This window comes from Lolium perenne, chromosome 3 (genome assembly GCF_019359855.2).
Source record: "Lolium perenne isolate Kyuss_39 chromosome 3, Kyuss_2.0, whole genome shotgun sequence".
NCBI classification, from domain to species: Eukaryota; Viridiplantae; Streptophyta; class Magnoliopsida; order Poales; family Poaceae; genus Lolium; species Lolium perenne.
This window is the reverse complement of record NC_067246.2, coordinates 249,484,451-249,554,802: the sequence shown is the minus strand read 5'-3', so window position 1 is coordinate 249,554,802 and position 70,352 is coordinate 249,484,451. Positions and strand designations below refer to the sequence as shown.

The window sequence follows — 70,352 nt, the reverse complement described above, 5'->3', positions numbered from 1 at the left end:
TGCAACTAATCCCATGTTTGATGATGAATTGCTAAGAAATGAATGATGTAGTTGCACCAGTATCAAAAAGTACTTTGCCAGGATGAGTGAGTATCTGGAGCGTACCTATCACTGCCTGATCGGAGTTGACCACCTCCTCCAGGCTGGTGCAGTTCAACTTGCCGAAGGGTTTCTTGTTCTTCCAGTTCCCTCCGGTGTTTCCTCCACGGCTTCCTCCTCCTCCTGACTGACCTCCTCCAGTATTTCTCTTGGGGCAGTCCTTCAGCATGTGCCCCTCCTGACGGCAACCAAAGCATATGATCCTTGGCTTCTTGCAATCCTTGGCAAAATGTCCTGTGAATCCACAGTTTCTGCAAACTATTTGGTTTGCAGTCTGGAATGCTTGGTTCTTCCTGCTACCGTAGTAGTTGCTGTTGCTGTTGTTGTTGTTGTTGTTGTTGTTGTTGTTGTTGTTGTTGTTGTTGTTGTTGTTGTTGTTGTATCTTGGCTTGAAACTCAAGCTGGTATTGGGCTTGTTACTAACAAACCTCTTAGGCTCAAATTTGGCCTTTTTCCTTTTCTCCTCCTGCAGTTGTTTGAACTCATCTTCAAGAGTGATGGCTGCATCCACCAACTCTTGGAACTCTGTCGCTCTCATCATACGGAGCTGTACCTTGAACTGGGGACTTAACCCCCGCAAGAACCTCTTCTTTTTCTTTTCCTTGGTGTTGACTTCTTCAACAGCATACCGGGACAGCTTTGAGAATTCCCTGACATAAGTCAGGATGGCCTTATCCTTCTGCTCGAGACTTTCGAATTTTCGACGCTTCAGTTCCACAATGCTTTCAGGGACATTGGATTCCCTGAACTTCCTTGCAAACTCCTCCCAGGTAAACACTTTTCCAGCCGGATAAACGGCTACGTTGTTGTCCCACCATGATGCGGCAGGTCCACACAATAAGTGTGTAGCATATCGGACCTTCTCCTGGTCGTTGCAACCAACAGTGTTGAGCTTTCGCTCAGTGTCCATAAGCCAATCTTCCGCGTCCATTGGCTCGGGCGCGTATGCGAAAGATATAGGCTTGGTGTTCTGGAAGTCTGATAAGGTGACTCCCTGATTCTCGGGTCTCTCCATCCGGTTCTGTTGCAGCAGCTCCTGGAAGAATTTATTCTGCTGCTCCAACGTTACACGTTGTCTCTCTTCCATCATTTGCATATACTGGACAAAATTCTGCTACGTCATGGGTGGTGGTGGTGGTGGAAACTGATTCCTGGCTGCTTCATCAGCCTCTTCCTTTTGCTTCGCTTCGCGCTCCATGCGCTGCGCTTCGGTCTCCTCTCCTACCGGTCCCGACATAACCCCCTAGTTCTGCAACACAAGATGATACTCATAATTACTCCATGCGCAAGTTTTCTGAGCTCAACTTTGTGCACAGAACTAGTCACGCAATGGAAATCAAGAAGCAAATCCAAATCATACAAAACATATACCGTGTATATACATACTTAAGTGGTCTTATTACAATACTCAGTGACGTTGTGAGTATGCAAACTCACTTATTGAAGTATATGTACAAATTTCTACAAATATTACATACTATAATTCGCGTGGTACTTGTGCATTATAGTCTCGCCTCCCTTGGTAGTCTCTAGTCGTGCTTCACTCCCGGTACATTCCAGGCTTCCATCCGGTCGAACGTGTCGTCCTCCTGATAGACCCTGGAACATAAGGTCTCCCCGTCGGCTGGTAGTCAGAATCAGATGATGATCCTAGGGAGAAATCAGTGTTCACGAAATGGTCATTCAGTGCATCATAGTCCACCCATCGGATGTACTCCCCTGTGGCTCCACCATAGGTATTTCCAACATTTGTATCCGACTCAACCTGTATCGGATACCCTCCATCAACTCCCCCATTACCTGGATAACTCTGGTTCTGGGTCGTGGCGTCCTCATTCATCTCTCCGTCATAATACACTGAAGTACTATGAGTTCCAGTATCAGATCCCCAACGCCAACCCGTGGAGTTTTCTATAGGAGTCTCGGAACGCTGATTGTTTCCGGATTCCTCTCCACCCTCATAGCCTCTATAGGAACTATTAAAATAGTTCCCAGGTGTAACAGGTGTAATTTCTCGTTCAAGAGGATCAATACTAATGTAGTCACCAGCTGAGTAAACTGGTGTGTGCACCACATTCTCCATAGGTTCTTTCCCCCTAGTCTCCTCCTTGGGTTCAGTAAACTCCTCTAGCATCGTATCAATTGCTCCCGTCAAATGGTGGTTCAACTGAAAGAGCAATGATAGTAAGTTGCGGCTATTGTCCATGTATTTTGCAGCTTCTACTGGTTTGCGTTTTGCATATTTGAAGTGGTTAAGCATGGGATCATCTTCCTCCTCCATATGAGGAATGTGGGTGAATTCGGAACCCATAAGCTCTTTCGTCTTATGCTCCCGAATATCGGTTATGGCTCTCATAACGGCTATATGGTAGGCTGTATTGATAGTTCTGGCTTCACCTGCTGGCATTACTACGCTCATTCCCAAAGATTCGGGAAGTCGCAGTCCTACCCTACACTTGGCCAATACAGTACCATCGTAGTACATGTATTTCTTTACTTGGATCTGGGGATCACACCCAAATTCACGTAACATGGCACGTAGAATATCTGCAAGTCCTCCTTCATATTCACTCAGTGTTGAATCCATCACTTTCACGTTTCGTCCCGAACGTGAACTTGCCATTGTTGGCTGTAGAAATAGAAAGAATATAAGATTAGTAATAATGCATCATAATAGAGATAATAAAGAATTATCGCACTAAAAGATATGATTGTTGTATTCTCAATTGAATATACACCATATTTTTAGAGAATTCTTTACTAGTCCTATTTGACTCCTAACGCTCGGTCCCATTTACTAGGTTCCAACTTAAGGTCAAAGCTTTTGCTCTGATACCAACTGTGGTGACCCTGCATACCACTGCATGTTGTAGTATGCCAGTCGTTGATATAACATTCACGAAGTACCATTCCGCAAATATTACATCCCTCAGAGTAGTACAACAGAACATAGCAGGTCTATAACTCATTCATTTATTATTACAAGCATATTACACATATTGTCTCGGAGCTCCTCTTGGGTCCTAAGAGGGATACTCCTGGGTTTGAGACGAACCCAACTTAACTTACAATATAGAAGTTTCACCAAGTTATACATTTATTCTCTCGAGCAGCTAAGTATTAAGAGTTCACGCTGCTCGACTACTACTACTACTCAATATGTTTAGGCTTGATCTCCTCCGAAAGCCTCCCCGGTTCCGTAGACTATGAGGTAGTCTACGCCTTCAATACCTCCAGAGAGGTCGGGTTCTTCATAGCCGATGATCTCGGCTCCTTCAGGGTTGTCGTAGTCCTCCTCCAGACGATTCAGACAATCTAAGCAAGGGATTTAAGAGTGGGATGAGTACGAGCGTACTCAACAAGTTCATTATAGATAAGAGGTGTTTAATGCACTAGCTACGATATTAGACCAGAAAGTCTAATACCAATGCAGGTTTTGATAAACATTTCTTCAAGAGATTGCTTTTATTTCAAAGAGCTATGTCCGTCAGCCTTCACCGGTTTACTAGAACTTCATGGAGCTCCTTTCCGGCCGCGTTCGCAGTTCCATATCCCGGAACAGGGAGTGACAGGTCACGGTTCTTTACACTCTGCAGAGGGGTGTTGCTTTACCCATAAGAGATCTTAACCTTGTTGCCAACCGAGCTGCAGGCTCGTCCACACTTCCTTTGGTGTGAGGCCAGGAGTAAGGTCATAGCCAATTATATTCCTCCGCTACCTCGCACACCCACCCTTTGTAGCAAACCCCGACCCTGGGTCCTCGCCGGTCCCATTATTCCCGTAATTTCAGGGTGGACCCCGACCACGACAACAGTTCTGGGCTCTACCATAAACTCCTTCGCCGGCAGCTGCAACCCATCATAGACCGCATTACCGTGGGGAATTAGAGTGGGATCCCCACCCTCCGGTTGTTCCGCAAGACACAACTGCTACGGTAAGCATTGCATTACCGTGGGGAATTAGAGTGGGATCCCCACCCTCCGGTTGTTCCGCCAGACACAACTGCTACGGTAAGCGCATCCGTTGATGTACGAGAGGTGGAAATACAATTGACTAGTCCGTCCCATTCCAGATCTTATGGTTAACACGGGTATTACGGCACAAGAATCACTGGCGACATTTGTTGTTTAATCCTAGATGGATATAAACCCTTGCAATGGAACCTCCACCATATCAACACAATCCATGGTTCCATTGCCCACCACATAGTCATATTCATAGTTATGAAAGTAGTGGTTTTGGTTTTTATGCAATAGTGATAATCATAGTATTTTGCAAGTAATTTGATAAAGATATTAAAATGACATGAGCAAGTGATGAACTTGCCTGAACACTGCAAAGTTTTGCAGTTGGATGGTGTGGACTGACCCTTGTCCTCTGTCTCTGAAAAATAGCATCATTGTCCGATAAGGGCAATGGTTAAAGAAGCGATTATGCATGATTCCAGTTTTAGGGTTTGTTCCCCCCTTCCGATGTCGTTATTATTTCATGTGAGAGGTTAATACTAAGAACAATTTGGAGATACTTAATTTAGGGTAAATACAATCCTTGAAATGTTGTCAAGGTGTTTTTAAAGTCCAAATGCATTAATGGACTTATTTTTATTATTGAAAATAATAGGTGTGATTTAAATGATTATTTAAATCATCAAATTGAGACTTATTCTTAATTGTCTTCACAAATTCTCTTTGATATTTTATTTAGATAGAGAATTTTGTGCTGATCAATTTTCATATTTTTAATTATTTTTTAGAGCTATTAAACATTTACTATTAATTTTCAAAGTTTCAGCATTTTATGAATTTGTGAAATGTCTAAAATGCCCTTGGGCCCCACCTGTCAGGTGGCCCAACGGGTTGAGTCTAACCCGAGCCGCCCCAACCGGCTCGGTCGGACTCAGTCGCTCTCTTCCTCTCCCCTCTCGCGAAATCCTAGCTCTCTCCTCTCCCGCGACGCTGTGGTCGCCTGCGCCGTCGCCGCTTTATTCTGGCCACCTCCGGCCATCCCCGCCGGCGAGATTGGTCGCAATCGAACGGCCGCACGACGGCGCACCGATCGGTCCGCGCCGATCTGTGTTTCATCGCCGCCTCCGTTCGCCCCCAACGCCTTTGTGACACGGCCGTGGTGATTCGTGGCGCTTCGTCGCCCGTCGTCGATCCAGGCGCCGTGGCGTGGCCGTGTGCCTCGCCGTGGTTGCGCTGGAGCCTCTGCGCTCGGCGAACACCTGGCTTGGCCATGGCTTGGCGCTGCCGTGGCCAGGCTGTGCCGCCGTGCCGCCACGGTGGCGCCGTGGTGCTCTGCTCCAGGTGTGTCGCCTCCTTTTCTCCTGTCTCCTTTACCCCTTCTCCTTTCTCTGGATGCCTTGGCATCCACCTTGCTGTGCTTCTGCTGCTGCGCCTCTGTGCTTTGCGCCATGCCTGCCCTGGTGCTGCCTTGAGGTGCTAACTGCTGTTGCCTTCCTGCGCCATTATTCTAGCTGCTGTGCTTGTGCTCTTTCTTTGTGCGTATCTTTATTCTTTGTCTTTGTTCTTCTCTATATCTTACTGTTGTAGCTCATGAGCTCTTGCTCATGAGCATACTGTGATGCTTATGCTTAATTAAGTTGCTCATACTGTTGATATGTGTATCATGCCTCTCCTGTGTGTGCATTTCTTTGCCCCTGGCTTGATTATTATGCATAATCCTTGCATTCTGCAATAGCCAGTGCCTCAAATTGGCTAACCCCTTGTGCTGTTGTTCATATTAATGCCCTGTTGAGCATGCTTGCTACAAGATCTCACCATCCTTGGATGGTTTGCTCCTGTATATGACTGATTTAGTTATCTGTGATATAGTTGTTAATGTCATGTGGCTGAGTAATTCATATTGCTAATGTATTGTTGCTGGGCTGAGTTGTAACATGCTCTGTCATGCTTTAGCAAGCTCCTGATGATCAGATGATCATCAGTTGCTTGTAAAGGCTGCTGTTTGGTGTCTGTGCCTCACTGCTGTTGCTTATCTCTGTGTATGTGTGTGTCACAGACATGTGCTGGTGCTTGCTCAAGCATTAGTGGATACTTGCAGTGATCCCCTGGATCATGTGCAAGGTTCTGGTGCATTGATTACTTGTGTAATTCATTTATCTGTATTACCTTGCTTAATTGGATGGATAAATGATGTGAACTGCCTTGCAGTGATGATCATATGAGATGATTTAGTAGAGCTAGAGGGATGCCAACAGTTGTTGGGGACCCTAGCTCCACTTTGAACCCATCTGGGTGATGATACAAGTGCTTGGCTTGATGGTTTGGGTTGTTTCAGTGGTTGAGGTGACCCTAGCAGTAATCATATACTGCTTTTGGGTAGCTCCCCCTCTTGTTGGCTTGCTGTGGCTCACTAGATGCTTTCTGGGTGATCCTTTTGTTGGATTGCCAGTAGCTTTTGATGTTGACAAACAAAAATAGACACAATTTGTCTATCTGTCTGATGGTGTAGTGGTCATAGGTGCTAAGTAATTCTGGCTAGCTATATAGGATCATTTCCTTGCTGGATATCTTTGATTATGCCATTGTTTTGGCATAATCAATGTTCCCAGGGTGACTTCCTATTGGTTTCTCTCCTTTTTACTTGCACCAATTGGCTATTAGCCATATGATGACTCACACAGGGTTTCTACCCTTTTTTGTTGCTGTGATTATGCATATGCTTATTTTATGAGCAAAACTGTGGCTTGCTCATGTTCATCAGTGTATACCTCACTCCAGCTCCTAGTATGAGTTGTTGGTGTAGAGGATTGCTTCTGGTTGATTTGGTTTGCTTGCCCAGCTCCTCCTTGCAAGCTTGTGAATCTTGGTTGGTTTCTGGTGGTTGCTGGAATAGGTGGAGCAGCTCTTGCTGTTCACCTGTTCTAGCTGTTCTTGAGGTGTGCTTGTTGTTCTTACCCTGATGCTCCTTGTCGATGGAATGGTTAGGGTTTGGCTGTGAAAAGCTTATGTATGCCTCTCCTCTGCTTCTCTGGTCGACAGCAAGACCTGGTCCTTTTTGGTGACTCTCCCAGGCTTGTGTGCTGTGAGGCATGCACACTAGCTAGTGAGCTGCCTGTGTGTTTGCTGCTTGGTACTTGGTCCAGTGAGTGGATCAGCTCGGCTGATCATGGTCATATCCTCTCATTTTCACTTTTGTTGTTAACCTGCCAAGTGGCTTTGCCACTTGGCTTAATCCTTGTTTGGTCTTTGTGTGTGTGTGCAGGGACAATGTGATGATCAAGATGAAGATCAAGATCTTTTTGAGCAAGAATTACATGATGATCAACAATGTAGTTTAGGACATTTAATTGACTTGTGATTTTCCTATTTCTTTTTCCTTTTATTCAATCCATGTAATGTGTTGTAATATTTTATAATTCAATTCTGAATATTGTAAATGACAATGTATCATGTGTGATTATCAATAAAGCTCCAATTTCCTTAATGAGCTTTGTATAATTATTGTATTACTTATAATCTTGATTAATGATAATTGTTTATTAAATTATCTCAAGTTTGAATTCTGTGATAACCATTTGATGTTTGAATTTGAAATTCAAATTCAAATTTGGTTTGAATTCACTCATACAACTTAATTTAGAATTCAATCATGCAACTTAAGATTGTGATGCATCTTCTCTTCTCTCTTCTCAAAACCCTAATCTAGTAAGTAAGAACAAGTTCATCGCACTCTCGAAACCCTAACCCTATAGGATGTCGAGAGAGAAACATGTTCCCCTTCGATGCAGTTTTGTTTTAAAAGCGCGAAATTTCCCCATAATTTACAATGCAATGCACATCCCTTTCTAAAATATACCCCTCGATCGTCTCTAAACCTGGGACATTACAGCACATTTGCATTGAGATTGTACAAAACATTAAATATGATGATATTATGATACTATGCATTGTGGGGTTAGTATCATAATACTTTCCATTGTGACTAGTCTAAGGCTAGCCATGGTGCTAGTATCATAGGTAGTATCATACATATTGGTCCCACCAAAATGATGATGTGGCAGCTAATTAAAGAGGTGAAAGGAGATTAGAGTAACATAGGTGGCAGCTAATTAAGCTGATTACCCTGGCTTCAACCCAATGTGAAGGAAGCGGTGAAGCTAGATACTTGTGTAGTAAATGGTTTGAATGTACACTTATGAATTTGAAATGGTTTAGAGTTAAGTTGTTCTTGGTTTTAAGCTTATTTTTATCTCTCGAAGGTGGTTTAGAAGCAAATATAACTTTGCCTAAATAGGGCTCTTACCTGATTTGCAAGTGCAAGGTTCATGCAACATCAAAGCTCTTATATAGGACTTTATAATATGAATGTTCCCAAATTTACGCTCTCATTCCCTTATCTAGCTATTGTAGCAGGGGTCTACTAAGATAGTTTTTGCGCCACTTATCTGGTCCCTCTTTCCCTTTGGTGCCTCCATCATTGCCTCTCCCCCCACCCCCACCCCCACCCCACCTCCCGGCCCGGATATCACAAGTGACACCGTCGGCTCCTGTTCCGCTTTGTCGTTGTCCTCTGCCGCCTCGATCGTTATTTTCAAGGACCCCATCGGGACAGCTGCCGATGGCATCACACCCGAGGACGTAAGCCAAAGTTTTCCCCTTGTCTTGTTTTAGCTCAATTTAAATGTTCACTTATGAAATTTATTTTTTTAGAGAATGTCGGCACTTTATTGATTAAGAGACCTATGTGTAGGAAGCAAGCAAAAGAGAAGATGAAGAATAAGGTGAAACTAGGAGATGCATTTTTTTGTCCGAAAAGGAGATAAAGACCCGGCCTCTGCATGGACCAACGGAGTATTATAAATAGGAGAGACGCAAGGTTTAAAATAACACGCTATTTCTCCGCTAACAACGCGTTATAGCATATCTAGAAGGTCCACGCTAAATTTTAGTAATTCTGCTTGTTGTGGCGCTATTTACGAAATAGCATGCTATATCGCGCCAAAACTTCATCGCGTTAGCGCTCTATTTTTTGGGGCAAGTTGCTTTCACTTTTTCGTGGTGATGAATTGCAATCTGTTGGTTCCATTTCTAAATCAGAAGATAATATGCTAATAATTTTTAATAAATAATTTATACTATGTTGTTACCTTGTGAAATGCTGATGTTAGCCTTCTAAAATATTTGAGATCTATTTTTATATGTGGTTATGTATGTATGACTCAGTCACTTTTGGACTATATATTCATTTGTTCTAGTAAAATTATTTATTGTTAGACTATATTTAGTACTATTTTGGAAACGCTATTTGAAATATACCACGCTATTAGCATGATATAACTCCATAGTGTTTGAAGGAGGCTGCCGCTATTTCATTTAGCACGCTATTTTAAACCTTAAAGAGACGACAACAATCAGAATTAGATCCCAAACTGTAATTCTCATTACTACATTACATTGAACATGCATGAACCTCCAGTCTCCGTTCTTCACTCCGTGGACAATGTAATTCCCGAGGAAGCAAGATCTAAGCTGCAAAATTCCAGAAGAGAACCTTGAAGCGAGCAGAGAGGGGGGAAGGGGAAAACTCGACAAATCAACAGGCCGCTAACTATAAAACAACTGTTCTTCAACTTGCAAACGATCCCTATACATATCAAGCCCCACACACCACCTCTAGCTAGATTGGCCGAGGTTGCCGCTTGGCCTGGCTGGTCAAGTGGTCACCTTCTGAAGCTGAAGCTGTTCTTGGCGCCGCCCGGCACCACGAGGCTTCCCAGCGTCCTGGCAATCTGCATCTTGAGCTGTCCCCTCTTGAGCGGAGGCCTCTTCTCCTTGTTGTTGCAGCTGTGGTTGCAGGGGTACGTGTACTCCATTGGTGCTCGGCTTCGACTGAACTGGCTTGAGCTCGTGAGCTACTAGTGGCGTTTGTGTTGCTGAGAAGAGAGAACTAGCTGGTTTGGGGAGGGAGTGTGCAAAGGGTGAGCTGATTTATAGCTCAAGTTTTTAGGCACGTTTTGGTACTAGATTGCGCGTTCTTCTTTATTTAACCCATAGATCTGCCTGGGGCCCGGGAATAAGTTCGCTTTATTTGGACTCGCGTGGGTTATTATCTGCTTTCGATGTGAGTGGGAGCAGAGTCACTTCTCACTCTGGGCTTTACAATCACACATATTCATGTTGGAAAAGCATCCATGAAACTGACCGATGACCAACCAGCCAAGTTAGGGAGCTGTTAATCTCGTGCAGCTTAGGTGATTAGGAAACAGTAATCTCGTGCCAATTAGAGCCTATAGTGCCAGGTGCATATAGTACTATATTCTATAGCGCGTCATTCTCGGACTAAATCTACTGTTAATGCTAAATGGTCATGCTTTTGAGTTAACTAATGCAAATTGTGCCGTTAGGAAGGACCAGGGGCAACGTACCCAGTCAGGGTTTGTTGCTTTTTTTTTTTTTTTGAACATAAAATATTTTATTCAACTTAAGTGCATTTTACAGAGATAAGCGTGAAAGGATCCACGCTAGATACAGAAAGGATGTCCCTGCCAGGACATTGACCTGCTTCGGAGCATAAGCATCGAATAGCCAAAGAAGTATTCTGAATTCTAAGAGCTAAACGAGCCTGATGGTCTGCTTTGAAATTTTTACACCTATTAATATGAGCTATTTTTTTGCAGCAAAATGATGGAGAAGCCTGGATTGCTGCAAGATGTGGCCTGTTCTCCCAGTGTCCTGGAGCTTTGAATACAGTTGGAGATGCTGCCGCCGATGCTAACACTGAATTGTCAGTGTAATAGTAAGGATCCTGAATCTGTAGAAGATCTGCTAGCCTTATTGCTAGAAGCAGCCCATATGTCTCTGCTTGTAGAGGCGAGGAAGCTGGCGGAGAGAGCGCTGCAACATGTAGTTGCCGGAGGTGTTGATTGTCATGCATGTGTATGATGACGCCAAGTCCAGCTCGGGTCTTGTCTTGCCCTGTTTGTCTTTTCCAGGCCGCGTCACAATAGATGACATTCCCTGTGAAATAATCATCATGCTGAGCTTGAGGAATTGGGGGAAGCGTTTGGATTGGCTCTTGTATGTTCTTGTTTCCTTGCTGATGTGAGGAGTTGTTGTCTTCTAGATTCATTCCCTTGATTATAGCATTTGATGTTGCATATATCTGAGAAGGTCTGCTTGCTTTCCTGCAAAATAGAGTATCGTTTCGTGCTTTCCAAAGGCACCACAAGAATGTGTAAAGTGTACTAACATTTATTTCTGGATGTTGAGAAGTGAGTAAAGTTTGAATCATATCAGTGACTGATGGATGATGCTGAGCAACAAATTCAGTTTTAATGAACCAAGGATAACAGTACCATGCTGCCTTAGAAAAAGGGCACAAGAATAGCATATGCATTTCATCTTCTAGATTACCACATCTAGAGCAGTTTTCATTGATGTGCTTAGAGTACCTACTCACCCTCTTACCAGTAGGAAGCGCTTTCCTTAGTAGCCTCCATGCAAATGTTTTGACTCTTGGTGCCATCTGTTTGTCCCGCCAAACCTGTTTAAGAAGAGATATGACTTGTGGTGGCACAACCTTGGGTCTTTGCCTCCGTGGGAGCTTAAGATTATTGAAGCAGTGCTTATAAGCACTTTTGGGGGAGAATTGACCTGTCTGAGTTATTTTCCAAATCAAAGTATCATCTCCATTGACATTAATGATGGGTGTTTGAAGAATAGAATTTGCAGTTTCAGTACTAAAAAGAGTGTTAATCAAGTTTGTGTTCCAAGTTTTATGTCCAGAAACCCAAAGGTCTTTAACTTGTGCGGGATAGACAAAAGGTTGCTGCTGCAATATGAGATTATCATAAATGGCTTCCCAACCATCAAACCAAGGAGAGCTCCATATAGAACTATTCCCATCCACAATTTGATATAAAGATGCTGAAATTAAAAGGGGTTTTACCTTAATAATTGCGGACCAGAAGGCTGATTTAGGTATATTTGGTTTCGCTCTCCAAATGGATGTATCATGATGGTACTTAGCCTTGAGGATCTGAGCTAGCTGGCTGTGTGGTTCCTTAGCCAATCTCCACGCTGTTGAGAGGATAAGTCCTTGATTAATTGCCTGCAAATTTCTAATACCAAGACCACCAATTTTTTTTTCAATACAAACATCAGCCCATGCTCGTAGGCAAAGGCTTCTAGTTGTTTGATCATCTTGAACACCTGTCCACCAAAAGTTTCTGATAATCGCTGTCAATTTAGCTAGAAATTTTTTTGAGAAAAGAAGGTTGGACATGTAGTAGACAGGAATGGAGGAGAACACAGATTTTATGAGTGTTAATCTGGCTGCATGCGATAGACGATTGGCTTTGTAGGTGGAGAGCTTGGATTTGAATTTTTCATAAACAAAGGCATAAGCTGATGATCTGTCTTTGGAGGGAAGGATGAGAGGATGGCCTAGATGGGTGAAAGAATTGTCTATGTCTGGAGCTGGAAAAAACCTTCTAATATCTTGTGGTAACATTACCACAAGACACTGGAGACTTCACCAACTCGGTGCCCGACAAGCAGGAGGTTTGGGGAATACTCAAAGAAATGAGGAGAAATGCTTCACCAGGACCAGACGGTTTTAGTGTTGGATTTTATACTTCGTCTTGGGCTTGGATTGGAGACGATGTAACAAATGTGGTAAGGAACTTCTATATTACAGGTGTGCTCCCAACTCATATTAATGATACTCACATTGTCCTTATTCCAAAAAAACTTGCTTGCCATCTACCTTCGGACTTTAGACCCATAAGTTTGTGTAATGTAGTCTACAAAATTATTGCAAAATCCTTAGCAAACAGATTGAAAGAGCATCTTCCTGAATATATCCATCCCTCTCAACAAGCTTTCATTGCAGGTAGGCGCATTAGCAATAACATTATAGTTGCTCAAGAAATTGCCCACTCTTTCGGTTTAACTTCTTGGAAAAGCCTTGACTTCATGTTAAAAATTGATCTTGCCAAAGCTTTTGATAGGCTAGAATGGAACTTCATCGTTGCCGCGCTTACTCGTAGAGGGCTTCACAATCATTTCATTAATCTTGTGCATGCTTGTATTTCCTCGCCAATTTTCTCCGTGATCATTAATGGCCAATCTTTTGCAAAGTTCAGTAGTACGAGAGGCATCAGGCAGGGATGTCCGTTGTCTCCATACCTTTTTGTTTTTGCAGTGAATGAACTATCTCTGGCACTTCAGGACGCCCTGCAAGCCAATCAACTCACAGGTATTTTACTTGGACCAAATTGTCCACCTATACACTCTTTAATGTTTGCAGATGACCTTATTATTTGTGGCAAAGCTAACATTCAGGAAGCTCAAGCTATATCGCAAATTCTTGATCAGTTTTGCCAACACTCTGGCCAAACTCCAAACTGGAACAAATCAGGAATTCTTTTTAGCAAGACTGTCAGGGTTTGTTGCTAGTGGCGAAAACCTGTCGAAGTGTCGAGAGATGCAGAGCTCCAGATTATGGCCCTCGACCGTGTCACGTGGCTGGTAGTACGGCTTCTTTTGGCGTGCACGCAGGCACGCATCCTAGCACGAGGTAGTGGCAGATGGTGTTGAGGAAGAGAGCGAGCGTGTATCACATGTCACTATGCCAGAAATGGATGGATTCGAGGAGTAAACTAGTACAGGCTTGGTAACCGGTGAGGTGAGTGTTATCGGTGGCCTGCGCTTAAACTATTGGGGCGTGTTTGGATACTACCACGGTTTTTTTTTTTACTTAGATGTAATTTGGTGTACCTATATGGGTGTAAATTTGACTTATGCCGGTCACCAACAAAATATATCACATGCAAAGTAAATTTGACTTATGCCGGTCACCAACAAAATAGCTCATTCATAGTCACCTTTAATTTGTTCAACCATGTTTCGATCTGAGATAAGCTCCAGATGAAAAAATGTGCATCAATGTTGTGATTCCATAAAAGATTCCTAATATCATCGAGTGTTTAAAGCTCTATTTTGTGTTTTCTTTGGAGCTTTGTTGATCAAATTTTATCAAATTCGTTGCACATGGTCAAGCATTCAAAATTTACTTCGATGGGTAGCTTCATCTCACCGTTTCACGCAACTTTCGTGTACAAAGTTTTCATTTTTGATATTCTTAGAGCATCTCCAGCCGCGTCCAGACACATAACCTCTCTCAGTCACGCGTTCCAAAGGCCGCTTCGGTCCGGACGTGCCCCAAACATTGTCCGGCTTTCCTAACCCATTTCCTGTGTATAGAGGCTCTATCAGGAACGCTAGACACGATTTTACACTTGCTTTTTGTTTGGAGGTCATGTTTGGGGGCGTGTGCTTAGGAACGGGAGCCCCCCCAAACGCGGATTTTGTCCAGACGTCCTCCAAACGACCAATACGGCGCTTTTACCGAACGTTGTTTGGGGGATGCGACTGAAAATGCTCTTAGACAAGTAGATCTACATCTTCCTACTGTGTATTAACGAGATGTAGATCTACTTGTCTACAAATGCCAAAACCAAAAAAATTCAACACAAAAATTGGTGAGAAACATTGAGATAAAAACTACTGCTCGAAAGAAAGCTCAAACGGTCGACTATATACGCCGAATTTGACAAAAATTGTCCAAAAAGCTCCAAATATGAGCATGAAATAGACATTCAAAATCCTGACGAAACTAGGAACCGGTTGCAGGAATGGTTTGCAACTTTATTTAGATCTTATCTCGAATCGAAACACCATTATATAGATCAGAGAAGGATTAAAACGAACTTAAATTAAAGGCTAGGTTAGATCGCATGTGTTGAGTCACGGAGAATCACATTTCTTGGAAAACAAACCCTTTTTTTGGGTATAGGTCCTCCGAAGACGTCGCCGTTGTTGAAACCGAGCACCATTGTACAACCATATTGCCTTCGTCGCTGCTCGCCGACTCTCAAATACCATTGACGCACCCCACAACCCAGTGATGTGAGGGAAGGACCGAGAGGGGAGGAACCATTTTGAGAAGTCTGAACCTTATTGGAGAAGTCCAACGCTACAGGAAAAGAGTTCCAACTTCCAAGCCACCATGGATGAAAGTCGAGGGCGTCTGCCTGCCGGTGCAACACCAAGCTACCGTTGCACCGCATATACTCTGAAGACATCATAATTTAAGCGGATTATATTCCTTCAGCTAGATCCCTGCCACCATGGTGGTTGTGCCATTCTTTTTACTGTACAATGCAGATGACGGAGCCTGTTTTACAAACAATTGCACTGTTCATCCATGTCGTTCATTTTCCATGTATCTATCAATAACTTACAGCCCATCTCGATAATGAGCAGGGAAACCATACCAATATTACCTCTTGCAAGTTATTGCTGGGAAGTTTTGAATCTATGAGCCTAAAGGAAGTGGTAAAAAGAAGGACAACAAATCAAAAGGAGAGAAAAGGAGAAAAATAAATACAGCAGCACATGACTTAAAAAATTGCAGCCGAAATGTTGGCTTCAGCTTTCCTTCAAAATCACAAGGCACTATTGAGTACCAAAGGTGTTGGCCAAAGGATCAATCTAGTCTTATTTCTTGTAAGTGTTCTTCCTGCCCGTTTATTTTATTTGTAGTCGTTTCTACGGTTGGCAGATCGCCATCCATCTTGGCCATCTCTAATCGGGGTTCATCTCCGATGGGTGTCTCTACTCGTTCACCCTCTTTTGGTGTGCCCCCCTGATTTCCATCATCCATCTTTGGTGGCTCAACACTTTGCGCAGTGTTGTTATTTTGTTTGCCATTTGTTAACTCGTCAGCATTGTTCTGCTTGCCCTGTAAAGAATCCATGGCACCAATAACATTATATAAGAAAGGGAGAACGATTCATATTGATCGTATAAAGCAAATCGAACATATGAAAAATGGAGTAAAGCATACAAATAAAACTAAACAAGAGTACTCCAGAAACAAGAAACCTCGTAAATTGGTAGTGAACATGACAATCCGGAGATAAGTAAGAACACAAAGAAGGCAAGGCTACTATTTATAACAAAATGCATCTTCCATATTGCATGTGCTCCCTTCAATCACATTTATCAGCCCTATTCAGGATGTATGACAGAATATAAACCGTTTAAGCATCCAAAATTACATTTGGTTTTAGGCAATGGAACTAAGATTATCATGGTTCTTCACTGTCAGCATCCCTATAAACCTAAAAGACTGAGATGAATGTCTACTCGGTGGCAAGTAGCAAAGAGCAGCATTTGGCCATTTACTATAAGAAAAAATTCATCACTCGCAAGACCTTAAATGTATCACATTGTTTGCTCACATTCTAGGGAAACAACATAGAAAAATGTTTTGCTGCTTTTGCAGTCAGTTGGAAGCTAATGGCGAGAACATAAAGTCTGCAGTTGTTGACTCCTTCAAAATTAACTGGATGTGCGTTTACGCGAATTATCCATAAATATATTTTATTTGCAAAATTGTGGGGACAGTTAGATTCGAGGTATAAAAAGAAGTAGTACTATACCTTCCCTTCGACCCCTAAGATCTAGGTTAAAAAGGAAGCTTCCCATGGTTTATAACATTCTTAAACGACACTTAAGGGTTAAATCACCAGCTGTGTGGGCATGACAAAAATTCCAAAAGAGACAATGCTTACAGAAGAACAACATTATCTTATTATTTTCTAAGAGTCCGGGGAAAGAATCTATTCGCCTAGTATTACTACTAAATGTATTGCGGACTCTTCTATTGGCCCTACAGTTCACTTGCCAAAGAAAGTACCTTGTTCCTGTCACGCCAACTGAGAGAAAATGGGGCAAGCAAACTTATTTTTCTAGGCTGAAACTCCTGTGATGAATCTTGGCTCACTTGGCCAGGAGATGCATCTCGTGTTGGTGTCCTAGAAGAGAAAGGGCAGGGCATGACATCAGGTTAGCACTGGAGTAGTGTAATAACAAGCGGCTGTAAATTTTCATGCCTCGCTTGTGAGTTATGCAATAGCACACTACCAGTCTCATGGCATAATTCATGGGTCACTGGATATAGTGCAGTAATAACAAGATTAATATTTCAGTATTGTTTCCTTGCCACTGTGTGTAATAATCTGGTCTAATACCATCAAACAAGACAATGATACCTTGGAGAAGGGGAAGGGGAAGGTAGTTGTGCTTTTTGCTGACTAGATTGATATTGAAGTGTTGCCTCCAACATTGTTTCAGCCATGACTGCTCTGTTCTCCATTTGCGCGAGTGAAGCCATCGCTTCATCATACTTTTCCTGCATACAGAGTTCAATGTGTAATAAGAAAATCATAAACTGAGCCATCAGATACTTATTTGCTTTATTGCATGTCCACCCCAGTGACCAATCATGGCAAATAATCATGAACCAACAGTAACAGTGTGAAATTGGAGTTTCTTTTTTGGCGTTTCCAGATGTCAAATAGTATATAGATGATCAGGCATTCAAGACTCATCACCAATGTTATTTTTAAGCAATCCAGGTTAACAGATAATTGCATGTACATTTCAATGCATACTTTGTGAAGAATATCCACGAGGAAATACTTGCTGCAAAGATAACTATAAACACAATGCTGTCCTCCTCCAGATCAACAGGCAAAGGTTTTTTTATATGTGAATGTGATTTTCATATGAAAATAAAAATGTTTAGAAAGAACACTTTCATTCTACGTCTATCGACAAATTTGGTGAGCCAAGAATTAATTGCTCAAGCTGAATTAGCTAGTAATCTTTCCTTGGCTTGTAGTTTCAGCGAGATTATCACATAAAAATACGATCATGGATACTTGACCAACTGAACTAACCTGAAGGATATGAGAAGCATATTTCTGAGCAGCAGCATCTTGCTCAGCGAAGATGCGTGCATCCTCTGTAACCTTCTGTTCTTGCTCTACACGCATCAGGACCTACAAAGAATTAAATTTATGGTTAACTGTATATACAGTTGTAACAACAAGATTCAGTGAGAAGAATACACAAGTGGCAACTGCACCTGAAGCATTGCTTGTTCCTGTTCCTGCTTGTCTGATAGAGATTGCCTTAGCTCAGATAATTCTTGTTCTAACTGCTCTACCTAATAATTTAAAACAAAAATATTAAGAATTATGATGTTTCAAGTCTCAAAACGTGAAATATCCAACTACTAGGGTTAAGTAGTGATCATATATACTGCATTTTCGAGTGGATAAACTGGTTATTAAATAGGAGATACTATCAAATTTCAGGCCCAGTATACAAGATCAATAGCAGTTAGATTTCAGCAATAAAGGGAACAAAACGCAGCTGAATAATGATGAGCGACACTATAAGAAAGATAGCCACCATAAATATTCCATTGTTTACCTTTGCACTTAATTCACGTCTGTTATCTTGCTTAACCATCTCCATTAGTGCTGTCTCTAATTCATCAGCCCTGTATATAGATGCAAAGAAAATTATTGGAAGGGGACTTTGAGAACTGAGAAGAAACAATTCCCTTACACAACGCATTCTGAACGATGAGAAGAACATATTCTATAAAGAACCAACTTTTGCTCAACAATACACAAATAACACCTCTAATAGTAGGAAAATATTCACCAGGGCAGATACAACTAATACTCCCTCCGATCCATTTGAACTAAAACCCTGACACTTATCATGGATCAGATGGAGTAGTTTACTTATATTTAGTTTTTGCAGCATTAATATTGGTCAGGAGCTAAAAGAAGGGAACATCAGAATGCTAAAGCACAGCTAAAATAATTACAGTAAGCTCAGGGCTAATTCTGTAAGTGAACTAAATTTTGGGCAGATATTTTGAATTTAGTTCAATTTAGCCCAAATGGATAGTCATAATTGACATACAAGTTAAACTATATTTTTCACAAATAAACCACCAGCCAAGCTCTGGCTGGGTTTGTCATGAAATAGACCAGGGTTGACCAGCTACAGGATAATATGTTCCATTCAGTAAACAGGACGGAAGCAGCTCCCTACTGACAGCAGGCCATTTGATTACTTAAATTTTACAAAGGTTCATATATATATGTTTATATGTGCGTAGATATGAAAACTTAATCGCTAAAACTAGTGACAATCTTTGGTATTTCAAAACAATTGACCTCAGAACAGCTGATCTTCTTTCCTCTAGCAGTCGGCATAGCTCAACCTTCAGCCAGATAACCTGAAATAATACAACAAAACATATGCTCACTAACAGCTCCAACTGAAAACACAGAAAGAGCCCAAGACTTACTAACAAATTATAACACTTTGTGAGTTTGAGTAGTTTGTAAATTGACTGGACAACCAGGTTAGCAAGGATATTTATACATAAGTTACTTTTACTTATCTGCATTTTTTCAGTCGGGTACTTTTGAAAATGTTATTTTGCAATTTGGAGGCGAAAGAGAGAGTTAATTAGTGTATCGAGAATGATACCTGATCTTTCGGATCGGGCAACAAATCAATATCAGTGCTGACAGTCAGGCCATGATACATATCATCAATATTTCCAGAACTGGTTTCTTGGTTAGCATCCCCATCTGTCGAGTCATTTAACTGTTCTGTTGATATTGACACCAATGGTTCAGCGTCACGGTTGAAATTGTATAGCTTTGATGCAAGACCACTTGTGTTCCTCCATTCACGAAGACCTTTTGCTCTGTTTTCCATTGAAGACAAAACAGATGGCCGGTGTTTGTTTCTCAGATCATGCAGCCTTGCTTCATCTACAGCTTGATATCCCATGCAAGCTGTTAAAACAAGCTGGCTGCTGTCAAAAGTGGAACCAGCTAAAGACTGTAAGAGAGTTACGGCATCCCCAGCATCTTTTGTTGTCACGAGTGCAGGACCTGCAATAAACAGTAGCGTTAAGTCTCCATGAAGTTACCTGAGATGAACTATAATGTATCTAGACATCATATTAAGTTATATGGCTTTTTCTGCATGGAAAAAAGGTGAAAGAGTGACTCCAGTACCATACAACTCCATAAGTGCAAGGGCAGTCCGGAAGAGCATCACACGATTTCCATCAAAGAGAAGCACATCCCACACACGAAGAACTGAAATGTTCAAATAGCACTAATATAGTGAGAATATTACTCCAAGCATTTGTGACTTACATAGAAAAGCCCTTGTCAAAGAAGTTAAGAAAAGGACAAGCGTTGTTTAGCTGTGCATATGATTCTGCGACCAACATTTGCTATAAATCTGAAAAGGTCATGCATGTTTTTTTGCCATTATTACCGTGCCTGCATTTAGCTTTGACAGCAAAAACCTAGTGAGTGAATTAAATATTTTATGCTATGACAAGAAAATGTTTTCCTGAATGTAATATTGTCATGGTGTGACCTGCCCACATAGGTTGTGTGCAGGCTGTAGTGTGAATAGCACACATAGGTTGCGTGCTTCCTTTGTGAGTGAACAGTGCACATAGGTTGTCTACTGAATAGATAGGCATGCTGTAGTTGGCTAGTAGAAGGAGCTAGCTTAGTCATGAAGTGTCCAGGGTATGTAGGAAGAACTCTAGAATTAAGAATGTTCTAGAGTAAGATATTTAGGAGTAGTATGATATATCTGGAGTTTGTAGAGTATTCTAGAAGTATGGTGTACGGTTTGGATTGTGACACATGGCAACAATCTAAAGGGTCATGTACAAGTACAGACAGGTCCTACTACCATAGGTTGCTACGGCAAGCATGGGTTGCTAAGCTCTGTTGCTGAGTAGTGTAGCATCCGTTGCTACAAAAGCTAATAAAAGAAGAAAGCATCTGTTGCCTAAAACTATCGAGTGTCCTCCTCTGTAGTTCTTAGTCCTTCATTTTCTGAGAACACAGAGAAGAGACAGCAGAGAGGGAACACTAACAGGAAATCATTTTCATTTAGTGTCTTGCAATCCTGACAATAAGTAATTGAATTTTTCTGCTACTCACTTCACTTGCACTTGTTTTAGCATCACCTCCCGTCATATTGCTGATCTTCCCTTTTATTAGTAGAAGGAAATATCATATATTTTCCACACAAAGATGCCATACGATATTTAAATTGTAAGCTACCATAATTTTTTTGATTTAGAGAAAAACACTGGTATCAGAGCCCACGGTCTCGAGCTCGACTCAAGTCCTGGCTTTCGCAATTTATCCTTAAATTGTTGTTGCCTTATAAAATAAATAAGCAAAGATAGGATTGTGAAAATGTATTTCGCAAACAATAGTATGCTATTTCAAATAACTGTCACTAGACTGACCAGTTTCCCAGGGAAGCATGTTCATGTATATAGATAGGAACCATGGTCCAGCAACCCATGCAACTTGTACACCAAGGTAGTCCAAGTGATTTACTGCACAGGAAAATTGCAATCCCTGTCAAACTTTAGGTGTTAAACATGCCTGATAGAATCATGTGATTCTGAGTCACAAACCTAGCTTGGGGAATTTCTCTCTGACCAACTCCTCTAAAACAAGCTGATCCACCTAAGACATAACCAAAATGCAGATCTTTTAATAACAAACAGATCAGCTTGGAGCTCCAAGTAATCAACATGCATAAAATTATGAAAATGACAATAAAATGAAGAATACCTGAGACTCGATCATTTCTTCAGAGAAATAACCATCAAAATAGTCATCCATAATGCCTGTCAATGCCCTGTGGACCCATAACACATTCATTGCATTATTTAGTTCAACTCTTCTATTATGGAATCAACTAAAGTGATTTTAACGAATGCAGGTACTTGATACTGTGCTGCAAAACCTACCAAAATGCATTCTCCTCGGACATCAACAGAAGTAACAAACCAGCAAAGAAGTTCATTGCCTGCATTAATCACATTTCTATCTTAGAAGAGGGAATCTTCGAACATACAAATTGGACTGTTCGAAAACAATATTGCGTGCAGTATGCACAGCAGAATCATAATGGTGAAATACCAAAGAGATTATTTTCTTTGTCCAATTTTTTTTTACATTTTACAAACTTGAAAACTGTTTGCGGACATAGGTTTATAGCAACGAAGCTTATGTGATCCCATTATTTTCCAAAAAATAAAAAGCGGGTTTAGAGTATTAAAGATAGTTCACTTTTCAATTTTTTTTATAAAAACTCACATGTAGATATTAGAAATAACTATGTATCTTCAAGTTTTGTGAGCAAATTTGTTTATTTGTAGTCCGCATGAAAAAGACATGAATGAGCTAAAAAAAACATCTTGTGTGCTATCATGCTCTATTTGGCTTTTACTGTAATATTGGCCCCTAGCCCATTTACATAATTTTTTTGAAGATATTTAGAATTTGAGAAGACATGGAGAGGGCAGAGAAATAAAAGCACAACAGCATTGTTAAAGCTCAGGCCGAAACTACCAGCCTACTCAATACGATCAGGACCGAGAGAGGGCCTACGTCTGTTAACGTGGTTCTCCCTACAAGTGTCTAGCTCTTCGGCAATGGTCTTGTTCTTTCAAATATTAATATTCAACTTAAGTTAAATTTTAAAGGTGCAACACAGTGTTCTGTGTGCAAGGCCTCCCAAGAAGGTAATGAAATGCAGTGCCATGAAAACAAATCAACATTAAGGGAAAGATGTACCTGGCAATAACCAACTGATGGATTATGTCTAGCATAAGCTGTGAGCAATCGTCTCAAAGCATTTCTGCCATCCTCATCTAGAGCTGGATGGCCTGGAAATGTTCTAGGCAAATCCTAAAAGGGCCCATGCAACAGATGACGGTTTAGCACAATATTCTTAAGTATACAAAAAATTTCAATATAAAAAAATATTGAAACAAAGTAATGAAAATTTGTTCGCTATGTACCTTCTCTATTTGCCCTCTCCACTTTTCGGAACAAGGTGTTTGAGATGCTTTCGATTTTTCGTCACCACACTCCATAGTTGGAGGATCGGAATCTTTGCTGTCCCCGCTTCCACCATCCACCGCAAGGAGGCTCTCATAGTACCCTTTCACTCGGCGAGCTCCAATACCAACAAAAGCTTGCCATAGCTGTCCTCACACAGCAAATGGGCCATCAGTTTAAGATAACAAAATACTATATCTTTAATATAGAAACAATTCTTACCTCTCCTCTTAGAGCCATTGGCAGCCCACCACGAACTAAGCACTCCAATTCTTCTTTCCAAGGAAAATACCCTTCTTGACTCGCAGCTCTATTAATGCCTGAATCAGCATTGGCACTGTCAGTAGCAGGCCCTTCTTGGCCGGGATCAACCTTCTCTACATCATAGAACTCCTCGTCGGAGTCCTCCGAGGGCTTGCTGTCTTCAGCGTTTACAGTGTGGACTCCATCCGTATCCGTTGCATCCTCTTCGCCAGCGGTAGATTGCTTCTTCTTCTTGATACGCAAGCTCATCATCTCCCCGATGTGGCCCAACGAAGGCCTGATCTCAGACCATATTTGGATCTTATGTGGCCTCTGCTGTTTGGGTGTCTTCTCGTCGGACAGGTCAGGAGTGCCGGCATCTCCTGTAGCACCTTCGTCCTCGATGGACGGCACGATCTTAGCATCTTCTCCGGACGATTCGTCATCCTCTGCCTGCCTCTCGATAAAGTTCTTCCATCTATCAGACCGCTCCTCTTCCTCCTCCTGCAGATCGAGCACCACATCAGATGCAACTCAGTGAGATCACACGGCATGGTGCAGAAATGGAGGCATTGCTAGGGTGTGGCTCTTGTACCTTGTAGATGTTGGCATACTCCCTGTAGCGTTGCAAGTGCTGTGGTCGCACAGCGAAACCATAGGCGTCCCTGTTCCAATCGCCGAGCCATCAGAAACAGAAAAGGGGCAAACGCCACTGAAAGGCGAACTAACAAACAGGTGCTTCAGCAATAAAATAATTCGTGCCAAAAAGCACGGGACCAAACCATTCTTATCTGATCGACGATGTATCAGGCGCTTGATTTTGCTACTAAATCGCGTCATGCGCACTAATAAAGTTTGGCATGATTAATATAGCAATCCCAGATAGTTGCATCAATTAACTAGACTTAGCCCCAATGCTCAAATGCCAGGTGTTGCTCTAACTGCAGCACCGCAGCGCACCGTGTGATGTGCGTGCGCGAACCCAGATCCTTGGACACGCAAGCATACCGAAAAACACAATTCAAGCATTTTTCAGATATATAAAATTAGCTCGTCCCGTCTGGAAACGCGGAGATCTAGCGGCCGCATTGCCCGAGTTCGGCCCCCGATGTCTCGCAACGGGATCGAGATCCCCGGGCATGACGGTAAACGAACAAATAATCTCGGCCCCGAAGAAAAAGGCCGAGTAAAACAACACGCGTGCGGAAGTCTCGCGCGGCTAGCAGGAACATCGGAAACTCCGGCGGGAGCATCCGAAGCAGAGCAGCGTCCGCGGCAGCAGGAGCGGGAGCAGGAAGAGGAGTCACGAACCGCTTGTGCTCGAAGGCGATGAAGGGGAGGCTCTTGGCCTTCATCTCCCGCCGCGGCGTCGGTGGCCCAGCGCCGCCACTCCTCCTGCTGTTCTAGCTCGCCGGCGGTGATGTCGGTGGCGCCGCGGAGAGGCGGAGTGCTGCAGTGTACGGGAGCGGAGTGGAGTGGAGCGCGATTCAGCAGCGCTATGGGTGGTTGGGGAACTGGTGATCCGATCGGATTATAGTATTGGAGTGGTAGCTACTCCTGCTGCTGCTGAGATTTGATCTGCGTGGAAGAGTGCGAAAACTGTGAGGTGACAATTGGGGAGTTGGGAAAACGGAGGAGGGGGGGCGCCTTTAACTCTGAGTTCGATTTTCTCCTTTTTGTTTCGGGGCTTTTTTGGGGTATTGGTCGTGTATAGTGGCCTGGAGATCGGGGAGATGGGGACTAGCTTGGGAATGACTCCGCGCCCTCGTGCTCCGGCTGGTGCCTCTTCTTCTCGTATCGACGTGTGGGAGTTCGGCGGGTTCAGCGACGCCGAGATCCCGATTCTCCGTGTCTACGGGGGCTGTACGGGGTTCCTTCGCTCTAAAATATGATCTGGGGTGGGTTGACGTGTTAGGAGATGCATTCATTTTTTTTAGCAGGCATTGCGTTGCCTTGGTAGAGCAGTAGGTCAATTGAGCCGGTGCCGGAGATATCCGAAATCGGTGTAACCGGTGCCGGAGATATGTGAAGTTAGACTTGCCAGTGATGTAGATTTAAATCATCGTTGTTGTTATCGTGCGAGAGGAAGAGTCAGATAGATTTGTTCTCCACTGGTGGTGATCGAATAAGAGGACGACAAAGCTACATTTCGCGCCAAACCGCTGAGCCAATTTATCGCCTCTCGTTCATCGATGCATCTTTAAGATTCGTGCAAGCACAAACCGCGATCAACCAAGCAAGTGTTTTCTTTTAACTTGCTGGAGCTGGGAAACGGGTTCGCGAGCAACCTTACATGTCTTTGTAAGATGCATTTTCGTGTTTGAGAATCGGAAAATAAATAATCGCAAATGATGAGCTGTAACATTGGCATTTTACAATGTGTACTTTGACCACCGACTAAGCAATACAATCACGTGAAAGCGTGGTCAGCAATCTCAGATCCCACTAAAAAAATACACCTGAGCATGAGAAATGTCTGACCGACGAGGCAGTCTCTCTACCTACGGGAAAGTTGTGTTGCAACCTGACAAGAGTGGAGCCTGCCATCGGGGGAGTAAAATGAAATGATGCGTGCGTGCCACCCGCATACTGAGAGAGTGGGGCCACGCCCACGATCGGTGTCCCAGGAGCGTGACATCTACAGCGCAACTAGCTTTGCAGTCCAGCTTTCCGCAGCATTGCAGGCTTGCAGCTGTCTACTGCTAGGACTGATTGATTATCCCTGCAGGCTGACGTTGCATTGCACCCAAATCTTTTTTTTCTCAGTTATATACGCACATCAGACCTATATTATCCGGTTTCAACTGCAGTATGACGAGTTTGTTTACACGACGATTCAGCTGGGTGGTTGCCGGAGATTTCGTTGGTCAGCGCTGCAATCTTCCTTTTTTTTTGTACGTGGACCTCAAAGAAGAATGTCGTTCGCTGCATGCTCCTTGCGTTCGTCCTTTTGTACGCCGGCTGCTCTGCTTAACCTTTCTCCCGTGCCTCTCTCTGCGTACGTGTAGTTCATCACGTCCGAACTGCCCACTTCGCAGAAGTGACGCGTTGCCCATATCCAGAATGGCACGAGGCGTCAAAATGTCGCGGAACCAACTGTATCTGTCAACCCAACCAGTGCTGTCGTACTCCTTAAACAGATGCGACATCTGAATCAACCGTACGCCACTCCTACAACTTATCTCACGACTTGCGATTCACGTTTCAATATAAAACGATCGGGTGGCTAGTGCCAGGCGACCGACGAGGAAACACGAATAATGGAAGATGATTGCCATGCAGGTGAGCAGGGCGGGAGGCCGTCCAGCAGACAGGGGGCAGTGGACCAGCGGCCGTCCTGCCGAGAAAGTGAGCACCAGTGTAGGCACGCCGGTGGTGTCCAGCCTACTGCAGCCTCGAATTCGTATGTACTCCGTACGAGGTTCGGTATAGCATCATTCGTTGCTTCTGCGCAGACAGTTTACCCGCCACCAGTTTGTTTACGGCAAGGGCTGGATTTTGTTCAGGAAAAGATACGCGATTGAAATCTCAGGTTCTTACGGTATTTTCAGTCCAACGAAAACAGACATCAAAATTGTACATCTACGTGACATCAAATTGGTTGCCCGGCCACGATTGACCATTTGCGTCGGATAGCCCAGCGGTCCGACCCAATTTCCCCCGCCTTGAGCATTTTTAGATTTTTCTATTCTCACAAAATTGGCACATAGATATGTAAACAAAAAATGTTTAATTAACGAATTTTATTTCATCCAAACAAATAACAAAGTTTACATGCACTGCCATGTATGAAAAATAAAAGAGCATAGTTTATAATTAATAAATAATAAAATGAGATGAGATGAGGTGTCCACGACTTCCCTGCGTAGCATCTCGAGTGACTGCCTGAGGTTGACTTCCTGAGGTCGATCTCCGGACCAACAACAATGGGTAAATCGTTAGCATAGTTAACACAAATGGCCGAATAATTCGTCGGTATCGCACTACGCAATTGACCGAACAGGTCTCGTGCGTCGAGGCTGATGGAGGCTCCGACCGGAGGGGCGGCCAACAAGGACGCGGGCAATGCGGGCAAGGGATCTCCCCTACCTTGGCACAGAGCGTCGACTTCGGCGAGTCGTGGCCCAAAAAGAACTTGGATACTATGGCGAGGGGGTAGCGGGTGGCAGCGGGGTGGCGTTGTCGCCCTAGGGCTGCAAAGAAGAGGAGGGCGTGCTTTTGGTATGCTAGATTTTGGTGTCCCTGTCTGGCTGGACGAGAGCCCATTCGCAGCCCAAATTTGGACCAGGGATACGTTTTGGTGGACAACCCGTCGGACCGCTAGTTTCGGGACAAATCCAAATTTTGACCGTATGGACGCGAACGGTCACTTTGCGTCCATTTACGTCGGGCCATCGGAGATGCCCTCACGGATCATGGTATATTGTATGTTGTGGGTACACTTCATAGGTATTGCCATCGACATGGTTCAGATCCGGCAAACCTGGGTGGCTCACTGAAGGTGGTGGCGGCTTATGGCCCACCGGGTGGCCAAGTTGCTGTTGATTGAAGATGGAGGATGTCCAGCCTAGAAACAAGGAGCCGGATCCAGCCCGACCAATGCAAGGAGTCGGATCCCTGAAGACCCATGAAGGACGCCGGATCCATGACGACAAGTTAGAGATAGGCAGATCTTTGACATGCACGACAATGTAATGTTCCGTAGTTAGTAAACTTATATCCGGGTAGGACTCTCCGTAGAAACCCTAGGATCTGGCCGCCTATATAAGCCGGATTCCGTGAGACCTAGAGACACAATCACGACTCATTGTAATACGCGCAAGCGTCCAAATAATTCCAGACAAGCAGCAATATGTCATGTCCTCGTGCAGTGTGATCCGAGGATGGGTAAATTGCGTACCACCATCTGAATGGCTCTCCGCCCTGTGGCGTCATCTTCATCCTCCTTCCGTGAGGATACCTCTTCCAGGGTATTGTCGAATAGACAACGACGCCGTAGTACCCCCATTTCATAAAACAATGCATATAAATTAAGTCAAAAGTCAAAATTGTTTAAGTTTAGCTAAGTATAGAGGAAAAAAGTAGGAGTATGTGGAACCACAAGTTGCATTTTCATGGGGTATTCATTCACTATTTCAAATAGTGTTATTTTTTGTGTAAAGTTTTAGACAAACTTAATATGCTTTGACTGTTTGACTAAAAATACACACCTTGCTTTTTGAAACGGAGGTACTAGTACAAAGCTACTTCTATTCTATACGAGTATACCGCTGTTCGTAGAGCGAAAAGAATGTCCTACCGATGCGGTTCATCACATAGGGACAGTCCAGTATGTAGCGTACTGAATCTCGTGGACTCGTGGTTATTTCTGTGCATCATTTGTACCGTCAATCTGCTCCGACCGCAGATTTGAGCTACTCGTTCTTGGTATGGCGTACCCACCTACTCCATTTGTGTGCGCACACGATGTACGCGCGCGCAGGTACACGGTACACCGTAGTACGCCAGAGTTGAATGCTTCCAACAAGGACTGTCCGTCCTCGCCTCGTGAGGTGGGTCCGGCCGGTTTCCTCGCCGGATATGATAAGTAGCCCCCGTCCTCGGCGGTCCCCTCGTGAGATGTCGGCGCCGGGCCACAACGGCAGCGAGGGCGGCGGGCTTGGCACTTGAGTACGATCGGCTCGATCGATTTCGGTAACCTCGTGCATATGCACGACGTGGTTTGGCCAGCGGCATTGATTTTGCCGGTCGTGTGTGCCGTACTGCCGTGCCGGAACAGTCTTTGGTCATGGGCTAGCACGCGCGCGCCCACCGGAAGCCAACATCGCCCGTGCCGTGATGCTGGCCGGCGGCGGCGGGAGAGCGAGGCGTCCGATGGAGGAAGGCCGGTAACGGACGAGGTGACCGGAGTAGCGGGTGCAGAGCCTCAGGCAAAAACCGAAACTAAAAGCACGACGAAATGAAGAACAAAAAATGGATTCCGTCGCCGGGACTTGAACCCGGGTCTCTCGGGTGAGAGCCGAGTATCCTAACCACCTAGACTACGACGGATTTTGTGTTCAATTTTCTGAAGTTATTTATCAGTAACGCAGCTCTAATGAGCCTATCATCAAGGAAATGAAAACAAGAAGTACATGGTGCAAGCTCGGGTAGTATATCCATCCGGCAAGGGGCGAGGATGGAATATAATCGCCGGCCGGTGACGGTGCGTCTGTCTGAACCGCATGTACGTAGGGACACGTAGCAACACGAGAGTGGAGGCAGTCCATCACCAAGTCGCCTAGCGCGCGCGGGCCACGCAGTCCGTCTGACCTCCACTCTGTCGATCATCGATCCCAGCTTTTTGGGACATCATTCATTGGAACGCAGCGGCCTCTCCGAAGACCCGCGTCACTGGCAGTTCAGTACTTCAGTTGCCGGCGCCGCCGCGAGTGCAAAGTGCTTGCTGATCGATTCTGCAGACTGCAGGCAACCATGCATGGGCCATCTAGCTGAATTTGCGCGGATGAGCCTCTTCCAATGTTAGTGGGCGGAGATTTTAATATTATAAGGCGTAAAGAAGAGAAGAACAATGATAATTTTAATGCACGTTGGCCTTTTATTTTCAACGCTATTATAGAGAGTCTCAACCTCAGAGAAATAGTTCTCTCAGGTAGACAATACACTTGGACTAATAGACGGGACAAACCTACATATGAAAAGCTTGATAGAATTTTGGCCACTGTGGAGTGGGAGCAAAAAATTTCGCTTGTGTCTGTAAGGGCTTTGACTAGATCCGGCTCAGACCACACTCCTCTTCTCCTTGATTCAGGGGAGCAATCTTTTTTGGGTAATAAGTTTCACTTCTCTTTCGAACTTGCAGGGTTAAAACAAGAAGGTTTCATGAAAATGGTAGCTAAAGAGTGGAATTCGGTTACTACAATCGGAATATGGCAAAATAAAATACGTCATGTCAGACAATACCTCCGGGGTTGGGCAAAAAATCTAAGCGGTAATTATAGACTTGAAAAAGAACAATTGCTAAGTGTTATAGATATTCTGGATCGTAAGGCTGAGTTATGCCCTCTAGATGAGGAGGAGAGAAAGTCCTTGCGGAATGCAATGGACAAGGTTACTAAGTTGAGAAGAGATGAGGAGTCTAAATGGGCGCAAAGAGCTAAGATTAAATTTATTCAAGAAGGTGGTGACAATACTAAATTCTTCCACCTTATAGCTAATGGCAAACATAGAAGGAAAAACATATTTCAACTTGAACAAGATGAAGGGACGATTATAGGTCAAGAGAACCTAAAGAATTATATTTCAGATTATTACAAACAACTTTTTGGCCCACCGGCTAGCTCATCTTGTGTTATGGAAGAGTCTGTAGTACATGATATTAAACAAATTTCAGCCGACGAAAATGCCATTTTAATTGCGGAATTTGCTGAAAAGGAAGTTTTCGAGGCGATATCACAAATGGAGAAAAACAAGGCACCGGGTCCCGATGGATTTCCAGCAGAATTTTATCAAACGTTTTGGTGTGTTATTAAGGAAGATCTCATGAATATGTTTCGAGAATTTCACCGAGGTGATCTTCCTCTTTTTCACCTCAATTTTGGGACAATCATTTTGTTACCAAAAAAGGAGAACACAGTTCAAATTCAGCAGTATCGTCCAATTTGCCTTTTAAATGTTAGTTTCAAAATCTTCACTAAAGTTGGGACTAACAGAGTAACTAATATTGCTGACAAAGTTGTTCAGCCAACCCAAACCGCTTTTATGCCTGGGAGACACATACTTGAGGGTGTAGTGATTCTTCATGAAACCATTCACGAGCTTCATCGAAAAAAACTTGATGGTGTTCTTTTTAAAATCGACTTTGAGAAAGCCTACGATAAGGTTAATTGGTCTTTTCTGCAACAAGCAATGTGAATGAAGGGGTTCGATCCCAAATGGTGTGAATGGGTTCAGAGATATATAGAAAAAGGGAGTGTTGGCTTCGTGCAAATGAAGACATAGGTCATTATTTTCAAACAAAAAAAGGTTTGCGAAGATCCTTTATCTCCTATTTTGTTTAATATTGTTGCTGATATGCTCGCAATTCTTATCCAACGGGCGAAACAAGATGGGCAGGTTAGTGGTTTAATCCCTCATTTGGTGGACGGGGGACTCTCAATTTTACAGTATGCGGATGATACTATTCTTTTCATGGAGCACGATTTAGAAAAGGCACTTAACATGAAGATGGTTCTTTGTATTTTTAACAGCTTTTTGGACTTAAAATAAATTTTCACAGGAGTGAGTTATTTTGTTTTGGGAAAGCGAAAGATGATGAGAGTGAGTATACAAATCTTTTCGGATGTGATATAGGCTCACTTCCGTTTAAATATCTAGGGATTCCAATTCATTTTCGAAAGCTGAAAAATAGTGAGTGGAAACTGGTAGAAGACCGTTTTGAAAAGAAATTAAGTTGTTGGGCCGGGAAAATGTTATCATATGGTGATCGCCTTATTCTTATAAACTCGGTTCTCACAAATTTGCCAATGTTTATGCTATCTTTCCTAGAGATTCCTATATGAGTAAGAAAGAGGCTAGATTTCTTCAGATCTCGTTTTTTCTGGCAAAGCGATGGATACAAAAGAAAATATAGACTAACAAAATGGGATGTTATTTGTAGACCAAAAGATCAGGGAGGATTAGGAGTGGAAGTGCTACATCTAAAAAACATAAGTTTACTAAGCAAGTGGTTGTACAAACTTATGAACGAAGAAGGAGTATGGCAAGAGATAATCCAAAACAAATATTTGAAAACTAAGACACTTTCTCAGGTTACAGCAAAGCCAACAGATTCACCTTTTTGGAAGGGTTTAATGAATGTCAAAGATGAGTTTTTCAAAAGAGGGTCTCTTGTAGTAGGAAATGGACAAAATACTAGATTTTGGGAAGACACATGGCTAGGTGATCTGCCTCTTAAGGATCAATACCCGACTCTTTACAACATTGTTAACCATACAAATGTTACGGTAGCACATGTGATGGGCTCAACACCTCTGAACATAGGATTCAGGAGAGCTTTATCTGGGAACAAATGGGATAGATGGGTCCATTTAGTTACTCGCCTCATGATGTTTCAATTGACGGATGTGGAGGATGCTTTTAGATGGTCGATAACTACTTCTGGTGTGTTCAGTGTTAAATCTATGTACACAGACTTGCTTAATGGACACACATGTTATCTTAAGAAATATATTTGGAAGATCAAGGTTCCACTTAAAATCAGAAATTTTATGTGGTTCCTATAAGGAAGTTATATTGACCAAAGACAATCTTAGCAAATGGAACCTTGATCCTCCAAATGATTTGTTCTAGTATCTCAAATTTGTTTGGAAATTGGTTAAATGGGGTGCAAAAAAAGATAAAGGCCACATTAGAGTCGGTGTGTGCGCTTTATTGCGGGCTATATGGACAGTCCGTAATGATTTTATATTTAACAAAAGGAGTTTCCCATCTTTTATGCAGGTTATCCCTTTGGTCACTCATTGGATCCATATGTGGTCCTTCCTGCAGGCGGTGGAGGAACGTCCGGACATGGATATTGGGTGCAACCGTTTGGCGACGGTCGCACGGGATTTCTACAGCCAGTGCGGTTGGCGGTCTGAGAAAAGGCTCACATCATGATGCTACATCGCTTTTTTCTTCTAGCTTTTTTTAGGTGGCTTATCCATGTTGAGACTCTAAGTGATCCATGAGCTATAATAATTATGTACTGTTACTACTGTTTTGGTGTGACTTATTTTAACAAAAAACCGTATGCATCAATTGATGCAGAGGCAGGGGCACCCCATTTCGAAAAAATGCATGGGCCATGCCCGACCCGAGGCATGCTTAATCCCGATCTCGATTCTGCAGCACCATCGCCAATTCGCCATGCTGCAGTCTACGGGGAGGGACGAGGTAGAGCGACGCAGAGGCTTCATCATCGAGTAAGATCGAATGCCACAAGTTCTACCTACTTGCTTGCAAGGGAGAAAAGCTGGGTGGAGGTGCCGGCGCCGGCGTCGTTTACCGGTGGTGACCATACTACATTATACGGCTATTGACGACATGGGCTTAGCCCAGTGGTTGGGGTCGCAGTGGCGCACCCTAATGACCGGAGTTCGATTCCTATCAGGGACGAATTTCGGAATTGTCACGCCAAGTCCCACTTCTACTATATCAAAAAGTGTCTAGTTCCTCCTAGACACGGTTTCATTTTTTTTTTACATTATACGGCTATTGCGCCAGTCTCCAGTCCACTCTGGTTTACCATTTGTTTTTCTCCTGTCAGCTGACTCGTTTTAAGACTGAGGAATTCTTTGCTTTTGCCCGTCTGTGTTGTGGCTGGAGCATGCATTGTAGTAGTAGCTTTTGGTTTCTGTAGCTGAGATATATAGGGCGCGACAGCTCGCGAGATGGACTTCATGTGCCACTGGATTCTCTCTGTTTTTAGCCCACCAAACACCAATTAACATAGTACGTAATTAAAGTGTGCGACAACGTGAGCGTTTTCTGCATTCTTTTCCGCCCACAAGGCCCATTTCTCAGATGTTGTCTTGGTTTTTCAATTTTTTTCCCCAAGAGATCTTTCGGGCGTTGTCTGTAAAAGCAAAAAAAAAAAAATGCCATTACAAACAACAGCACAGTTTCTGCATCATATGAACCCAATAGCAGCCATGAAAGGAGTCTAGTGAGAAGAGATGCCGCGATTCACGAAGCATGATATGTTTGAGGCCACAGCCCGCGATTCACGAACACTACAGGAATGGTCCTATACGCCGACGGCCAAACCCTACGCCGAGGGCATTTTATCGGGGCCGTCGGCGTACGGCCTCGCCAGGGCAGCGCCGGAAGCCGACCGTCGGCGTCTAGTTACCGTCGGCGTATAGGCTCCTACGCCGAGGGCCGCCGTCGGCGTCTACCTGGCCCTCGGCGTAGAGGTATCCATCACCTCCCCCGCACCCGCACCGTCACCGCCCTCTCACGGCGTCAGACAGACGCCGAGGGCTACCCTCGGCATAGGGCATGGCCACCCTATGCCGACGGCCACCCTCGGCATATAGACTTTTTTTTTATTTTTTATTTTTTCTCTCTCTCATATTACTTTATATTATGTTTCTATTATTTATTTACTAGTATGCATTATGTAAAAAATGGTTCTATTTTTTAAGAATTCGTAGATGGCATATGTAGGTCCCACGGGTGACGCTCTTCGCAGACGGGTCAACCGGAGCCACTAGGCCCAACATTTGCTATCGATGTACATATGGGTAGATCCGCGGGGTCCCCGCCCTACGGTTTCCCTAACCCTAACTCTAACCCTAACCCTAACCCTAACCCTAACTCTAACCCTAACTCTAACCCTAACCCTAACCCTAACTCTAGCCCTAACCCTAACCCTAGGGTTTCCACATACATTGCTAACTCTAACCCTAACCCTAACTCTAGCCCTAACCCTAACCCTAGGGTTTCCACATACATTGCTAACTCTAACCCTAACCTAACCCTAACTCTAACCCTAACCCTAGGGTTTCCACATACATTGCTAACCCTAACTATAACCCTAACCGATCACTTGGTAAAACCCTAACCCTAGGGGTCCCGCCCCTAGGGTTTCCCAAGAAACAGATCACCTGAGCGTCGAGAATTGTTGGAAAACTTGCTTCTGCCCCTAACATACATGTACAAGTGTGATGTAAGGTTTGGCTAACCTTGGATGTACCCGGCGTTGACGATTTCCGCATAATGGGCTACCAGTTGGTAAAATTCAGGATCTGTATGTGGAAACCCCCGCCATGGCTCGAACGGAGCCTATTTTCTGGTAAAGCATGCCCAACCTAGCGTTTCCATGTACATATGTCCTAAACAAAGCAAACTAAATAAAAAGTCCACTTTGGTAAACCCTCGCACGGAGAAAGCTATAGGGGTAGATGTGTGGGGTCCCATTACTAGGGTTTTCCAAGTTACAGACCACCGGAGCGTCGGAATCGCTGGAAAACTTGTGTGTGTCCACATGGCATGCACAAAAGTGATTTGAGATGGTTTTATATCCAAGGCTACCCCCAGTGTGTCCGGCTTCTCGGACGGGGTTACTACACTTAGGCAGATTATGCATGTATAGGGGGGAACTCCCTCGGAGGTGAACCGGAGAGAAACTTGAGATCATATGTGATGATCCTTGTTTCCACATGTACATATGACCTAACCAAGCTCAAATGGAGGCATATGCCCACCGGGGGAGCCCCGATGGGATGCGATCAAAGGGTAGACCGCGCGGTCAACGTAACTAGGGTTTCGTCGAAAATCGAGCATCGGATCTAGGGAATGGCCCCAAAACTTGTGTGTGTCCACATGGAATGCACAAAAGTGATTTGAGATGGTTTTATATCCAAGGCTACCCCCGGGTGTGTCGGCTTCCTCTGACAGGGGGTTCCCTACACTTAGCAAGCAGTTCTGCATGTATAGGGGGGAACTCCCTCGGAGTTGAACCGGAGAGAAACTTGAGATCATATGTGATGATCCTTGTTTCCACATGTACCTATGACCTAACCAAGCTCAAATGGAGGCATATGCCCACCGGGGGAGCCCCGATGGGATGCAGTCAAAGGGGTAGACCGCGCGGTCAACAGAACTAGGGTTTCGTCGAAAATCGAGCATCGGATCTAGGGAATGGCCCCAAAACTTGTGTGTGTCCACATGGAATGCACAAAAGTGATTTGAGATGGTTTTATATCCAAGGCTACCCCCAGGTGTGTCCGGCTTCTCGGACAGGGGGTTCCTACACTTAGGCGGTGCCGCATGTATAGGGGGGAACTCCCTCGGAGTTGAACCGGAGAGAAACTTGAGATCATATGTGATGATCCTTGTTTCCAAATGTACCTATGACCTAACCAAGCTCAAATGGAGGCATATGCCCACCGGGGGAGCCCCGATGGGATGCAGTCAAAGGGGTAGACCGCGCGGTCAACAGAACTAGGGTTTCGTCGGAAATCGAGCATCGGATCTAGGGAATGGCCCCAAAACTTGTGTGTGTCCACATGGAATGCACAAAAGTGATTTGAGATGGTTCTATATCCAAGGCTACCCCCCCAGGTGTGTCCGGCTTCTCGGACAGGGGGTTCCTACACTTAGGCAGATTCTGCATGTATAGGGGGGAACTCCCTCGGAGTTGAACCGGAGAGAAACTTGAGATCATATGTGATGATCCTTGTTTCCAAATGTACATATGACCTAACCAAGCTCAAATGGAGGCATATGCCCACCGGGGGAGCCCCGATGGGATGCAGTCAAAGGGGTAGACCGCGCGGTCAACAGAACTAGGGTTTCGTCGGAAATCGAGCATCGGATGTAGAGAATGGCCCCAAAACTTGTGTGTGTCCACATGGAATGCACAAAAGTGATTTGAGATGGTTCTATATCCAAGGCTACCCCCCCAGGTGTGTCCGGCTTCTCGGACAGGGGGTTCCTACACTTAGGCAGATTCGGCATGTATAGGGGGGAACTCCCTCGGAGTTGAACCGGAGAGAAACTTGAGATCATATGTGATGATCCTTGTTTCCAAATGTACATATGACCTAACCAAGCTCAAATGGAGGCATATGCCCACCGGGGAGCCCGATGGGATGCGATCAAAGGGGTAGACCGCGCGGTCAACAGAACTAGGGTTTCGTCGGAAATCGAGCATCGGATCTAGGGAATGGCCCCAAAACTTGTGTGTGTCCACATGGAATGCACAAAAGTGATTTGAGATGGTTCTATATCCAAGGCTACCCCCCCAGGTGTGTCCGGCTTCTCGGACAGGGGGTTCCTACACTTAGGCAGATTCTGCATGTATAGGGGGGACCTCCCTCGGAGTTGAACCGGAGAGAAACTTGAGATCATATGTGATGATCCTTGTTTCCAAATGTACATATGACCTAACCAAGCTCAAATGGAGGCATATGCCCACCGGGGAGCCCGATGGGATGCGATCAAAGGGGTAGACCGCGCGGTCAACGTAACTAGGGTTTCGTCGGAAATCGAGCATCGGATGTAGAGAATGGCCCCAAAACTTGTGTGTGTCCACATGGAATGCACAAAAGTGATTTGAGATGGTTCTATATCCAAGGCTACCCCCCCAGGTGTGTCCGGCTTCTCGGACAGGGGGTTCCTACACTTAGGCAGATTCTGCATGTATAGGGGGGAACTCCCTCGGAGTTGAACCGGAGAGAAACTTGAGATCATATGTGATGATCCTTGTTTCCAAATGTACATATGACCTAACCAAGCTCAAATGGAGGCATATGCCCACCGGGGGAGCCCCGATGGGATGCAGTCAAAGGGGTAGACCGCGCGGTCAACAGAACTAGGGTTTCGTCGAAAATCGAGCATCGGATCTAGGGAATGGCCCCAAAACTTGTGTGTGTCCACATGGAATGCACAAAAGTGATTTGAGATGGTTTTATATCCAAGGCTACCCCCCAGGTGTGTCCGGCTTCTCGGACGGGGGTTCCTACACTTAGGCGGTCTGCATGTATAGGGGGGAACTCCCTCGGAGTTGAACCGGAGAGAACCTTGAGATCATATGTGATGATCCTTGTTTCCAAATGTACCTATGACCTAACCAAGCTCAAATGGAGGCATATGCCCACCGGGGGAGCCCCGATGGGATGCAGTCAAAGGGGTAGACCGCGCGGTCAACATAACTAGGGTTTCGTCGGAAATCGAGCATCGGATCTAGGGAATGGCCCCAAAACTTGTGTGTGTCCACATGGAATGCACAAAAGTGATTTGAGATGGTTCTATATCCAAGGCTACCCCCCCAGGTGTGTCCGGCTTCTCGGACAGGGGTTCCTACACTTAGGCGGTGCTGCATGTATAGGGGAACTCCCTCGGAGTTGAACCGGAGAGAAACTTGAGATCATATGTGATGATCCTTGTTTCCAAATGTACATATGACCTAACCAAGCTCAAATGGAGGCATATGCCCACCCGGGAGCCCCGATGGGATGCGATCAAAGGGGTAGACCGCGCGGTCAACGGTAACTAGGGTTTCGTCGGAAATCGAGCATCGGATGTAGAGAATGGCCCCAAAACTTGTGTGTGTCCACATGGAATGCACAAAAGTGATTTGAGATGGTTCTATATCCAAGGCTACCCCCCCAGGTGTGTCCGGCTTCTCGGACAGGGGGTTCCTACACTTAGGCAGATTCTGCATGTATAGGGGGGAACTCCCTCGGAGTTGAACCGGAGAGAAACTTGAGATCATATGTGATGATCCTTGTTTCCAAATGTACATATGACCTAACCAAGCTCAAATGGAGGCATATGCCCACCGGGGGGAGCCCCGATGGGATGCAGTCAAAGGGGTAGACCGCGCGGTCAACGTAACTAGGGTTTCGTCGGAAATCGAGCATCGGATCTAGGGAATGGCCCCAAAACTTGTGTGTGTCCACATGGAATGCACAAAAGTGATTTGAGATGGTTCTATATCCAAGGCTACCCCCAGTGTGTCCGGCTTCTCGGACGGGGGTTCCTACACTTAGGCGGTCTGCATGTATAGGGGAACTCCCTCGGAGTTGAACCTGAGAGAAACTTGAGATCATATGTGATGATCCTTGTTTGCAAATGTACATATGACCTAACCAAGCTCAAATGGAGGCATATGCCCACCGGGGAGCCCGATGGGATGCGATCAAAGGGGTAGACCGCGCGGTCAACGTAACTAGGGTTTCGTCGGAAATCGAGCATCGGATCTAGGGAATGGCCCCAAAACTTGTGTGTGTCCACATGGAATGCACAAAAGTGATTTGAGATGGTTCTATATCCAAGGCTACCCCAGGTGTGTCCGGCTTCTCGGACGGGGGTTCCTACACTTAGGCAGGTCTGCATGTATAGGGGGAACTCCTCGGAGTTGAACCGGAGAGAAACTTGAGATCATATGTGATGATCCTTGTTTCCAAATGTACATATGACCTAACCAAGCTCAAATGGAGGCATATGCCCACCGGGGGAGCCCCGATGGGATGCAGTCAAAGGGGTAGACCGCGCGGTCAACAGAACTAGGGTTTCGTCGGAAATCGAGCATCGGATCTAGGGAATGGCCCCAAAACTTGTGTGTGTCCACATGGAATGCACAAAAGTGATTTGAGATGGTTCTATATCCAAGGCTACCCCCCCAGGTGTGTCCGGCTTCTCGGACGGGGGTTCCTACACTTAGGCGGTCTGCATGTATAGGGGGAACTCCTCGGAGTTGAACCGAGAGAAACTTGAGATCATATGTGATGATCCTTGTTTCCAAATGTACATATGACCTAACCAAGCTCAAATGGAGGCATATGCCCACCGGGGAGCCCGATGGGATGCGATCAAAGGGTAGACCGCGCGGTCAACAGAACTAGGGTTTCGTCGGAAATCGAGCATCGGATCTAGGGAATGGCCCCAAAACTTGTGTGTGTCCACATGGAATGCACAAAAGTGATTTGAGATGGTTCTATATCCAAGGCTACCCCCCCAGGTGTGTCCGGCTTCTCGGACGGGGGTTCCTACACTTAGGCGGTCTGCATGTATAGCGGGGAACTCCCTCGGAGTTGAACCGGAGAGAAACTTGAGATCATATGTGATGATCCTTGTTTGCAAATGTACATATGACCTAACCAAGCTCAAATGGAGGCATATGCCAACCGGGAGAGCCCGATGGGATGCGATCAAAGGGGTAGACCGCGCGGTCAACGTAACTAGGGTTTCGTCGGAAATCGAGCATCTGGATCTAGGGAATGGCCCCAAAACTTGTGTGTGTCCACATGGAATGCACAAAAGTGATTTGAGATGGTTCTATATCCAAGGCTACCCCCAGTGTGTCCGGCTTCTCGGACGGGGGTTCCTACACTTAGGCAACATTCTGCATGTATAGGGGGAACTCCCTCGGAGTTGAACCGGAGAGAAACTTGAGATCATATGTGATGATCCTTGTTTCCAAATGTACATATGACCTAACCAAGCTCAAATGGAGGCATATGCCCACCGGGGGAGCCCCGATGGGATGCAGTCAAAGGGGTAGACCGCGCGGTCAACAGAACTAGGGTTTCGTCGGAAATCGAGCATCGGATCTAGGGAATGGCCCCAAAACTTGTGTGTGTCCACATGGAATGCACAAAAGTGATTTGAGATGGTTCTATATCCAAGGCTACCCCCCCAGGTGTGTCCGGCTTCTCGGACAGGGGGTTCCTACACTTAGGCAGATTCTGCATGTATAGGGGGGAACTCCCTCGGAGTTGAACCGGAGAGAAACTTGAGATCATATGTGATGATCCTTGTTTCCAAATGCGCATAGCTTGGGAATGTAGAAGATTAAAACAAATTTGCATGGACATATATAATTTAATAAATATAATTGACATTAATAAAATTTAAATACAAAAATCTTCACATAAGATGATATAATTATTCATAATACTTATTCCTATGAACTATATTAATATTTGTTATACTATAATCTGAGATTAATAAAATTTAGAAAATAATTTTATACCTATAATTGAGATTAAATATGAAGTAAAAGGAAAAAAAAGGTCTATGCCGAGGGCCACCCTCGGCGTATAGCCGGCCCTCGGCATAGGGGGGGCGCGCCGGACCGGTTAGAGGTCTTGGTCGAGCCAGACCAGCTAGCCAGACCAGCTAGCCCTAAACCCCCGCGCGCGTGCCCGAGCCCGAGCAGCCCCCGACCTCGTGCCCGCCGCCGCCTTGCCTGCCCGCCGGCCGCCTCCACCCCCTCCTCCTCCCCCAAACCCGCCCGTGCCGCCCCTCCCGCCGCCGCATGCCCCTCCCCGCCGCCGCAGGCCCCTCCCCGCCGCCACCCTCCTCCCCTCACTGCCCCCGGCCGCCCTCCTCCCCTCACTGCCCTCCTCCTCCCCTCACTGCCCGCCGCCCCCCCCAGCTCCGCCCCGCCACCACCCTCCTCCCTCACTGCCCCCGGCCGCCTCCTCCTCCTCACCGCCCTCCTCCTCCCTCACGCCCGCCGCAGTGCTCCGCCCCGCCACCACCCTCCTCTCCCCTGCCGTGCCGCCCCTCCTCCTCCCCTCACTGCCCTCTAGCCGGCCGCCCTCCTCTCCCCTGCCGTGCCGCCCCTCCTCCTCTCCCCTGCCGTGCCGCCCTCCTCCTCTCCCCTGCTCGGCCCCTCTTCCCTGCATAGGTAAGCTAGGGTTAGCTCCCTGTCTTTTATTTTTCTATTTGCTTTAATTGTTGTGTGAATTTGTTCAAATGTGATTCAAATGTGATTTGAAATAGTAATAGAAATAGAATAGTGGAAATTTGGAAGAAAAAAATAGAAATGAAATCGAAATGTGTAGTAGAAATAGAAATGAATTTGTTTAATAATGGAAATAGAAATTCAAATGTGAATTTGTTCAAATGTGAATTTGTTCTAACAATGTAATTTTGTTTTGATTGAAACAAAAATAGGCCATGTGGTGACCGCCTCGTCATGAGCACCCCGACGTGACGATCCCAGATCTTGACGCACTTCTTGACGGTCGCCGACATCGACACTCGGTTGTTGAACGACTTCCTCTACAGCCGAGGGTGAGCTAAAACATCGCCCCCCTTCTCCGCATTTTCTTATGTCACTAGATTCAATTTCCAAGTCAAGTTGCGTAACCTAGGTGTCACTTCCCGTCCGCGAGCGTTACGCGGATAAATATGCATTAGTGGTCCGCATATTTTGAACCGTAACGCTTGCGGCATTTACGGGACAGTCGGCGGATGCGTAGTTGTCTACGTTTTCCATGTTCTACTCCGGTCCGAGTCAGGATTTCGGCGGCGCCTCCCCGTTGTTCTCCGGATGCACATCCTCTCGGCTTTTTGCCGAGACGTGTATCGGGAGAGCAGCGGGGAGGTGCTGCCGAAATTCTGACTTGGACCGGGGTAGAGCATGGAGAACGTAGCCAACTACGGATCCGGCGGCTGCTAGGAGCCCACCTAGTAGAGATGTAGGTTGATGCATGCGTTTCGCCCGGTAAAATAAATAAAAATATGATGCATTTAATTTCCTATTTGATATAAATGCTATGTCTGTGGTTTGGCTCCCAATAAAGCAGAGGATGGCTGATAATGGATGGATGTACAATGAGCGTGTTAGTGCGACTGAGAAAACAGATGAGTGGACAAGGAAGACCCATTTTCTAGTGAATGAGTTAGCGCGTGGTACAAAGGGGCTGGTTCGGGCACTTTGCCCCTGTGTTCGCTGCGTGAAGCGTCAACGTCGTGGGAAGGATGAAATGTATAGACACCTTCTGCAATATGGGTATATGCATGGGTACGTCACGGAAATCGACTTTGATGAGCGCGAACGTGACAGAGGTGAGGTGATGCGGCAGCGGCTCAATGGCAATGCGTACGATGGAGTTAGAGACTTTCTAGATGATCTCGTCCATGCCGATGTCCCGGATTCGCCGCCAGAACCGGAGGCGCCGCCAGAACCGGAGGCGCCGCCAGAACCGGAGGAACCAGAGCCAACCGCGAAGGCCTTCTATGATATGATTGCCGCGGCTAAGAGGCCTCTGTACGAGGGCGCCGCGATTTCTCAGCTCGATGCCATCTCCCAATGTCTAGCCGACAAGACCCGGTACAACACCACCCGTGAGGGCTTTGAAGCAAGTCTGAAAACAACTGGTAACATGTTGCCCAAAGATCATTGTCTGCCTCAAAGCCTGCACGCGACGAGGAGAATTATGAAGGACCTCAACATGGATTATCAAAGGATAGACTGTTGTCCGAAAGGCTGCGTTCTATTTTGGAGACAGTATGCGGAGGACAAGTACTGTCCCATCTCAGAAGCAGTCTAGGTATGAAGAGGTAACGGGAAAGGATGGTCTTGTGAGGCAGTCAAGCACCGCAAAGTCGATTCTTCGATATCTCCCATTCATAAAAAGAATCCAGCGGCTTTACATGCACGAGGAGACAGCCAAACAGATGACGTGGCACAAGTATGGGAAGAGATTCGTGGACGAAAACAAGAAGTTGAAGATGGGACATCCATCCGATGGTACGGCATGGAAGAACTTCGATACAAAACACCGCCTTAAGGCAGCCGAGGCTCGGAATGTCAGAATTGCGATAGCAACAGATGGCTTCAATCCATATGGTATGTCCACTGCCAATTACAGTTGCTGGCCCGTGTTTGTTATTCCGCTCAATCTCCCTCCCGGAGTCCTAATGACGAGGAAGACCATGTTTCTGTCGCTGATCATTCCAGGCCCTCATTACCCGGGGAAGAATTTGAGTGTCTACATGCAGCCGATTGTGGAAGATTTGAACCACTCTTGGCACCACGGGACATTGACGTACGACCGAGCATCGAAGACAAACTTCTGCATGAGAGTTTGGTTGCAGTATACCATGCATGACATGCCCGGGTACGCCCTAACATGTGGATGGTGTACAGCTGGTAAGTGGCCATGCCCAGTGTGCAGGCATCGGCTTGAGTTCCTTTGGCTACAGAAGGGTCGCAAGTATGTTGCGTTTGACACGAATCGACAGTTCCTCAAAAGGAGGCATCCGTTTAGAGAAGACAAAAAGAACTTCAAGAAGGGCAAAGTTGTGCATGAAAAAAAAGATGTGCCGAAGTTTGATGGTACACTTGTTGAAGCCGAGCTACGTGCTCTCGTGCCGGCAGCGACGCCAACTGGCCATCAATTTGAGGGATATGGTGTAACGCACAACTGGACTCACGAGGCGGCTTTAACGAAGCTCGAGTATTACAAGGACCTCGAACTTCCCCATAACATCGATGTGATGCACACTGTAAAGAATGTCGCGGAGTCCGTCTTTCACACATGCCTGAACATTCCCGGGAAGTCAAAGGATAATGTCAAGGCTAGAGTCGATATTGAGATCCTCTGTGATAGGGAAAAATTACACATGAAGCGTCCTATTGGCCGTCAAAAGAATTGGTTCAAGCCGCATGCCAACTTCTGCCTTGATTCCATCCAAAAGAAGGAGGCATTCGCGTGGCTCAAATACGTCGTGATGTTCCCGGATGGTTATTGCTCGAATATGAGTAAGGGAGTTAATCTTTCGACGGGAAAAGTCACCGGGCTCAAGAGTCACGACTATCATATATGGATTCAGCGGCTCATGCCGGTGATGCTTCGAGGGTATATCCCCGAGAAAGTCTGGCGAGTGCTTGCGCAGTTGAGCCATTTCTTCCGCACGCTCTGTGCTAAGCAGATATGTCCCGAGGTTATTGCAAAGCTACAACATACAGTGCCGGAGTTGCTATGCAATTTGGAGATGATATTTCCGCCGAGCTTCTTTACTCCGATGGCACATCTCATTGTGCACCTCGCCAACGAGGCACTCTTGGGTGGTCCGGTGCAGTTTCGTTGGCAGTTATGTATTGAGAGAGAGTTTAAGTATATTCGAAAGATAACTGGAAACAAGGCCAAGATTGAAGCATGCATAGCTGAGGCAATATGCCTTCGGGAGATGGCAGATGCCGCGACAACGTACTATCCCGATGATGTTCCCACTCAGCATAACCCGGTCACTCGTTACAATGTCGACGTGCCCGAGAATGACCCCAAGCTAAAACTATTCCAATTCCCGGTGGCAAGGCTGGTAAAGGAACAAAATATAAATTGGAGAACGAAGAGAAGGATTGTATAATGCTATATGTGCTTATGAACATGGAGGAAGTGATCCCATTCGTAAGGTAAAATGGTGAACAAATTACTTTGCAGCTAGTAACCTCGTCTCGGTCTAATGCTTATTTTCTCCTTTCAGGGAATTCACGGATGAAATGTGGCCGTATGATGAATTGCCCGAAACCTCGGAGATGGACACTCTACTGAAAGACGGTGCTCCCGGAATTAATAAAAACTTTGTGACATGGTTCATGGAAAAAGTAATTTCTAACCTTTCCTCTTACATTGCAACACGTGACTTGTCCCTCTTATTACACGTAACTAATGCACACAACAAATTTGAAATGTTCTTGTAGGGCCGTGAGAGAAACGTTGATATGATAGATGAGTTGAAATGTGTTTCCCAAGGTTGTAGCCGTGAGGTGACCAAGTATGAGAAGTATGATGTGAATGGGTTTCGCTTCCACACAGAGACGCACCAGAAGGGCCGGGCGAATCCCAAAACGATAAATACTGGGGTCTTCACCAAAGGAGCCAACAACTTTGATTACTACGGAAGGTTACAAAGTGTATACGAGTTGACATTCAATCGTACGAACGTGCAACTCAATATCGTCGTGTTCAAGTGTCATTGGTTCGACCCAATAGGTGGACAGAGAAGTGATAAGTCCATTGGGTTAGTTGAAGTTAAGCCTTCAACCACCTATAGCGGAGCCGATGTCTTTATTGTGGCTCACCAAGCCAAGCAAGTTTATTATTTGCCCTACCCATGCCAGAAAGCGGAACTCAAGGGTTGGGAAGTCGTCTTCCAGGTATCGCCACATGGTAACCTACCGATTCCCTCTGAGGATGATTACAACAACATTGACCCCGTGACATACGAGGGGATTTTCTATCAAGAGGAACAGGACTTCGGGAATATATTTTAGAACCGTTTGTTCAAGAGGACCTCGGGAACGATGCGTAAACTTCGTGGTGAGTCAGTGGTGGATCTAAAGGACATATCTATGCTCGAGAAGTTACTTGAGGCGAATGACAATTATGATGAGCCTCCACCCGTCGACCCTTCAACTTTGTACTCACAAGATAGTGATAGTGATAGTGGGCCAGAGAAAGAGAAAGAGAAAGAGATGGAGTATGAGAGTGAGCATGAGAGCGATGATGGCTGGTGAGGGTCTTTTATTCTTAGTATTTATTATGTCAACATGCTTCTTAATTGCATTGTGCCTTTTATTGTTAGTATCTTCATTTTATTATGTCAACATGCTTCTTAATTGCATTGTGCCTTTTATTGTTAGTATCTTCATTTTATTATGTCAACATGCTTCTTAATTGCATTGTGCCTTTTATTCTTAGTATCTTCATTTTATTATGTCAACATGCTTCTTAATTGCATTGTGCCTTTTATTCTTAGTATCTTCATATAATATGTCTTTGTGCTTAACTGTTTTATTCTTCTCAATGCAGGTGACTGGACAATATGAGCAGCGGCAAGGCAGACTCCGAGAGCTTGCTTAAGACGCTGGCGCGGTGAAGAGGAATATTCCTAGACCCACTAGACGGAGTGATCGAGCCCCGGTGCAAAATCCGCGTTACGCCGATGGTACCGATGGAGGACGAGGACGAGGAGGACGAGGTGGAGGTCGAGGACGAGGACGAGGAGGACGAGGTGGAGGACGAGGTGGCGGCGGGGTACACATGGACTTTGACGAGCCACCCTCCGCTTCTGGCGACGTGGCTCCTGAGTTGTACCTAGAGGGTCCGTCTAGTGGGGAGGTGGAGATGGAGACGGAGTCTACACACGAGTCGGACTCTAGGGCTGAGTTGGAGGTGATGGAGGATGGGGGTGCGCCGAAGCCCTTGAAGCTTCGTGGAGAAGCTGGAGTCCCCGATGCGAGGAAGGAGCCGAAGACCCATGATGACAAGGCCCTTATCATTCCTTCGAGCGATGAGTAAGTGTACTACTTCAGAAATTTCGAACATGTATTTTCATCTTGGGCATAATAAACAATTTGGCATGTGTACTAATGTGTGATTTATTTGCAAAGAATCGGACATGGGATGCCAAGCCCCCGCATGCCTAACAGCTTGCTTGGGGCTCTGATTAAGAAGTTCTGGCCCGGCAGATACACTCCCCTTAGCACGGTCCCCGGTGGCCCGACGAAGCTAGCCACTACTTGGGCGGACTATGAGGATGCCCCTGCCGTAGGCTTCGCGACAGCTGCTGAGGCTGTGACCACCAAGTTCTGGGTAAGGCATATATTTCTCGAGCACCGTTCATAGTTGATGACCCTAATGTGCTAACTCATGACTTTCACAACTGATTTATGCATGATTGAAGTGCTTCTATCGTGTGGACCCGGAGCATGACACGCAGGCGCGTCTCACTTTGCGTGGCGCTTGCGAGAGGTTGACACCGCAGCAGTGGTACAACCAAAAGTTCACCAGCGCTAGTGCCTTCTGGGCTAACAAGGGTAAGAGGGTCAAGAAGGAGTACTTTGTTGGTAACGAGCCTACGGAGGAATGGGCAATGACCATTGAGGAGTACATGTCGGTGAGTAAAATGTCAATGAGATTCTACATTGCTGCTAAGTTTTCATTGAATTATCTTGAGCTGACTATTGCGTTTTCAGGTTTGTCCGGAGTGGGCCGAGCAGCATAGGGAGGCATGGGAGGAGCTGATTAGGGCGAGGTGGCTCAGGCAGGACGAGGAGTTTGCAGCCGTGTCGAGGCGTAACATGGAGAACCGAGGCACCGGTGGCACACAGCGCGGGAAACCGCGACTACACCCGCTTCAAGGGGAAAAAGGTATGTATATACATGGAACGACCTTCATTCATTTCCCGCCATGTCTCATTTGTGGTACGCTTAACTTTTCTTTTCGCGATGCAGGTGGCCGAGGCACCACCTGGGGTGGTGCTTCATGATGCCCAGATATATGACATGATGCGGACGAAGCAGAAGCCCAATCCCGCATTGCCTCAGCCACAGTACTACGGCAATGCCAAGGCCGCCAAGGAGGACTACTGCGACATGGTCAAGTCTCGTCACCCCGAGGTGGATGACCCCTTGAGCATTCCGGTCGACGAGGAGTCGTTGGTCCTGTCGGGGCACGGGCGTCCGCATGGCCGTTTCCCTTGGATGAATAAGGCGGTCAAGCCTACCCACTCCACGAGCTACACGCGCCTCAAGCATACCCTCACCGCCGAGCCCCCAGCCTCGTCCACGGCCTGCTCGTCCACCCGCCTACGATGTAAGTTTCCTCATTTTCATCCTCTTTCCGGTTTTCCTTCCTACATGGCTAAGTGTTTACGAGATTCATTGTTTCTGAAATTGTAGCCTGACTTCGAGGCGGCCTTCGAAGCCTGCAATGAAGCGTATCAGCAGGCCGTTGCCCAGTGGAATAGGCAGAATACGGCCTATATGACGTATTTATCAGTAAGTCTGAATCTTCCTTCTCGCGCAAGTAGATGACAAGTCTCAGTTTGATGCTTTATTTCTGCAAAGCCTAACTTGTAACCTATCTTGCAGGAAATGATGATCTCTATGTCTACTGGTACACCGCCACCGGATCGAGTTACCGTGGCGGGGGACATGCCTATCATGCCATCGAGGGCAGCTTTCGCTGCGACTTACTACGGATCCACACCGGAGGTAAGTTCTTTGCCAAACCGGTAGTTACCACTTTCCTTTGCCTCGCAAGTTGCTAACATGTAGGGAACACGTAGGGAACGGGATGGTCCGGGAACCAGGCATCGCCGGGTGGGCGCGAGGTCACACCGGTTCATGAAGGTGGTCGGTCTCCTGGGCGTTCTGCTGGTGCCTCTCCGTCGACTACTCCTGGGACTACTCCCGGTGCCTCTCCGTCGACTTCTCCTGGGCGTGCTACCGGTCCTTCTCCAGGTGGTTCTTCTGCAGCTTCTACCGGAGCGAAACCCCGGGCTCCTCGTTTCGCCAACGATGTGGGCGGACACACCCCGCCCGGGTCCTTCCTCCGCTAGTCGGCACCGGGCTTCTTGCTTGCCATCATTTGCTACCTACTACTATGTATTGGATGACATGGCACTCTCCTCTTGTATGCTACTACATGCACCATGTATGCTACTATGTGGATTTCATGCTATTTATGTGAATTATGGATGAATTTGGATGTATTTGTATGCTACTATGTGGATTTCATGCTATTTATGTGAATTATGGTGAATTTGGATGAATTTCGATGTATTTGGATGTATTGGACCTGCTGAACTGAATTTAGATGAATTGGAACCCAATTTTAATCGAAAAAACCAAATGGTAGGCCATACGCCGAGGGCAATGCCGTCGGCATAGGCCCCTGGCATGACCATATGGTCGAGCCTATGCCGAGGGGGTTGCCCTCGGCGTATGGCCTCACCTGGCAGCACCAGCGCGCGCCACGTGTCCCGCCCGTCGCCAGGAGGAGCTCTCTATGCCGAGGGCCTTGCCCTCGGCGTATGGCCTCACCTGGGAGCCTCGCCCGCGTGTGCCGCGTGTCCACTGCATGGCCATGCAGACGCCGAGGGCCCGGCCGTCGGCGTAGACGCCGAACGTGGCAGCCTCGCGTCTGGCCACGTCGCCCCACGGCCCCCAGATGGCGTGGATACGCCGAGGGGGAAGCCGTCGGCGTCTGGATCACCTCCGTTAACGGCGACGGCGCTCCGTGGCCAGACGCCGACGGCAACGACGCCGAGGGTCTTCTTCCCCGTCGGCATAGAGCGAGGACGCCGACGGCTACTTCTACGCCGAGGGCGGGCCGGGCTACGCCGAGGGACCTGGACGCCGACGAGGTACGCCGAGGGCTGCCGTCGGCGTAGCCTACGCCGAGGGCCAGGCGTGGCTACGCCGAGGGCAGCCGGCCGTCGGCGTCTAAGTCGATTCCTGTAGTGGAAGCATGATATGTTTGAGGCCACAGCAGAAGTTATGTTTCTTTCGAAACCGTTTTGCCCCATCTCATTAATGAAGAAGAGTTTACAAGCTCGAAAGCCAAAAAGGCTAGAAAATAAAAATCAGAGTTGTACTCATGCTCATAGGCCACACCTGGTGAACTACTATCATAGTTCCAGGGATCTATATCCGCTCCGTAGAATCCAGGTGAATGCTCATCTGCGGTAATAACAGAATCAACATCGTTCGGAAATTGCCCTATTGCCTTGAGCATGCGAGCAGATTCAGATATAAGTTGATCAATAACCGAGGTTGTTGCATGAATGTCAATAAGAGCAGCATATTGCGCTTGTCAGGTAGAGCAGAGCACGCCGGCCGGAGCACGGTTTTCGGAAATTATCTTATATTGAAGTGTGTGCGACAACGTGAGCGTTTTCTGCATTTGTTTCCGCCCACAAGGCCCATTTCTTGTCTCGGTTTTTCATTTTTCTCCGAGATATCTTTCGGACGTTGTCTGTAAAAGCAAAAAACAAAAGGTCATTAAAAATAACAGCACAGCTTCTGCATAATATGAGCCCAAGAGCAGCCATGAAAGGAGTCCAGTGAGAAGAGATATCACGATTCACGTAGAATAATCTGTTTCAGGCCACAGTACAAGTTTTAGTTCTTCAGAAACGTTCTGCCCCATCTCATTAATGAAGAAGAGTTCACAAGCGAAAGCACAAAAGGCTAGAAGAAAAACAAAATAAAAGAATACTCTCGCGGTATGGAGGAGCTCAAATGTTTTGCCCCAACCAATTGTCTAGTTGGCGCGCATACACTCATCCTACACCTATGAGCACCTTCAGACACTGAGCTGGCGGATCGAATTTTGAAATTGACGAAGTCACCACAGGCGCCTCACTGTCGACGGGAACACCTCCTCCCACTAAAAAAATATTCACACATATGTCAACCCTGGGGTTTGAACTCTGATGAGCTGGGGGTACAACCACCCTCCTAACCATCCCACGTGAGGTTGGTTCTCAAGTTTGATCTTGTTGATTACAGAGGTTAGCATATAGCTCACATTTCGAAAGACATGGGTGTTGCATTCATTCATTCCAAATTTCCTGCGAAACTAGCATGATAAGCGAGGCCATAACTCTTCTTCGGGGTAACATAAGCATTGACGACCGACGTCTCCAGGTGGAAGTGTACGGCTAATGGAGACTTCACCGCCAGGATATACGGCCAATTGTGCCCTCCTCCAGGGCTCTACAGTTTTGGCCGGCGCGGCCAACTTTTGGCATGCATATGCTCTGATGGCGTACAAGTTCCATGCCTGGCTTGCCCTACGCCGATATTGTTGGAGGTCCGATCGCTTCGCTCGGCATGGTCTCACGTCATTCTCCCTATGCGGTAAAGACTATGAGACTCTCGCCCACATCTCTCTCCACTACCCTTTCGCACTCAGGGTGTGGGCTGGAGTGATGACTGTCGCTGATGTGCATCTGCCTATGCCGAAGTCGGGGCTAGTCGACGCCTGGCGGCCTCAAGTTGTCTTGGCCCTCCTGGCGAGTCAAAGGAAGGATGCCAACTCCCTAATCATGTCGGTCATTCGAGCGCTTTGGCTTGAACGCAACGCTGCGTTCTTCGATGCTAAGGACACCTCATCTCAGGTGGTTTTGAGCTCGATTGTAGACACTTGGAAATCTTGGGTTATGTGCAAAAGTAGGAAAGCGCGAGACGTTCACTAGGTGGACTTGGTAGAGTTGTCCGGCGCCGTCTGTGGTGAGTTAGGACCGGCCATGTGTCTTTGTTACTCTGTATGGGCTTGGCCCCCCTTTCTACGTCTTAATATAAAGTCGAGCAGATCTCCTGCGGGTACTCGGAAAAAGAACATGATGTGTACGCTGGTTTCCTCTGGAAAAAGTAGTAGAGGTCACAATTTGGCCAAGGCCGTAGCTTCAATCCAAACCATGTCTTGCAAGATTAGCCACGAAAAAAACCATTCATTTTTTTTGAAAAAGGAGCATAGCCCCAGCCTCTGCATCAATAGATGCACACGGCTTGCTTTATTAATAAAAGTATCAAGTCACAACCAATTCAACATCACTTATTACAACCACGGAATAGCTAAGGTCGATACAAGAATCAACCAAATGAAAATATGGCAAACAGAAAAGCTATGCATTTGCTATTCTATTAAGATGCCGCCACCCAGTAGCCTGGAAAAAGAAGTCCTGCGCAACCACTAGCATCCGGTTGCATCCAATAACCATATCCTCCCGCTGCTCCACTGGGAGGAGTAAAACCCATTGTTGAATTGAATGGGCAGCTCGCCGGATAACCTGCAAAAAATTAGTTCCACTTTGTTTGTTAAAGATGATATCATTTCTAGTTCTCCAAATAGCCCAACAAAGAGCTGAGACACCCATTCTAATTTTTTGTTTGTCCTCTTTCCTCACCCCATTCAGCCATCTACCGAACATATTAGTAGTATTAGCTGGTGGAGGAATATTATAAGTAAGGTACATCATACGCCATATTATCTTCGCAAAAGGGCAATCGAGAAACAAATGATTAACAGTTTCCATGGAATCACAGAAACAGCATTTTTGGCATCCTTTCCACTTCCGTTTCGCTAAATTATCCTTAGTTAATAGCACTTTATTACTAAGGAACCACATAAAAATTTTAATTTTCAAAGGAATCTTTAACTTCCATAGGTACTTGCGAAGATAAATAGTATGGCCATTCATCCAATCAAGGTACATAGACTTGACCGAAAAAATGCCCGAATCCGTAAGCTTCCAAATAAACTTATCAGGTTCAGTTGTTAAATTAATTGTAATTAATCGTTGGCATAGATGTAACCATTGTACCCACTTATTGTCATTCAAACCTCTTCTAAAAGAAATATTAATATTAAAATGGGGAGAATTTCACTTCCCGGCCTCTGGGTGCCTGGTTGGTGCAGGCCGGGAAGTGAAATTCTCCCCATTTTAATATTAATAATTTAACAACTGAACCTGATAAGTTTATTTGGAAGCTTACGGATTCGGGCATTTTTTCGGTCAAGTCTATGTACCTTGATTGGATGACCATTCATAGGGGCTAGCTGCTCCAAATAGCCGACTTCATGACCATAGATATCACCCCATCAAACTGAACTCAGTGAGCCGAGGCCGCCGAGCACTCCCTAGAGGTTATAAGTTTCCAAGTGATGACATCAGGCACCGTCTCTCTAAGGTGCACGTCTTGAAGCATGACCGAACGATCAAACAACTCGTTGATGTGTTGGACAGATTGCTCGGAGGTCGTTTCAATGTTATTAATCTAGAACTCCTACTTGAGGCCTTTGTTGACGCGGAAAAAATCCAATTGGCGCGTCTCAAGATGGATGGCACTATATCTTTTGGTCTACGATTAAGTAGCCATGGAACACGCCAAAAACTTGCAGTCTTGACATCCCCAATTGTAACCGTGTTGAGGGTGTAGAAGTGATCCATATATATCGCACCACAAGGGTGTCCCGAACCCGTACGAACTTACCTTTTATCTTTCAATTGTGACCACGACCACCTAAGACACACAACACTCACAAAATTCTCCAGGTGAAGAATGTCGAGGTCACTGAACTCCATGGGGAGGCAAGCAAGTTCCACAACACCCTTCGATGTCATCAAGGATGTGAGGTAGTTTATTGACTATGAAATGATGACATACTTCTCTGAAATTTTGGCATCATCATGATGCAGAAGCCGGGGTTTTAATCTCCATTTCGAAAAAAACTTCTCTGAAATTTTGCAATAAAATTCGCATGCATCAATTGATGTAGGGGTCAGGGCTACCCCATTCTTGTTATAAGTAGTTCTTTCTTCCACTGTGATAAATTTACCACACCCGATATTTCAGGCAACCTTGTCAAGAAGATGTTGGAATTCAACACTTATTATGGTATGAACCAAGAGTGAGAGTCTCAACTAACGCACAGGGAAAGCCTATGAATAACCAGAAACTATGAAACATGTCATTGAGATCATGTATGAGCATCTAATGGGCACCACCATGCTCAACCGTCCACACATTGATATAACTCCCGGCTATTGAAGAACATCTCCTAATGTCAACCTCATTAGCCAGGTATGTGGTTATCGACTTATCGTTGCTAGTCGTGTTTGTTGATATCCTACGCTAAGGCCAACGCTTCCAATGCTTCTAGCATTCCTGGGTTCATAAGCCCGCAACAATCACTACAAACTTCAAGGTAAAATGGGAAAATGTGCATAGGACTAAAAACTTTGGAGGTTTGGGGATCATTAACACTAGGTTCATGAATATATCTCTTTTGTTAAAATGGATCTAGAAGTTGCTTAACAATGATGGTAAGCAATATGTGGAAGCAGATCGTATGTATACAATATCTGAGGAACGGGAAAACCATTTTGATGAATGGCATGGGATCCAACCTGTGAAGAAATGGTTTGTGTTTAGAGTCATCCATATAGTGGGCAATGGGAGGAGAAATAGGTTCTGGGTAGACGTTTGGGTGGGTCAGACTCCCACGAAGAATAGGTTCCCTAATTTGTTTTGCTGTTGTGGATCCTGATACTTCAGTAGCAGATAACTATGATGTTTCATCTCACTCATTGGACATTAACTTCAGAAGATCATTTGGTGTAGAAGAAATGCCAAGCCTGGGAGCAACTTATGAATTTGATTCAGAACATTTCTTCTTTGTGAAGTCAATAACAGGATCAAATAGGCCTATTAGAAGAATGGTGAATACTCTCTTAAATAAGGGAAAGTGATGAAGCGGCCAACTGATGTTATCTTTCGTGTTATAACCTTTATATGCAGACGTGTGGCGACCATTGCGGGTTGAGTAGATGCAGAGAGTCTTCAAGTGGGTGATTTCTGAAGCGAAGAAAATCGTTTGAGGCATATGCAGATGTGGTTATGGCCAGAAGCGTTTGGTCTAGCCTAACTTTAGAGTTTCTTCTTTAGAAGTCTTGGGTTTGTGTTCGTGGGTGTGGTTATACTTTGTAAAGTAGAGTTGGATCCTGAGAATTGTTATGTTCCATGTTGGGATTGTACTTGTTTTGTAATAGTTGGTAACCCCAGCAGATGTTATTTCACTTTCCTTTCTATATAAAGCAGGGCCCTTGAGGCCTTGAGCCTATCTCTACTACTTAAAAAGACTAAAGTGGTTCCTTATTCTGCCACAATACGTTTGGTCGTCCTTGGTCGTTCGTCGTCCCGCAAACCGTGCCTCGCGAAAAAACCGCTTCGTCAAAACCATCGCTTCTCTCAACCCACCCACGACCGCACATCGGCCGCCGTCCATCTCCCTGTCTCCCATCTGCACGCCACGCCCGACCCAACCGCCAACGTTGCCACACCGCCGCTCGAGCCCTACGACGCCGCCACACCGTCTACCATGAGTGGCTGGCTTGTTCCCGCCTGGCGACCTGCCGCCCGAGGACCACTCCGTCGCCTCGACGCCGCCGCCCGCCGCCCGCCCGCAGCCTCTCCGATTGGATTCCTCCGCAGAATCACCCCCACACCCGAGGTGAGAACTCGCGGCCCTCCTCCGCCCCCCTGGTTTTCTTCGTCATCGTTAGCCTCGATTCGATTTGTTCGGAGCCGATCGCTTTGGTAGGTAGGAGGATCCGATCTGGATGTGCTCGCGCTCCTGGGCGTCGATTTGGTTAGCTCGCCGCTCGTTTTTGTGGACGCGGCGTGAACTAGGGTTTGGGTTAATCTGTGCTCGACATTAGGGCTCGGTTCTCGATTAGGATTCCGTGGTGTTGTTGACTTGTTGTTTCAGTTCGGTCAAAAAATCGTGGCACTGTGCGTATCGGTTGAATTAGACTACCTCTCCTTAGTGATGGAATGTTTGATTAGATTTGATGATCTCGTCGGATGGTAGTTCTGAGTATAATTCAGTGCTGTCCGTTTTGATTAGTAGCGTGTGGCCAGATTAGATGAAGGGGCGGCCCTTGCATGAATGTCTTGTGTCATTAGTTGCGTCGGCACTCCCAGAGATTGCCCTCGTCACATGCTCATTATTTTGTTGGTGAGCTTAGCTGTAGAGCCAACCAGTAAAGTAGATTGTTCTGGCCATGATACACCATGTGTACTGATTTCTTCAATATAAATCGAATGAAATGTAATGATGGGAATGCTTTTGGTTGAGCCATTTGTGTATGAACATAGATGGGAGGTGCGTGCATAGCTGCATAGAACCCCCCATCTGCTGCCATGAGTCATCTTCGGCAAGCGGAAGACCCAATTTGGTTTGCATCTCTCCTCCTCCTCCTCTTAATTAGATTGCAATATCTATACAAGAACAGTCCTGTCAGAGGATTTCTGGCAAGATATGTGTATTTATGTTTGGAATTTTGGTCGATTTGGTCTGAAATTTTAATGCGCGCTGCTCGAATTGAGGATTCCAGCTCTGTGATTCTAGCACGGTTTTGTTTGTTTGTGTTTAGGTGATGCTGAAACAAAGATTGCCTTGCTCGTAGCAGATGGCGAGGACCCAGGGAGGAAGGAAACCATGTTGTTCCCGCATGGCGCCGGTAATTTGGGTGGCGTGCAGGATGCAGCTTCCCCTGACGCTACTAGGAATTGTTGGAACAAGCTAGCTTTCCTAGGCAAACATCGATGGTCCAAGTACAATTTATGCCAATCAGTGGTTCATGTGACATTAGCTAAACTCTATTTTGATGTTACTTTTGGTACCACTCCGATTGCTCATGTTGTCAAGGCTATTTAGTATTTAATGTTCTGAATTTGTCTCTTCTCTCATTTGTCCTTACACCTACATAATTCAGTTTTCTTGTTCAGTGTTCGCCTCATTTGAAAACGTATGCTTGCAATATCTGGCCAATAGATGGTTCTCTATGCAATTTGATTTGATATGATATGATATATGATGCTGCAGTGCGCCTCATACGCTCGTCATCAAGAATATCCCCATTTGGTATAGGTTGGTTCAGATGTTGCCCAATATTCCTTTATAAATCTATGTTGTCTTGTGTCTTATTTTTTATGTATACCAACACCGGTATTTAGTTATCTAATTTGTGTCCTTATGGGTGCAGTAATTTGGTGTTGTTCAAACAAGAAAGTTTAAGACGCCCAAGACTGAAGGTGATGGTTTTTGCAGATCAAGTGGTGGCCACTTTGTGGAGGGATGTGGTTCAGTCCATGGAAGACGTGAGGATGTGAGTCTTGCTGTGACTACATGCACTGCATCAGTATGCTTCTGTAACTAAAGTTGCCGCTATATTTTTTAGTCTTTTCACTGGTCATTTTGGGCTTGTGTTTTTAGTGGGACACAAACGATGATTTCAATGGGGTGATGTATTGCAATTGATTCTCCTTTCCATAGAAAATTTTCCGAGGTAGATCGGGACAGAATTGTTCATGCCGTATTTCTCCTCGAGTCGGCATTTTGCGTGCTATTGGCAACTATTGCGGGCGTGCATCCTACCCAGTAGTTTTCATGTGGTATGGGAATACAAAACCTAGAAAGACATTATTTTTTTGGTACAATTGTTTGGTGAAGAAATATGTCCTTTATATACTCACCCAATTTTGGCTGGCGATGGTAAGCTTGTATTCCAGGAAGCGGCAAAGCGAAGCTAATCATGTTGGTTCACTGACCTTGACTTTTGGTACTAATGTGAATTGATCACTCCCAATGCATCAGATCTCTTGTTTTACAGCCAGATTGTGCTGCATTTTTTCATTCCCTTTGAAGAACTCTCATTTATATCTTTACTTAATTGCTAGAAAAATACCATATTGATCTTGAACCACTTATTTCCCTTTTCCTAACATTTTTAAGTCTACAACTTTGTTCTGGCAGTTTGCTTGGTTAAAAATTGACAAGGTTTTGTCTCTGCATTTATATCTTTACTTATTTTTGCAGTTTTCACTCTGGCATTTTTAGAAGTTACTTTTTATTTAGCTTATATGCATGAATTTATATGACCTCGCTTCATTTCATATTCTAGCTATAGTATAATCCATAGACTAAATATGAGAACGTGCTTTAGAATAGGTTAGTACTTTATTTGGAACGTATGGAGTACTTATTATTGAATGCTGATGCTGAATTCTAAATATGGTTGACCTATAGGATTATCTGATCCATATATCTTGCCTGCACCTTTTGTTACGTATGAGAATGAGATGCAAATTATCCCTTAGAACTATTGTATTGTGTCATCTTTCTTCAGAATTATCTAAACATATGTATCCATTTGATTCTATAAGGTTTCCTCTAAATCATCGCTTATGCATTCATATCAAAGGAATTATGCATGATGAAGTTATTTTGCTTTGCAGGATCAACCACCTATTTATTCACAACTTGAAGTGTCAACTATACATATAGAGTTAGTGTTCGCTGCTGGTAGTTAAATTTCAAGTTGTTTCTTGATACGGCCTACAAATATAAAACATAACATCTTTCGAGTCATAGAGGCTACATTTGGCCTCATTACTTCTAATTATCCTCATTGATACCAACTTGAACATGAGATAGAATTCCACGATTAGTATTCTGTGGCATTGTTCTTTTGTTAGGGCATATGCTGCATTGATCTCTGCTTGTACTTCTGTGCCACAAGATATTTCTGGGATCCAACTATACTTGATATTGGTACACATCCAACTGGTAATGGTTATCATTAGGACAGAAAAAAGCATAGCCCAGCTTCCCTTGATTTTTTTCAGCATAAGGTACTTCTTTATAGATGAAAGGACAAATCCACATCCCTAGGATAATTTTATAAATTAAACTTGAGTTAAAAGAATTACTTTGGACAGGAAAATATATCAAAAAACCAACTTTGTACTGAAGAATGTTCAATACATTGTCTACCCAAGCAATTATATGAATACTCATGTGTACATTTTTGTCAGCCCCATTTCTTTATTTTCCTAGGCATATGTTACGCATTTACTTGCATTATCCTACTACTGCGGTCTTAGGATCACATTTATATCTTGTAAGCTCTGTCTGAAGAGTATGAAATATCAAATATTCATGTGACAATTAATTAGATTAGAGAATTACACCATTTCATACAAAACAAAAAGGAGAAGGATATTGTCTCTATGTTTATGTATCCTAGGGATCTTATTTTTTTCACAAGTTCAATGTTGTAAATCCAGGGAGTGAATAATCAAGAAAAAATGTCTGTATGTACAATCCAATCAATGGTTATTTGTTCCTATAGTTTACTGTTAAAAAGCATTGGACTACAAATATCCATTGTATAAAAGTCTTAAATTAGCATGGAAAGATGGCTAACAAATTTCACTCAAACTTTAGTTTAACCAGAAAGCCTGCATTGATACTGCCAAAACTGTAAATGTCTGCAGACTGTCCTTCCAGTCATAATTGGGCTCTTGGCATTTCAATTTAACAATTTATGAGCTAATAAAGAGGATTAGTATCCTTTAGGATCTTCTTTGGAGGGTTGTCTGTTTGTAGCTTGTTAGACATACAATATCTTTCCTATCGATTTGTACAAGATGTAGAATCATATAGCTATATTGAAAATGTGCTATGCCACTGACTTGGTATTTACAGGAGTATATGGACTAAAGTTGTCGTAAAACAACCCCTGCTCATCCTCCATCTTTGCCCTGGATTCGTCTATTTGATTTGTGACCTTGCCATCTTCTTCCTGCAGGCTCTCATGTAGTACCAAGGGGCAGCTGCACGACAAAGAGTTGGGAGCAGGGACGCGAGCTGGTGCATGAGAGGCGGAAGTTCAGACGGTGAGCCTTCTCCATCTCAGCATTTGGTTTCCCTTCTATTTTCTACTTTGTAGATAATAGAACATTTAGATTTTGTTTCCATTCTATATTACCCAATTCGTAACTATCAGGGTAACTTTCTGTGATATAGGATGAGCTGTGTGATGATGTGTTGCTTGTATTTGCAAACAAACAAGATATTCCTAATGTCATGAATGCATGATGATGTGTTGCTTGTATTTGCAAACAAACAAGATATTCCTAATGTCATGAATGCAGCTGAAATAGTTGACAAACATGGTCTGCACTCCCAACCTTCCAGTGTCTACCATCCAACTTAAACCACTGATATTGGTTTCAGCAAAAGTGCAGCATCCTCTGTTATAATGTAGCTCTTTTGTAGCATATTTTGGAGAAAGGAAATGAAAGGAGCCAAATTATCAGTACGTTGGCTAGGCAGGTTCTGTCCATGAGCCAATGATTTATGGTTTAGTTATCAAATGTGTCTTGAGCTGAATTTTAAAACGCCTGTAGGTGCTAGACTAATCATATCTGAGATAATTGTTGGTATCATTGTTTGCCCTTTTGGATTCATAAGGTGCACATGCTGGTGCTAAAATAAATTATTTTGTGGGGTGCAGGTTCATTCAGAGCATATACGACTTCTGTATCTTTTCTAAAGAAGAACTTCAGGAGGACCTGAGGCATATTCCTGTTTGGGGAAGAGGCTTATATTGGAGACAATGCTTGCTCAACATACGTACTTTACCGGTTCTTCTTTGGATATGGATGTTCTAGAAAACTAATTCACCGACACTTTTTTGATGAACAAAAAAGTATTGTTATGTTCGTATATTATTCCAGAACCATGAAATATTGTAGGAACTAACTCAAGGGCCATGGTAGTTTGTTGATAGTTTACTTCATCTTTGTTGTGCGATTTTGTACATTTTGTCTATTCAGTTCACATGTTAGATAATTTGGAAATGCAACTTTGGCAATCTGTACCACATGTTAGGTAATAGATCGATCATTAATATTATTTATTCCCCTCTCACATTATTCATTTATAAATCATATTTTCAAACACATTTCAATCCATCACATAATTAAGCAATGTGTTGTTTCTTTAATATACTGTAACAAAGAGTTTTACTATCACTCTTTGGGCAATAAAACTGTAAAAATGGTTCTGTGAACCAATTAGAAACATTATTTGAAAATAATTTAAATACTTATTTGTTTCCAAATATTACATGGGTTGATTATTTATTTATCCCCCAATTTGTTCTTGTGTTCATTTATTATTCACCAATGAATTCAATGTATTATTTATTATATACCATTCATTTACTGGTAACTTCATAATTTCTATTGTAGATCTTACTCCCTCTTTGACACAGAAAAATATCCCTTTGCCTCCGTTTGCTTGGGCGTATTTGGTGGTTCTGTTGGAGATCACCCTATGGACAATTTGACTTCGCTCTATCTCAATGCACCCTATTATTCAGTCCAGCTTGTCTTCCACTGGTTCTAACTTGGGAACCGCCGCACCTGAAATGATGTCTACATGTTTTTGATAGGTTAATTTTTTGTGTGTGGTGTGTGTTATGATAAGAAACTATTCCATCACCTCGATCTTTATGTGTCTTTGGATGGTCATTAACCAATGATCCACGATTTGGTATGTGTGTGAGTTGTCTTTTCATGTATCTGAATAATAATTTATTGTAATTTTTTTTATCTAAATGTCTATGAATGATCTATGCATATCACTACATCTTTGTGTAAAGTTGGAACAATATAATTTATTTTCTGGCTTTTTCATATTGCCTGAACTTTTTCTGATGTGATTGACACAAAGTAGAGTTGACTAATACAGATCGGACCAAGTATACAAATATTACATTTTAAAATTATGTTTCCAAGTACGATGATGATATAAACTTGAGGCATATACTAAAGGGATTATAGGAAAATGGAAGCAAGTTTAACACAGTTAAGCAATCATTTGAACACACATAAATTAGGACACATGCTTCAGTTTATTATCTACTAAAATTTCCTATCCCGTGGCAACGCACGGGCATTTGTCCTAGTTGTCTAAAAAAACTATCACTGCCGACCCACCAAGGTAGATACATTCCCCATCCCTCGATATTGCAGCAGCTTGCAGCTGCACACCGGGTTTCTTCTCTATTAAACGCTTCATTGACATTGCCCTTCATCATACCCACAACAACATGAGGTAGCAAAACATTGGCCCTTCTTACCTTCTTATAGACACTGTTTTTGACGTGCCCTTCCGATCCTTCGACACATTTCACTAGTAGAAAAAAAGGTTATAGGGGCAAGCTTATTGGCAGCTGACTCCCTTGAACGCACGCGGTTGCTATTTGTTGTCGCATGCCCAAACATGGCACACGACCAATATAGCCATACTAGCAGTGTGCCCTGCCAGAGCCACGCGACTATTATGTGGGCCCCGGCTACACTTGGGCTAAGAACTTATCCGCAGCGTGCCCCGCCAGGGGCACACGCGGCTAGTATGTCCTGATCGGCCGTGTGTCGAGGGCGACGCACACTACCATTAGTTTTGGACCGATGGGGCAGCGTAGGTCTGTTAGACGCGCTGATATTATTTTAACTTAAGCAAATTTCAAAAGACGCGCCGAGGCAGTTCTCCCACGTCGACACACAATTTCCCCAATCTCTCCGCCGACGCCGCACGCTCGACCTCGCCACCGACCGCGCCCAGCTGTTGAGCCGCCGCCCACGCCGCGCTCGATCTCGCCTGCACCCGACCGCCAACCGCCCCCGCGGCGCCCCAGCACCTCCCGGTATGAACTGTGCGCCCTTAACTTCCTCGATGAAATGATGGTGTGATAATGTTGTTGTGTTGATGATTAATAGATACTGGTGTTGATGATTACGCGGTGTGTATGGATATGAGTTGCTAATGTTTTGCTAAATTGTTGATGAATTTCCATTCTATGCGGCCTTCTTGTTGGAGATATGCCCAAGAGGTAATAATAAATTAGTTATTTTTATATCTTAGTGTTCATGATAAATGTTTACATCCCATGCTATAATTGTATTAACCGAAACATTGATACATGTGTGTTATGTAAACAACAAGGAGTCCCTAGTAAGCCTCTTGTATAACTAGCTTGTTGATTAATAGATGATCATGGTTTTGTGATCATGAACATTGGATGTTGTTAATAACAAGGTTATGTCATTGGGTGAATGACATAATGGACATACATCAAAATAAGTGTATCATGAGATCAAGTCATTAAGTTCAACTGCTATAAGCTTTCGATACATAGTTACCTAGTCCTTCGACCATGAGATCATGTAAATCACTTACACCGGAAGGGTACTTTGATTACATCAAACGTCATTGCATAAATGGGTGGTTATAAAGATGGGATTAAGTATTCGGAAAGTGTGAGTTGAGGCATATGGATCAACAGTGGGATTTGTCCATCCCGATGACGGATAGATATACTCTGGGCCCTCTCGGTGGAATGTCGTCTGATTAGCTTGCAAGCATGTGACTGAGTCACAAGAGATGACATACCAGGGTACGAGTAAAGAGTACTTGTCGGTAACGAGGTTGAACTAGGTATGGAGATACCGATGATCGAACCTCGGACAAGTAAAGTATCGTGTGACAAAGGGAATCGGTATCGTGTGTAAATGGTTCAATCGATCACTAAGTTATCGTTGAATGTGTGGGAGCCACTATGGATCTCCAGGTCCCGCTATTGGTTATTGGTCGGAGAGGAGTCTCAATCATGTCCGCATAGTTCACGAACCGTAGGGTGACGCGCTTAAGGTTCGATGTCGCATAAGTAGATTCGGAATATGAGATGGAGACCGAATTTGTTCGGAGTCTCGGATGGGATCTAGGATATCACGAGGAGGTCCGAAATGGTCCGAAGAATAATATACATATAAGGAAAGTTGATTTCTAGGTTTCGGAAAAGTTCGGGATTTTCCGGTGGAAGACCGGGAAGGTTCTAGAAGGTTCCGGGGTCCCACCAGTGGGCCCATGACCCTAGGAGGCCTAGCATGGGCCGAGGGGATGCACCCTAGCCTAATGGGCCAGGGGCACATGCCCCTCAAGGCCCAAGTCGGCCACCCTTAGGGTTTTCCCCAAAACCCTAGGGGGATCAACTTGGGGGGGGGGAAGAATTCCCCCTCCCCCCTTTGGCCGCCGGCCCTAGATGGGTTTGGGGCATTGGGGGGCACCCACACCGACCTCCCCCCTATATAAAGAGGGGAGGGGGCGTTCACCCTTCATACCCTAACCCTGGCCGCCCTCTCTCCTCCACCGCAAGTCTGCTCCGGCTTGGCGAAGCCCTGCAGCTTTTCTCCTCCACCACCACCACCACGCCATCGTGCTGCTGGGATTCCGAGGGGATCTACCACACCTCCGCTTCCCGCTGGAACGGGAAGAGGACGGGCTTCATCGACACCGTACGCACGACCGAGTACGGAAGTGCTCCGGATTGCAGCACAGGACGATCGACTACATCAACAACGAGATCTAATCTCGTAGGCTTTGGAATCTTCTAGGGTTAGTCTCACATACATCTCGTTGCTCCGATCTTGGTAGATTAGATCTTGCTTCTTCCTAGATTGGATCTTGGTTTTTATTCATGTTCACGGTAGAATTTTTTTGTTTTCCATGCAACGAACCCATCAGTGGTATCAGAGCCGTGTCTATGCATAGATCTGTTGCACGAGTAGAACACAATGGTTTTGTGGGCGTTGATGCTATTGTTATTTTTGGTTAGTGTACTTGTTGACTGCCAAAACCCACCGGCGGGCAGCGACGGTCAACACGGTAGAGCCGGGAAGAGCCTAGAGCTGCGGCTGGCTGAGACCCCTCCGAGCGATGGCCCGCAATGCTCTTCTGGTCACACGTCCGATGCGAAGTGCAAGGGCGTGCCACCTGACCTATACCTGGTCAGGAAGGTGATGGGGATGCCTCGCTTAGTTTCCTGCATGGCATACACGTAAACATTAAATACGAGCCTCGATCGGCTCTCAGGTTATCCTGTGAATCGGCTCAAAGAGCCGATCCAACCATGATTCGCACGGGGTGCACGAATATATGGTGGTCCTGCTTGATCAAGATAAAGCCAATGAGATCTACGACGATTTAGGGTTTTCACCGCATAATCGGATCATCCTATTCCAGGTTGGGCCTCGCGGCCACGCACGGTGATCGTAAGCCGATCCTAAACAAGGCCTAAAAACCAACGTGAAGTTGATCCTCAGAACATCCTGTTTAGGACTTGCGAACGCCACCCTACGTGCCGCTGGATCCTCCCCCCCTTTGTAAGGCCTAACTATTGCAGATATTAAACTAATCCTTGTAGAACAAGGAGCAATCGTAACGGATCAGATCTACTAAATAATGATCAAGCGGGGTGCCGCCCCCACACCTAAGATAGGTGTGAGGGCGGCTAGATATGCAAGGGTTGCACTACGTAAGCATGTTATACGAAGAACTATGCTAACCCTAACACATCTATGATAACTACGTTGCTCGCCATCAAAGACGCTTCAGTACGAGCAACGCATGAACAACGTGGAGCTTGTGCTGCCTAGATCGCAAGATGCGATCTAGGCAGCATGTCGCTTACCTGATAGAAACCCTCGAGACGAAGGAGTTGGCGATGCGCCGAGATTGGTTTGTTTGGGTTGAACGTGAGTTGTTGTTTATTCCATAAACCCTAGATACATATTTATAGTCCAGGGGACTTTCTAACGTGGGAATATCCCCACCGTGTACGAGACAAACTCTAACTTTTAATCTACGATACAATCTACTATAATTAAAGATACACGGGTAAACTAGCCCAAATTCTCCGTGCAAGGCCGCTTCAGAGATCTTCCACGTGTAATCTTCCAAGCCCATCTCTCTAACGGCCCACCTCCTGATTTGACCAAAATCTGGTGATAACACATGCCCCCCTGGTTTTGGAAATAACTTTTCCAAAATCATTATGCTTTCCTTCGTCGGGTCATGTCATGGCAGAGCAGAGTCGTTGTAGCATCCGTCATCATTATGCCCTGTCTTCTCAGCTTCCCTGCAAAATTCGATAGCTCTGACATCACCCCCTCGGAAACTGTAGGGCAGTAAATCCCACCAGACTTCTCATTATTTAACCGTGCCGACTGATTAATTCTCTTTATCCCCTTCCTCTGTTCCAGCCATCGGCACCCAAAAAACCCTCCTTCGCACCATGTCTTCTTCTTCCTCCGCCTCGTCGGGACTTTCCTTCGAGTCCTCTCCCTCCCACGAGCCGATGCCAGCACCGAGCCCACAAGAGGTCCATGCGGCCAACACCCGCCGTGCCATAGAGGCCGGGGAGGAGCCAGACCATGACTTCTCCATCTGGTCCGAGGACGACAAGTCCTCGACGGACGGGGAGAGCGACCTCCGCTTCCTTGCCGACGGGGAATCGGAGGAGGAGAGCGATGACGATCGCTTCTCCTGGGATGACTTTACCTCCTCCGAGGTGAAGGAGGAGGAAGAGGAGGAGGAGGACGACGACGACAGCCCCTCCGACGAGCCGCCGGCCAAGCGCCACTGCCCCTGGCCAGGGAATCTCAGTGACTACGATAGTGACGACGACGACGACGACGTAGAGGACGAGGACAACGAAGGTCCTGCCGGCGGCCGCTACAGCAGCGACGACGAGCCCGCCGGGAGCAGCGCCGACAGCGCTGACGAGGGTGACGACGAGGGCAGTGATGGCCCGTAGAACAGGACCTCTAGAATAGGATCAGCAGCAGTAGACGGGGCAATGTATCCCCTTAGTACTCCCTTTTGAGAGCAATCAGCTCTTCTACGTAAGAAATCTGGTTTATCAATGAAGAAATTCCCCAATTTGATTTTGCCGACTTCTCCTATGCCAATTCAGCCGATTTCCTTTTATACTGACCCCGCCGATCGTCACTTAGCCAATGCCTAACGAGCCGATGACAACGCACCGGTCTCTCAATGTCCCATGCTTCATCCTTTTGACGTTGGAGCAATCGTGAATTTGATCAATGCCCGAGAGCTGTCGTTAACATATCAATCCTTCACGATCCATTTTTTTTGCTTTTCCCAACTGACGACTTTGAGCTCTGGCGGACAACTAGGCAGATCGACGTTCTTACGAGAGCCCCAGAACCATTGCTGAAACGACTTGATGCTGAAGTTGATACCTCTGGGCTTTCAACCCGATGAAATCCCAATCGGCTTCTTAAGAACAAAAAATTCTACGCCATCAGTTGCCCCCCGAGCCTCTATCAAAGCGAGCATATTAGTGGACTAACCAAATGTGTCGCCATCGGTTCCCCGAGCTTCTTCAGTCAACTTCTCGCGCCTTGCAGGTCAGATCGGCTCCTTTCCTGCACTGACCGTCGATGTCGATGTGAACTTTGAGCATCCGGTCTTGGTCTTGTGTGACTGTACTAGAGTCGATGGCTGAGCATCGGCTGAAATTTTTTTTTTTTTATTTGGCCGATTTTTCTTAATCGGCCCCCAATGTTCCACTGCACGCATGTCTGCACATGTTTATCTCCACATGTCTGCACATGTTTATCTGCACATGTTTGCACATGTTTATCTGCACATGTTCATCTGACTATATGCCCCCCGAGCCGAATCTGCCAACTGACTGCAGATATCGGCTTTTATGGTTAGTCAGGGCACTGCACTTGTACGTCGGCTCCGTAAGGATTCATGCTGACTTTCATCTGCCGACGTGGCCGCTGCCCAGTAGATCGTTGCTGAACACAAGCAGAATATGTGCTGCATATGTGGTGAACATAATTTTGGCCGATTGCTGGAATCGGCCTCCATATCCATTAGAGTGCTGACTGAAGGTTCTGTAAGCTCCTTCATAATTTATGGGGCCGATCACAAGGATCAGCCTCGCCTTGTTTTGCTCGCTGGTGTGTTCTTGCTACTCGGTCAGGCTGGATAAAACCAACCCAACCTCTGACTTTATGCGCCTGTTGTCGTCCACCTTGAGCGCATCGTAGACTCGTGGAGCACTAAGCTCCGTCGGAAGGACGAGCACCACGTTTGTGCCAGCCGATGTTTCATCATCGGCTTTCTTTTGCTTGGGACGCCACTCCATTCTCCGTGGACGACCCTCTTCATCCAGGGTTCGCTGAACCTTTGCAGCCAGATCAGGCCGTGCCTTCCTCAGCGTATGCAGGTATAACCTTTCGGCTTCCTCCAGGCCGCGCAACCGCTGAACCCTGCGTTTTTGTGAACGGCTGAGTCCGTCAGGGCACCACCTTGGACGGTGGTACCTGTCTTCTTCTTCTTCTAGTCCCTCGTCTTCGGAATCCTCAAGATCTGCCCAACGAGGTGACTCAGCGCGTTTGCTTTGTGGCGGGAGAGGCCCTAAGCGCTTGAACACAGACACGTTGGCTGCCTCCTTCTTCTTCTGGTTGCATTCTGGGCAGTTGCCGATTGTGGGCAATCGGCTCATTCCTGAATCCCAGCAGTGTCTGAAGAAGGGGCAGTCCCAGTGTCTGGCGTTGTCATCTTGCTCCCTTGATTTTTCCGTGGCACGGCGCTCGTGCTCCTCCTTATCGCGATCATGCCGACGATGTCTTCTGGCTTCTCTAGCCAGACGATCTCCTTCATCATCACAGTTGGACCGTCGGCGTTGGTCATACTGACTCACATATTTGTTGAGGAGGTGATCAGAGAGAGGTCGTTGATATCTTATGTTCTTCACCTCTCCCTCTGTGACGTAGCGCTTGCCATCATGATGGAGCCGATCGCGTGGAGCGGCCTCCTCTGTGTCCTTGCTATGAGAGCAGCTGCCCTCATCTCCATCTTTGCCAGAGTGGTTCCCAGGCCCTACCATGTTGATGCTGAACGAGGGACCTGGCTGGCAACCCTCAGGGTAGGTGACTTCCACCATGTTAACGGCGGGGAAGGGTTGGGTGTCGACCTTCATGGCGTACTGGTTGAAAATTAGACGCCCCTTCTCTATCACCGCTTGGATGTGCTGACGCCACACCCTGCAGTCGTTGGTGGCATGGGAGAGCGAGTTGTGCCATTTGCAGTATGGCTTTCCGTTCAGCTCTTGCGCCGTGGGGAACTTGAGACCTTCAGGGATCGTCAACTGTTTCTCCTTGAGCAGGAGGTCGAAGATTTGTTCAGTCTTGGTCACGTCAAAATCAAATCCCCTGGGCGGCCCTGGTGGCTTTACCCATTTGCAGGACACGGGGGTTCCTCCCCGAGTCCACTCAGCCACTGCTACTTCTTGGTCTCCCGCAGGAACTTCGTCTTCCTTTGCATCGACCAGGACTACTGCACGCTTGAACTTGTCTTGGTACAGGTCCGGGTGGCGCTGTTCATATGCTGATAGTTTCTGAACCATGTGCGCCAGCGAGGGATAATCTGCTTGGGAGGCCATGTCCTTGAGCTGTGTTGCAAGGCCAGCTACTGCCAACTCGACTGCTTCCTTTTCAGTTATACGAACCGAATAACATCGGTTCCTAAGATTCCTGAAGCGCTGGATGTACTCTGTCACCGTTTCTCCGCGCTTCTGACGTAGTTGTGCTAGATCGGCAATGCTAGACTCGGAAGCTTCTGAATGGTATTGCATATGGAACTGTTCTTCCAATTGCTTCCAGGACCGGATGGAGTTTGCTGGCAAAGAGGTGTACCATCCGAAAGCCGATCCCGTGAGGGATTGTGAGAAGAGCCTCACGCGTAGCTGATCCGACACTGAAGCCGGTCCTAGTTGCGCCAAATATCGGCCGACGTGCTCGATGGAGCTGGAGCCATCTGATCCACTGAATTTGGAGAAGTCAGGGAGCCGATATTTAGGTGGCAGTGGGATCATCTCGTACTCGTCGGGGTACGGCTTGGAATAGCCGATTGCCCTTCTTTTCGGCACCATGCCGAACTGGTCTCTCGCATGGTGCGATCTGATCCGCCGTGTCGGGCTGCAGGAGTTGCACTCTGAAGATTCGCCGGGGTGGCGTACTTAGCCAGCCATGTTTGCTTTTCCAGCTCTGAGCCAACTGCAGGAGCTGGGCTCTGGAGTTTCGTCGGGGTGGCGTACTTAGTTAGCCACGTCTGCTTCTCAAGCTCTGTCGCTGACATTCCTCCTGTTTTCGCCGGAGTCCCTGATGTTGTGGCCTGGTTTGAGAGTGCCCAGTTGCCACAATCTGGCACATACGTGCATGCGTATCCTTGAGGGATCTCCTTAGGCGCCTCAGCCAAGAACTGGTAGTCACTAGGGTCACCACCGATCTTGTAGACGACGAATGCCGGTGTAGCCGGCACTTCAGCTGGTGCTGCCAACGCATATGGCAGCGGTGGACGGGACTGGAGTGGCAACTCTCCTTGATGCGTCCCGAGAGCTGGTCCTGACGGCGAGTACTGGTGGCTCATGATCTCCTGGATCACGCGCAGAGCGACACGCTCCAACACGTTGACCAGGTTTTCAGAGTGGCGGTGTAGCGAGTGAGCCACCAAGTAGTTGATCTCCTGCCGCAGGCCCCTGGTGCGTTCCTCCGACGGGGCAGAGAGGTCTATCCCATTGAGTGCACCTTGCGGTGAGAATCCCTTCCATCTGATGCCATGGGAACGGGTTCTCTGAAAAGAGCCGATGAGGTCGGCTTCGAGGGTGACCTTGATCTCGTCATATCTCTTCTTGAGCTCGTCAGGCAGCTCCTCGTAGGTGACTGGCGTGCCGTCCGCCATCTCAGATGTAGATGGCGATGTGGTTGATGTAGACGATGGTCCCACCGGGCGTGCCAGAATGTGTTGACTGCCAAAACCCACCGGCGGGCAGCGACGGTCAACACGGTAGAGCCGGGAAGAGCCTAGAGCTGCGGCT

The 70,352-nt window shown here is 45.7% G+C and overlaps 4 protein-coding genes, 2 long non-coding RNA genes and 1 other non-coding gene across 24 annotated transcripts; 4 read left to right on the top strand and 3 right to left on the bottom strand.

Moving 5' to 3' along the window:
- Positions 1–10,545: 10,545 nt before the first annotated feature.
- Positions 10,546–12,560, bottom strand: LOC127344675 (uncharacterized). The gene is made up of 2 exons (XM_051371008.2): positions 12,013–12,560; positions 10,546–11,607 (listed from the first exon to the last, which is right to left on the bottom strand). Exons 1-2 carry the CDS (start codon positions 12,346–12,348, stop codon positions 10,546–10,548), a joined length of 1,398 nt encoding a protein of 465 aa, XP_051226968.1. The 5' UTR covers positions 12,349–12,560.
- Positions 12,561–15,299: 2,739 nt separating this feature from the next.
- LOC127344674 (uncharacterized) lies at positions 15,300–24,877 on the bottom strand. Its single transcript, XM_051371006.2, has 18 exons — positions 24,464–24,877; positions 23,748–23,817; positions 23,132–23,656; positions 22,870–23,055; positions 22,643–22,756; positions 21,814–21,872; positions 21,635–21,701; positions 21,475–21,526; positions 21,301–21,393; positions 20,033–20,116; positions 19,494–19,906; positions 19,175–19,236; positions 18,414–18,483; positions 18,064–18,144; positions 17,876–17,977; positions 17,186–17,325; positions 16,831–16,948; positions 15,300–15,870 (listed from the first exon to the last, which is right to left on the bottom strand). Exons 1-18 carry the CDS (start codon positions 24,505–24,507, stop codon positions 15,616–15,618), a joined length of 2,535 nt encoding a protein of 844 aa, XP_051226966.1. The 5' UTR covers positions 24,508–24,877; the 3' UTR covers positions 15,300–15,615.
- A 4,253-nt stretch (positions 24,878–29,130) lies between these two features.
- On the bottom strand, positions 29,131–29,203 carry TRNAE-CUC (transfer RNA glutamic acid (anticodon CUC)). The gene has a single exon. It is a non-coding gene; the product is annotated as a tRNA-Glu (tRNA).
- Positions 29,204–41,197: 11,994 nt separating this feature from the next.
- On the top strand, positions 41,198–46,793 carry LOC139838571 (uncharacterized). Its single transcript, XR_011755928.1, has 3 exons — positions 41,198–41,339; positions 41,609–41,728; positions 46,258–46,793. It is a non-coding gene; the product is annotated as an uncharacterized lncRNA (long non-coding RNA).
- A 72-nt stretch (positions 46,794–46,865) lies between these two features.
- Positions 46,866–47,993, top strand: LOC127338724 (uncharacterized). The gene is made up of 4 exons (XM_071828439.1): positions 46,866–47,040; positions 47,132–47,344; positions 47,424–47,598; positions 47,683–47,993. Exons 1-4 carry the CDS (start codon positions 46,867–46,869, stop codon positions 47,715–47,717), a joined length of 597 nt encoding a protein of 198 aa, XP_071684540.1. The 5' UTR covers position 46,866; the 3' UTR covers positions 47,718–47,993.
- A 7-nt stretch (positions 47,994–48,000) lies between these two features.
- LOC139838570 (uncharacterized) lies at positions 48,001–49,004 on the top strand. The gene is made up of 4 exons (XR_011755927.1): positions 48,001–48,043; positions 48,130–48,228; positions 48,322–48,444; positions 48,519–49,004. It is a non-coding gene; the product is annotated as an uncharacterized lncRNA (long non-coding RNA).
- A 5,908-nt stretch (positions 49,005–54,912) lies between these two features.
- Positions 54,913–61,286, top strand: LOC127344673 (uncharacterized). 18 transcript variants are annotated; one of them, XR_011755920.1, is made up of 6 exons: positions 54,913–55,252; positions 56,178–56,674; positions 56,790–56,912; positions 58,042–58,091; positions 59,397–59,484; positions 60,105–61,286. XR_011755920.1 is itself a non-coding variant. In XM_071828436.1 (6 exons), exons 3-6 carry the CDS (start codon positions 56,933–56,935, stop codon positions 60,998–61,000), a joined length of 354 nt encoding a protein of 117 aa, XP_071684537.1. In that variant the 5' UTR covers positions 54,913–55,252; positions 56,214–56,674; positions 56,790–56,932; the 3' UTR covers positions 61,001–61,286. The 18 variants fall into 18 exon arrangements, 6 of the variants coding, with proteins under 6 accessions (XP_071684537.1, XP_071684538.1, XP_071684536.1 ...); XR_011755919.1 differs by having other exon boundaries at positions 56,790–56,945; XM_071828436.1 differs by lacking the exon at positions 58,042–58,091 and having other exon boundaries at positions 56,214–56,674; positions 56,790–56,945; positions 60,105–60,223; positions 60,867–61,286.
- The last annotated feature ends 9,066 nt before the right edge of the window (positions 61,287–70,352 follow it).

What these genes read in the sequence shown, in the direction of transcription:
- LOC127344675 (XM_051371008.2), bottom strand. Translation starts at nt 12,348, where the DNA reads ATGTCCAACCTTCTTTTCTCAAAAAAATTTCTAGCTAAATTGACAGCG. An exon ending in TCTGGTCCGCAATTATTAAG is followed by an intron (nt 11,608 to 12,012) that starts GTAAAACCCCTT and finishes CTTCTTAAACAG; the next exon opens with GTTTGGCGGGACAAACAGAT.
- LOC127344673 (XM_071828438.1), top strand. An exon ending in GAGAGGCGGAAGTTCAGACG is followed by an intron (nt 59,485 to 60,104) that starts GTGAGCCTTCTC and finishes TGTGGGGTGCAG; the next exon opens with GTTCATTCAGAGCATATACG. An exon ending in ACAATGCTTGCTCAACATAC is followed by an intron (nt 60,224 to 60,866) that starts GTACTTTACCGG and finishes TCTTTGACACAG; the next exon opens with AAAAATATCCCTTTGCCTCC.
- LOC127344674 (XM_051371006.2), bottom strand. Translation starts at nt 24,507, where the DNA reads ATGAAGGCCAAGAGCCTCCCCTTCATCGCCTTCGAGCACAAGCG. An exon ending in AAGAAATGATCGAGTCTCAG is followed by an intron (nt 21,527 to 21,634) that starts GTATTCTTCATT and finishes GTTATGTCTTAG; the next exon opens with GTGGATCAGCTTGTTTTAGA. An exon ending in CATGCTTCCCTGGGAAACTG is followed by an intron (nt 20,117 to 21,300) that starts GTCAGTCTAGTG and finishes TGAACATTTCAG; the next exon opens with TTCTTCGTGTGTGGGATGTG.
- LOC127338724 (XM_071828439.1), top strand. Translation starts at nt 46,867, where the DNA reads ATGCCTAACAGCTTGCTTGGGGCTCTGATTAAGAAGTTCTGGCCCGGC. An exon ending in CTGTGACCACCAAGTTCTGG is followed by an intron (nt 47,041 to 47,131) that starts GTAAGGCATATA and finishes GCATGATTGAAG; the next exon opens with TGCTTCTATCGTGTGGACCC. An exon ending in CCATTGAGGAGTACATGTCG is followed by an intron (nt 47,345 to 47,423) that starts GTGAGTAAAATG and finishes TTGCGTTTTCAG; the next exon opens with GTTTGTCCGGAGTGGGCCGA.